Here is a 61,577-nt window from a genome sequence, read left to right on the forward strand (position 1 = left end):
AGCGTGCGTCCCAGAGACCCGCACCAGAGAGGAGGGGTAAAGTGGGCCTGTTTCTCGGGTGGCCAATCCACCGAGCCCGCGGTGCCCCAGAGGAGGCGCCAGCGCTAGGCCAGCGCCAGGCCGGGGCTGCCTGCTTCCCGCGGCAAAGTACAAATGCGCCCGAGCGCGGCGCCTGGCGCCCTTGGCGTGCACAGCCGGCCCGCGCTCAGCCAGCCCCCGTGGCCGCCGCGCCGTCGCCGCCGCCGGTACCGCCGCCCCGCCGGGCCCCAGGACCCCGCAGCCCGACCCCGAGCCCACCGAGCAGGGGGCGCCGGCCGATTCTAGCCCGCGCGCCGGGAACCGCCCGCTGCTCCCGCGCGCCTCGCCCAACGCTGCGCGCTCTGCAGACCCCTGTCCTCCCCGTCTTTCTCCTCCTCCCCTCCCTCTCACCTTCTCCTTTGCTTTCATTGCTTTCCCTTCTTGCCGTACCTTCCTCCATCTCTCTGTCTTTCCTTTTTCCCTTGTCCTCTTTCCACCTTCCTCTTATTCCCACCTTGGACCTCTCTTTCTGTTCTCACCGCCTACTCGACCCTTCACTGACTCTCCACTGTAGCAGCAGCCCCCCCTGGTTGCTTTTGTGCCCCTGTGCCTCAGTGTCCCCATCTCAGTTTCTCCCGACGCCCCTCCTGGCTCAGCGCCTGGCGGCCTGGCCCCGGGGGAAGGAAGGATGGTTCCCGAGGTAAGGGTCCTCTCCTCCTTGCTGGGACTCGCGCTGCTCTGGTTCCCCTTGGATTCTCACGCTCGAGCCCGTAAGTAGGGGAGGGGAGGGCTGGATAAGCAGAGGAGGGATGCGAGCCCCTGGGATGTGCAGGGAAAGTGCCAGGACTTGGAACCCCACACTGTTCTGGCAGCCTTCCAGGCAGCACCTGTGCGGGGAGAGTGGAGACTCCTCTGCCGACCAGTATGGGCTGATGAGTCTGGGATACTGGGGGGAACTTGGCAAAACTCAGGGCCAGGGGGGCTGCTGCCAGGGACCTGAGGAGAGGGGGACTGAGGGCAGTGGGAGAGCAGGCAGGACACTGTGCGCATGTGTGTAGGCTGGTGGTGGTGCTTCATATTCTCAGCAGAGAGCAGGGTATGTTTGGCTGCAAGGGTGTGAAGAAGGTGATGGAGATGTAAAGACTATTGTATTCAAAGGGAGCCGGTGCAAAGAAAGAAGAGCTCGCTAGGTAACCTCATTCTGTTATCCGCTGTGATCCTCACGTGACTCCCCAGAGGTGGGTACTATCATTTGCATTTTACAGATGAGAAAACTTAGGGTAACAGAAGAAACTTGCTGAAGTTTACAGAGCTAGTAAGCCATCCAACGCCAGAGCTCTCCAATTCCAAATTCTATGCTTTTCCCCCTGCTGCACAGCAAAGCATCTGGAAGGAACCCTGATTTGGAGCTGTAAGGCCCTGGGAGGCAGCAGGGCACAGGGAGATAGACCAGTCTTCACTATCCCAGATCTTCTGAACACCAGCTGATGGAGGGCACCTCTCTAAGCCTCAGTTTCCCAATCTATAAAATGGGAGTCAAAAATCCCAGGACTGTTGTGAGAATTAAATCAGAGAAAATATAATAAAGCAACTAGCTGGTACATGGTAGCGTCTTAAAAAAAAAAAATCAGTTCCCGAATTCATGCTTCTCCACTTAGACAGTGTAACCTCAAACAGTTTATATAATCTCTCTGCAGCTCAGTTCCCTCACTGCCTCTGCCAGAGGCTCCTGGACCTCCTCTCCATCCCCAGTCTCTTAGAATACTGTGAGGATGGAAAACAAAACCAAGATTCTCTTGATGAGAAGGAAGGAGTTTAGTTCAAACCCTGAAATACCTGATAAAGAAACTGAGGACAAGGAGGGGCAGTGGTTTGCTCCAGGTTACACAGCGCAGAGCCTGGGATGAAGACCCCAGGTTCCTAACTCCCCGCCTAGCGCTCTGCCCTCCCCACAGCTCCACTCCCCCATTGCTGCCTTTCTTTGGCACATGACTTTCCTGAGCTGGCAGTGCTGGATTTTGTTTCATTCTTGTCTCTGCTTGTGAGGGCAGGCTGCAAGTCTGGTCGTCTCTGGGCTGCCCTTAGCATGAGACTCCTAGAAGTCCTTAGTAACAAGTAATGGAAGGAACTCTGTTGGGTTCAAGTCCTGCCTCTGCCCCTTAGCGGCTGTGTGACTTCTCATAAGTCACAACTTCTCTGAGCCTCGATTTCATCACCTAAGACACATACTTACCTGGAACCCAAAGAGTTCTTGGGAGGATTAAGGGAAGTGACTGTGTTCAGTCAGCCAGCACAATGCCTAGTACTCAGTAAATTCCTCCTCCCCTTCCTTGGGCCCTGGAGGTTTCCTCCTAACACTTACCTGTTGTTTCTTAAAAGGGACTTAGTACAGAATGCCCTTAATGCCTGCCTCCCTTCCTCTTGGCACATCGCTCTTAGCTCCCAAGGTGTTTCTCCGGGTACCGTTGCCCCTGATGCATCTTGGAAAGATGTCCTAGAATCAGATTGTTGTGCAGGATTGCTCTTATCCTACCCACACCCCTGCTCTTGGCCTCCCATATCTTGTCAGGCCTTCACCACCTCGCCAGGTCAAACTTCTTCCAGCAAACTTTCCCTGGCCACCTGTTCCACTCTGCTCTCCTTCCTCTGTGCCTCCGCTGGCCTTCAGGCAGTGTCTTAGCGACAGACACACAAGAAAACATCTCAGAGCAGACTTGAGTTAAAGTGAGGTGGACTGGCATTCAGAGGGGTGTGTTCAGATTCTGGGATGTCAGAGCTGAAAGAGCCTTTGAATATCACCTGCTTCTGGGGCACCTGGGCGGCTCAGTCGGTTGAGCACCCGACTTCAGCTCAGGTCATGGTCTCACGTTTTGTGAGTTTGAGCCTCACGTTGGACTCTGTGCTGACAGCTCGGAGCCTGGAGCCTGCTTCGGATTCTGTATCTCCCTCTCTCTCTGCCCCTCTCCTGCTCATGCTCTCTCTCTCAAAATAAATAAACATTAAAAAAAATTTAGAAAATCGTCTGCTTCTACCCCCCCCCCCAATTTTCCTATAGTTAAACTGAAGCCCAGAAAGTGGGAGTGACTTGCCCAAGTTCACACAGCAAATTTATTAAAGAATAGGTTTGTTGCTTATGGGTTGTGTGAATTTGAACAGATCACTTCCCTGCTTGGAGCCTCACTTTGTCTAGTGCTGACAATCTATGAATCTAGGAACAATCCTATTCTTTTTTTTCTTTTTTAACATTTATTTATTTTTGAGACAGAGAGAGACAGAACATGAACGGGGGAGGGGCAGAGAGAGAGAGGGAGACACAGAATCGGAAGCAGGCTCCAGGCTCTGAGCCATCAGCCCAGAGCCCGACGCGGGGCTCGAACTCCCGGACCGCAAGATCGTGACCTGAGCTGAAGTCGGAGGCTCAACCGACTGAGCCACCCAGGCGCCCTGGAACAATCCTATTCTATAGTCATTTGCCAGAGTCCTATTTGGAGGTCTCTTATGATGGTCCTTGTCTTAGTTCAAGTAAGATCTAAGGCCCGTTGTACATAAGAAATCTCCTGGTGACACCTTAGGTGCTTTCAGAAGTGATACCAATGCATGAGAATTCTCAAGTCTGTGTCATGTCAGACTCCTGAGGTGGCTCAGCCCTGCGGAATGCCAAAGGCCTGTGAACACACATGGCAGTTTGCTCCTCAGTTACAGTGCAAAAAGGCTATTCAAACAAAGGTTATTCTGTCCTTGGCTTCGTTTCCAGCCACAGATTGAATTCAACCCGGACTGAGTCTCAGCTCTGGCCACAGGCTGAGCCCTGATCCTCAAAGCCCTGACCACGGACTTAACCCCGATTCCAGGTCTGTGACCTGGTCACTGACTGGTACTGACCCCAGCCCCAGGTGAAGACACATACATGTATGATGTTAGTCAGTCTGGGTATCCATTTCTCTGTGGAGTGAGAACCGGCCTAGTATCTTGACTCCCTCTCCGGTGCTCTTCCCCCTATGTCAGCGCCTCTTCCTTGTGCTCCTCCCTTACTATTGCCACCCCCTTCCACCCGCAAGGTATCCGGCTCGCTTCTGCTTTCTCTTCCCTCCCGCTGTCCAGTCCTGCTTTCAAGAGACAGTCAGTTATCAGGTAAAACCATCAATTGCTCTAGCCTCTCTCCAAAGGTGATGTGAACTGTGGGAATTGAGGCTTCTGTTCCCAAGTGACAGAATCCCAGACTGCAGAAGCAGAGATAGGGCAGGAAGGGCGCTCCCATCGTATGAAGTAGTACAGAGGACAAACTTGGAATCAGAAGGTCAGGGCCTCAGTCTGGCTCTGCTACTAATTCCAGCCATGCAGACACCAGACAAGTTGCCTTTCTCTCCCCCCCTCAGTTTTCCCAGCGGTAAAGAGAGATGGTTGACCCCAAGAGACAATCACTGAGGACACTTCTGGCTTTAATATCCCGTGATTCTAAGACTCTAAGATCCAAAGATGCTGTTGCCTTGATTCTGAGTCTGTTCTGGGCTCCGGGAAAGGAAGTCAGGGTGTTTAGGTCTGCAGCCTTGTACTCCTGTCCTGCTAGGGAGGAGTCAATAGATCCTCAGACACCAGGAGTGGCCCCTCCAGTACTTAGGAGGCCTAGAACAGTGGGTGTGTAGGGGGACCCACCGGCAGGGACCCTGCCCTGCTTTTCAGCTTAGTTGCATCCCCATCTACCTGTCCAGATTTACACGGGGGAGGGGGACACCTGAGTGAAGGCTTGACATCTGGCTCCAGGCAGGCCCCCTCTCTGGGTCTGTCTAGGTGGTTCTGCACTTCCTCACTCCCACCAGTAGAGGTCTCTGTCTCACTCACTGGCTAGCTGGCTGCTGAGCAGGAGCTGGGTAACAGCTGCGCAGTTGTTCCAGCTGTTGCACCTGTTCCAGGACTGGCCTCTCAAGTTCCCCCAGCCACCAGCCATGGCGCCGGTCTCTGGGAGAGGGATCCTGAATCCCTTGGACTCCCAAAGAAAAGGACTGGTGTGAGAGCAGTGCCCCTGGGAGATGCAGTGCTGAGATCATTTCAGGCAACCCCCTGGAGGGGATCTCATCCCATCCCAGAGAAGGCGGTTCCAGTCTTCTTATGTTACCCATTCTTACAGCTGGGATTCTTCCTTATATCTCACCTGGATCCTTTTGTTCGCAATTCAAAGCCCTTTCTTCTGGTCCTGCCCCCTTAGGGAAGGGGTGTTCCTATAAGCACCCCCCTCAGATCTGAAGACTGCCACTGGAGTTTGTGCTGGCATAAATCAATGATCTTAGGCAAGTCCCGACCTCTCTTCTCGGACTCAATTTCCACATCTGTAATAAAGGATTGGATGTCATCTCTCCGTCCCTAACTTTCTAAGATTCTGTGAATCTAAGTATCTATGTCCAAGGCAGAACAGAATGTAAACGGTCTCATCTCTGCACGCCCCCCCCCCCCCCCCCGCTCCCCGACACTTGCTGGTAAGAGCTGCCTTCCCTGGTTTGACAGGTCTCTCATTTCAGGTCCTTCTGTACTCCTGAACATCCATCATGTGCCAGAGAAGAGGAGTCAGGTTCAGAGAAGTGAGGGCCCTTTCCCTAGGTCATACAGCTTAGCTACTGAGGACCTGAGGTTTTCACTTCTGATTCCCTTAGGAGGCCTCCCCCATTGGGTGCCAGTGCCCAGAGCAGAGCTTATGTCTTAGAGGGAAGCAAGTTTATTTGCATGAAAGGGAACTATAAATAAATAATGGCTGTGTGGGCGCAAGGGAAAAGATGTAAACTTTCTCACATTCCTGCGCAGCTGGCTCGCTCAGGTTTCTTGAGTTCTTGCAGGCTGGGGACAGGCCAGCCACAGTCCCAGGCCTCTCTCCTCACACCCCAGATCCCCTGGTCCCTTCCAGCCTCCCCTGCATCCCAGAAGCTTCTTTTTGGTTGTCTTTTCTGTTTCTTCTCGGAAGAATTCCCAATCACACTACCCACTCCTAACTATCCCCTCTGAGGCCTTTATAGCATGAGAGTTTCAAAGCAGACTGTGGGATGACCTTGGATGGAACAGATTGGAAACTTTGACTTACATGTGAAGATCATGGAATTGCTCATCCCCTTACCTACCCGGGCTTCTGCCCTTTTTTACATGGTATTTGGCTTGGGAGTTTAGATGGTGAGGGCTGGAAAGGGGAGGTCAAAGGCTAGTTCCGGTTAGGTGGCAAGGTCAAAGTGCTAAGGGTCAAAGTGCTAAAAGTGCAAGAGGGTCAAAGTGCCGAGGGTCAAAGTGCTAAAAGTGCTATCTTACCACATGATGAAGTATTTTCTTTGTTAAAGAGGTTTCCAGGATTAAGGACCATCAATCACCTCCTCTTCCAGAACTTCCCCTCTCCGCTGACTCAATTCTTTCATGGCGCGTTCATTTATCGAGCACCAACTCTGTGTAGGACCTGTGCAGAGCACTGGAGACCCAAAAAGTAATGAGATGTGGTCCCTGCTCTCAAGAAGCTCACAGTTTAGTAAGGAAGAAGAATGCACTTAATAAGTACTTCAAACCCAGTGACAGGAGTTGTCACAGAGGGCTGAACTCAGTTCTGTGGGAGCCCTGAGGAAGGACTGGCAGCTGGCCTGGAAGGGTGGGGCGGCTTCACCGAAAGGGCAGCATCTAGACAGGCTTTTGAAGAATGAGAATGAGTTGGCCAAACATGGAGTTGGAGAATCACATTCCAAGTGAAGGAAACAGCATGGGAAGGCGCAGAAGTGCGAAAGAGCCTGGTAGGGTGGTGAAAGAGTGAGAGATTCAACAAGAGGAGGGGAGGCTGAAAACGAGGCCACCACTGACAGTTGCTGGAAAAGCAGGCAAGAGCCAGCTCATGGCAGTCTGAGGTGACATGATAAGATTTAGAGTCTATATGGTAAACGCTGTTGCCCTGAAATCAGATGGGACCAACTAAGTCCAGAGACTTTAAGTCAGTGTCAAGCTAGGGAAGAGCTTTGGCTATGGCCTATTCAAGTGGATGCTTCGGGCACGAAGGGGAGCTAGCACCCGCCACGTCCCAGCCACCTGCAGCGGCCTTGCGTGAACCACAGTCACCCCCACCTCTGTGCCTTTGCACGTAGCTCCTGACCTGCCTGACAGGTCCTTCCCCTCCGTCTGCACCTTGTTAACCCCTCCAACATCCAGGTCAGGCATCTTTTCGGGGGGGAAGCCTTCCCCAAAGACTCTGTGCTTTCACTGTCATAGAACTTGTCACACTGTATGTACAGTTGATGCTTGAACAATGTGGGGGTTAAGGGAACCAAGCCCCTCAGAGTCAAAAACCTGCCTTTAGCTTTTGACTCACCCCAAAACTTAATAACTGGTAGCCTACTATTGACTTGAAGCCTTACCGATAACATAAGCAGTCAATCAATACATATTTTGTGTGTTATATGTATTACATATGGTAATCTTACAATAATGTCAGCTAGAGAAAAGAGAATGTTATTAAGAAAATCATAAGGAAGAGAAAATACATTTACAGTACCGCGGTGTAAAAAATCCACATATAAGTGGACCTGTGAAGGTCAAACCTGTGTTGTTCAGGGTCAGCTGTATTATATCTATCCGTCTTCTTCATTAGGCTGTGAGCTTCTTGAGAATGGGGACTGTGTCTTACTTAGTCATGGCCCAGGCCCACAGACTTGTAGAAGACTTGATACACAAAAGCTCAATAAATGAATGAATAGCAGGAAGTAACATTACTACACCTAATGATAATAACACTTTCTGTTTTTGTGTCAAGTGCTCCCCATTCACCTGGTTGTTCAGGCCTGAAACCTCAGTCCTACTGCTGTAGACTGTTCCTTTATCCTCCCCGCCCACATCCAGCCTGCCCCAAAGCCCGCCCACCATACCTCCTAAGTGTTCCTCAAATCTGCACTTTTGCCCATGGGCACAGCTTCCGTCTTGGCCCAGGCCAGCATTCTCTCACAACCAGTGACTGCAACAGCCTCCCTGGTCTCTCTGCCTCCAGTTTTGCCCTCCAACTCCTCCAACCCATTCTCCACTCCTGTGGCCACACTGATAATGCTAAAATGCAAACCTGACCATGGGCATGCCCCGGTTTAAAACTTTTCCGTGCCTTTCTTTTGCCCTCTGGATTCTCAAGGCCCCTTGTGAGCCTCTCCCTCCCTCTCCAGCCTCCTGACCCCTTTCATCTCTGTATCCCATCCCTGAGGTCTGTGTAGGCAGAGGGGGCGTTGAGGGAATCTGGCTTGTGAGTGCGGCTAGGAGAGTGTGGGGAGCCACAGGAAACAGGGTTGGTGAGGTTGTAAATGACACCTGGGGATGTGACCTCAGTGGCAGGTACCCTGATATTCATGCCCTAATGGGTGTCTGGGGGCTGCCCGTAAAATTGTGGGAACAAATGGAACACCATGGCAAACAGACTGTTAGGGAAGTTTGGAGTCAGCACCCAGATCTGCTTTTTGTTTTTAACCTACCATTTACATTTATTTATTTTTGATAGAGAGAGACAGAGCACAAGTGGGGGAGGGGCAGAGAGAGAGGGAGACACAGAATGCGAGGCAGGCTCCAGGCTCTGAGCTGTCAGCACAGAGCCCGACGCGGGGCTCAAACTCACAAACTGTGAGATCATGACCTGAGCCAAAGTCAGACGCTTAACTGACTGAGCCACCCAGGTGCCCCTAACCTACCATTTAACAGAGCATCTAATACATGTCAGGCACTAGGCATGTTGCATATATTATCTGATTTAATTCTACAATAACCCTGAGAGGTAGCCAAAACTGATCCCGTTTAGCAGATATGGAAACTGAGACCTGGAGCGATTAAGTAATTTGTCTAAACTCAGGCTACAGATAAAAGCCAAATCCAGTTTGAATCCTGACCTATCTGACTCAAAAGCCAGGGTCTTTGGACTATATACACACACCTACACTCATTTTGAGGGGTAGGAAGCCTGTCCAACTTTAATTCTTCTCTATCTAAAGCCTGGAACAGGGCCAACTGTCCTTTTCCTCCACTGCTGTCTTTTCCCTGAGTTAGACATCACTGCTAGGGGCCATTAACTCCAAAAGATCCTCAAGAGCAGGCCCAGTTGCCCCCTGAGTTAGGGAGAGGAATGTGGGTACAGGTGGATGGGATGAGGTACGGTGGTGGGTGGAGAGGGGCAGCGGGGCAGGCCCAAGGGCAGGGCAGGTGGGAGAAGGCCACAGGAGATCAAGGGAGCAGATGGGAAAGGAGGGGATGTGAGAGACAAACTTGGCCTCCTTCTTCATGTTACTCACTGGCTCCCTGAACCTTATCCTAGCCCACCTTGGAAGCCCTGAGAGCTTGGGTGTGTGGCACCACCAATATATCCTAAATCATGGAAGCTTGAAATGATCAAATCTTAGAACCACAAAATCACAGAAGCTTCATGTTCTCATGAAATGTAGGCTCTTAGAAGCACAGAATTCTCAAATCTTCAATCTTAGAAACTTGCAGTCTTAGAATTGAGAAATCACAGACTCATAAGCAGTATCTGTGCAGAAACCTTTGGAGATCAAAGTTCACCACCCCCCTTATTTTGCAGAAGAGAAACTGAGGCTGAGAGAAGGAAGAGCAAGGCTTCCTCATTGTCACAAGGTGATTTGGTGGCAAAAGGAGTTAGAGCTCCTCCCAGCCATAAGCAAGGATGGGGGGCTAAAGCCAGGACTGCAGGGATGGAAGAGGCTGCAGCCTGGCCAGTCCTCTTTCTGCTTGGCTTTGGCATGGCCTTGGGGCACTCACCTCCCTGGTATAAGAGGGAGCCCCAGGCAATGCCACCCTTCCTTGTGCCTCTCACCTTGGAAGGTGTGGTTGGGTGGGGTTGTGGCCGCAGGGCCTCCTGGGGTTGAGGGACCGGCCTGCCAGGCCCCACACGTTCTCAGCCACTGCCAGGTCTGTTGGTGGGGCAACCGGCTTCCTGGCCTGGGCATGGGCTGAGCCGTTCCCTCTGTCTCCGTGCTCTGAGCAGGCGGCAAGGGGGAGGGGTGCCAACTGGCACAGGGGCCAGGCTACAGGGCTGCCCCAAGGAAGGTGGGAGTAGAGGGTTTCTTCAGCAAGGAGGCTCAGACCGAAGGCTTCTTCGAGGTTGTGTTGCAATCGGCCCCCTCCCGGGTGGGGGGAGGGGACTGAGGAAGAAAGACATTATTCAATCCTTGGAGAGTTGGGCTGGCTCTGACAAGCACCCCAGCTGGGGCTGGGTCCTGCCTTCTCTGCCAGCGGGGGCTGAGAGATAAACACAGCTCATTTGATACGGGCCAGCCTGGGCCTTGCTGGGAATGGGATCTGCTGTCTGATCCCCCCTCTACTTTAGGGAGCTGGGGAGGGGGTGGGGAGAGAACCAAGCCTTGTGCTGCTACAATCCCCAGCGGCCACTGAAGCACTCTGAGGGCATCATGACCGGGACTTCAAATCTTTGTTCCTGGAGGCCTGACAGGCAGAACAGGAGCCATGCAAGGAACCAGAGGGAGGCCGGTTCCAGCTTCTTACAGGGGAAACTTTCTGCAGGTTAGGAATGGCCCCTGAGCCTCTCTCCTCTGGAGGTGTGTGCCAGGGACCCGCCCCAGCACCCCCGACTTGGAGAGGGGATTTCTGCATTGCACGAGCTGCCCCTGCTGGTGTGCTGCTTTCAGCTCTCTGTGATTCTGTGTGGTCCAATATCTAACAGGAAGACTCTAGGAAGTGGGCAGGAGGAGGTATGAAAGGCACCTTCTAGATTCTAGACCAGTAGGGAACAGGGAAAGAAAATAGAGAACAAGGTAAGGTGTCGGCTGAGGCAGAGAGAGGAGCCCCTAGGCCCTGGGATTGGGCAAAAAGCCAAGGAGTGGGGAGGTGAACTGCGGAGGGCTCTGCCTGGGAGTAGAGTCCTGGATTTAAAACACTAGCTGGATGGCCTAGACAAGTGCCTCCTCAGTTTTTCCATCTAGTTTTCTCATCATTACGGTAACAACCCCACGACCCTGTTAGAGGGACACTATCATCTATTCAAGATGACCCATCTTGCAGGGTCATTGTTACCACAATTATCATAATCCTAGCGCTTGACTAAGTGTTAGGAACTGGGCTAAGTAAGCCCTTGACAAGCATCATCCAACTTAACGTCCAAAACAATAATGCCAATGAGAGAATTAAGTAGTTTATGTAAAGAGAAGATAGTCAATAAATGTTGGCTCCTTTTTCCATAGCTCAGTCTCATCTAATTCCACAAACCTTGGGGACAGCTTAGCTTGTGCTAGGCATCCCAGTTCCTCCCTAAAAGAGTTTTCCTGTAGGACTGACAGCATCCCTTCTGGGTTGTAAAAATCACCAGGTACCTGTGAGGAGGAGATTTGGCGGGGACAGGGCAAAAGGCAGCAGGGTGAGGCACGGGGCTGTGAGCCAGACCTGGAGCCCCGACCCAAGCCTAGGTGGTGATCTGGTAAGAGGTGGGGGCAGGCGGGGAGACTGATTGGCTGTGTGAAGTGAGTGAGGAAAGCAGGGTTGCAGGAGATGTATCTAACCCACCTGGTGAAACAACCATTTCTCAGTCATTCCTGGAAGCATTCATCTGCATATAGACAACTGACATGCAGATCACAAAAGTAATCAACCATAGTGCAACCATAGTAGTCGCAATGACCATTGTTAAGGAAATTTAGGTGTCAGCTTTCTAAGAACTTTTCACTCCATAGCCCTTGTTTTCCCAGTTCAAACACTTTCCATCACAGCTTGCTGAGCTGTAAGGACACAGTACAGTATGAACACAGAAAGATTGCTCTGAGTGGCTTTATTGAAAAGGTGGGTCATAGGACCCAGAGATGGTGTGTGTGTGTGTGTGTGTGTGTCTGTGTGTGTGTGTGTGTAGGGAGAGGCTCAGCAGTGGGAAGGGGTGGGGTGCAGAGATGTAGTAAATAAATAAGCAAAATGGGACCAAGGGAAAGGAAGCCAGTGTTATTATGAGGACAGAAGGAGCTCTGGACTGAGAGGAATCTTGGGCTAGCATCCCTCCTTGGTGACTGACCTTAAAGGTGTAATTTATCCTCTCAGGGCCTCAGATTGTTCATCTAATAACATTTATACCACAATTTAAATCTGTAAACACTTTCACTGTCTGATCCCCCTAACTGCCCTATGAGAGAAGTGTTAAGGTTCAGAAGGGGGAAGCGACACATCCAAAGTCACACAGCAAGTGTGTGGACAAGCTAACAAACTCGGATATTCTGGGCCCCTGACTGGAGAGCACTTCTGGTGGATTCCCTTTCACCTAAGTGGTCCAGATGACGTCCTTCCTAGAGCCAGAAAGAAGAAGGGATGAAGCAGGGTCTTTGGGCTGGAGCCTCCTAGGACTGACAAAGTACTGGTTGGTTTGCCAGGCCCAGACATGTTCTGCCTTTTCCATGGGAAGAGATATTCCCCCGGTGAGAGCTGGCACCCCTACTTGGAGCCACAGGGCCTGATGTACTGCCTGCGCTGTACTTGCTCTGAGGTACGTTCCTTTGGCCACGTGACCACCTGTGACAGGTACGTCCGGGAGACCCTAGAGAAGTCACCCCAGAGAGAGGGTGGGGCCATGCTACTTCCCTAGCGAGTACGCAATACGTGGGAACAGACAGCTGTGTGCGCCTCCCAGAGATCAGTCACACCACGGGTCAGTGGCTGGGCTGGGCTGAGGACCCGGCCCCTCCATCTTTCAGCCCAGCCTTCCTTCCATGTTGGCTGCTGCCAGCCTCCTTGTGTCCCATGCAGCAGAGGACAAGAGCCTCCCTCTTCTGACCTCCCATTCCTTCCTTTCCTTGTGCTATTTCCTTCCGGCCACCTCTCTTGCTGCCCTGCCTTAGGATGTGCTCTCCCAACTCCATTGGCTCAAACACGGACTCTTTAAGGCTCCACCCAAATGCCCCCCTCACCATTAGCCTTATTATTGGATGCCTCGCCTGCAAGTGTGTCTCCTTCTTGGATGCCACATAAGATTCTCTGTCCCTTTCTCCTGATCACTGTTGGCTAAGTATAATAATTATCTGTGTCTGTCAGTTACTGCCCCTTCTACATGGGGCCCCTGAGAGCAGGTCTTCCTGGCCGCTACTCATGCCCAATTTGGTGTCCTGCCAGAGGCTGAACAAACTGGGGCAGAGACCAGATCTTTTTGTTCACTTCTGTGTCCTTTCCCCCACCCCACCCCAGCACCCTCCACAGAGCCTTGTACTATCAACTGGGTGGAATAAATAAGATCCCCCAGGTGGCCCAGAATTCTCAGGCCAGGTATGAGGGTGGAGGGGTGAGGATGGAGGGGGAGTGATTTGGGAGGCTTGAAACACCCCTTCAGCTGCCTGGGCCCAGCCTGGTTGGTGCGATATCCTCAACAGTCTTTGTCTGGGTGCTGGAGCTTGAGGGGGACAGCGTACCTAGCTCCTACCTGGAGCCAGCCCCTTGGCATCTTTCCCTGAACAAGAGCCAAGAGAGGAATGCAGAAAGCCTATAAGGGCCTCCCTTGTTAAGACAATACTCAAAGTGGGAGCACAGAAGAGCTTCCGAGAAGACATTGGGAGGTGGAGGGGGGTGGACCAGCCCCTCTCCTGACTCTGATCACTGGGGTCTCACTCCTCCTGGGATCTTTCCCTCTGATTCCCCACTGCTTCTACCATGTTGGCCTGAGGCAGAACACTGCTGCCAACGGAGACACCACCCCCCACAACTGCCCCCCCCCCCCCCCGCCGGTTCTCCTTAGCACATCTGAGGCCAATCAGGCTTTACAAAAAGAACTTTATGAAATATAGCCAGAGAACAGAAAGAAAACCATAACAGAAAATTCCAGACATATCATGCGGTCCAGTTGACAAAGTCCAAGTTTTGTGATCCACTGGAGCTAATTTGTTTCTCCCTCCTCCGAGTTTCCCCAACCCAAGTGATCATGCCGGTATCTCCAGAAAATATCCTGAATTCCTCTACTTCTCTCCACTGCTCCCCTTAATGAAAGCCACCTTCGATCTCTCCCTGGGCTGTTACACCAGCCTCCCAACTGGTCTCCCTGTTCCCCCTCTAAATCTGTCCTCCACACAGCAGCTAGAATGATCTTTTCTGAACATAAAACTGATCACGTTATTCCACTCTTTAAACCTTCTCACTGCACCTAAAGTAAAATTCAAATTTCCTGCTTTGGGTTCCACAGGAGCTGCCTTCTGCCTCTGTCTCAGACCTCATCTCCTACCTGTGCCAATGCTTCAACCTCATTCCTGCCTGGTGGTTCCTCTACCTGAAATATGTCCCCCCAGTTGAATCTTCTCACAAATGGTCCCTTTCATCTCGCAGTCTGTCACATAAAAGTGACCTCCTTATGAGGCTTTCTTTGGTAGCTGTTTCTAAAACACTCTAACTTGGTTAGCCCAAGCACATCACCCTATTTTATTATCATTATAAGTTTAACATCTGAAATGACCTTGTTCCTACTTGTTTATTTTTTATAGTCTCTCTCCTACTCATAGGATGCAAATTCTGCGAGAGCAAAAACCATGTCGGGTTCACCGCTATGTCCCTAGAGCCTAAAAGAGGGCCTGGCACCCCCGTAGTCGTGTAGTAAATCCTGAGAGAATGAATGAGTCCCCATCCCGTCCACCAGGGGCAGCTCAGCATCACGGAAGTGCAGGGACCCTGGAGACAGTGCTCACCTATTGTGTGGTCTTAGGCAATTTAACCTGTCAGACAGAGGCTCTTTTCTCATTGTGAAAGTGTGGATAGCAGTACCTACCCCTAGGATTGCTGAGCAAATAAAGTGAGATCATATATTTATATATACAAGATAAAGTCCCTCAGTAAATGGTAGTGATGACTTTCCTGAGAGGCAGTCTGGCTGCATGGCCTTCTACCTGGTCACCTGCCGCTCAACCCCTTGCCTGTCTCTACTTTATTCCTGGCTGCATGTGGCTGATCATCTCCATCCCTTGGCTCCTCCAAGGCTGGAATCAAGAAAGAGATCCTAACTCTTCAGGTCACACAGTTCCTTGCACTGTGCCCTAGTTTCTCATCTGAGGGACTTAGTTCGCCCCTTAGTTCACCTTATTAAGCACCCATGTGTGCCAGGCCTCTAGAAGGCCCCTTTTGGAGCTCAGACCAATTCTGCGGACTCTGGGATGCCCCTTAGCACACTGATTAGTCCTTGCAATCTGGCCGTCTTGAGAAGCAGTGGCCCCAGAGGGACTGGGGTCTGGTCCAGAGTTTTCCATGGGGCAAGAGGTGCTGTCCGGGAACTCGGTGGGCAAGGGGGCTAGAAGCAAACCCACTGACTTCACAGTGGAACAAAACTGGCTCCCTCCCTTCATCTAGGAAAGAGGCCCTCTATCCCTTCTTTTCTGGCTCTTATTTATTCACTCACTCCTTTGTTCAGACTGTAACAGGCAGTAGCCTGGAGCAAGGCCCTGAGCTGACAATTCAGAGATGAACAGACGAGGCATGACCCTTGTTTTTGGAAAAGAATTCGTGGATGAATGGACTAGACAGATGTAAATGGTCTGTGACAACATGTGGTCCAGTTGACAAAGTCCAAGATTCGTGATCCACTGGAGCTAATTCGTTTCTCCCGCCCCTGAATGCCATGACCCTTATAACAGAGGGGAGAGTAAGGTATGGGCCACCTAGGTCGGGCTGACAGACTCTGCCTGGTGAGCTGGGAAACCTCCAGAAGGGGCGGTGGCCTCTCTCTCTTTAGCTCCTCTGTTTCTGCTCATCACTCCCCCTCCCCCATTTCTCTGCCCCATCCCTTCTCTTCCATTTGCTGCCCTTGAAAAAGCGTAAAGAACTTTGGGCCCCTCCTTCTCTGATGCCAGCTCCAAGGCTTTGTGCAAGGTTACCCAAACCTCCTAGAAATTCAGGGAGTGGATCGCAAAGCCCTGAGTCTTCTCCACATCAGGTTTCTAATCTTGTCCTCATCCCTGTCACCTGCCCTCCTGTGTCACATTTCTTTTGTAACCCCCCAAAGCTCAGGCTCAGAGGTAAAAGAATGAAGCCCCAGATGTAAAACAACAACAGTCAAGATCAATGTCAGAATAAGTCCAGCCTCTTACCTGTATTTCTCAAACACCGGGAAGGGGACACAAGGTCTGTGCAGGTCCGTGCACACTGTGGGGCACATGAACAGGGGAAGGGGAGAGACTGGACAAATTGAGTTGATTGTTTTTGTTCCGTCACAGGCTGAAAACAAGTGTAGTGTCCCACAGCTGGGATGGGGTTTTGGGAAAGGTCAGGTTCAGGTGGGAGGCAGTGGTTCTTTGGAATCAGGACCTCCCTTCCATGTCCCCTTCAGAGTGCCCATGTGAGCTGTTACCGCCTCCACTGCCCGCCTGTCCACTGCCCCCAGCCTGTGACCGAGCCGCAGCAGTGCTGTCCCCGCTGTGTGGGTAAGTGGCCTCTCTCTCTTCGGCTCCTCTGTGTTTGCGCATCACCCTCTCTCTCTGCTTCTCTGCCCCATCCATTCTCCCCCTTGCCTGCTGACCCCATCCCAATGCAGGCTTCTGGCTAAGAGGCGCCTCTGGCATGAGAGGGGGCAGTCTCTACTATCAGAGGTGTTGAGATGACAAAGGTATTCAGGGGAAGAAACATCCCAATCCCCACAGAGGGCTGGGGTAGCAGCAAATTTCTCATTCTTAAGTAGCTGGGCTTGGCAGAAGGCGGGAGAAAATGTGGAAAGTGGCTGAAGGTAACAGGGGCGTGCTTGGCCTGTGGATGGCACACTTGGGCTCCAATCTCTCTCTGGTTGGCCGGAGCTGGAGGGGGTGGACATGCCCTGTGTAAGTGGGGGTGACTAAGCAGGGGCCCAGAAGCCCTGGAGGGAGATGCCAGGAGTCCCACCCTGGGGCTGGGAATGACTCCAGGAGTTGGAGTACATGTATTTGGAGATTTCTCCCAGTGCCGAGGTTCAGGGACCCTATGTGTCTTGATGCTAAATGCTTATGATTCTATGATTTTAAGATTCTAAGAGCCTCTGAGACTGGGATTCTAGGAAGTGAAGGTAAAAGAGAGAAGAGGAGAGGTGGTCTGAGAAGGAACTGGCATTACCAAGTGTATATGTAACCACGTGGCCAATGAGGGGCAGCCAGTGGGGAGACCAACATAATGGTAGGGAGATATTGAGAGGAGAATTAATGCTTAGAAGCATCAGGAAGGTGATAAAAGAGGGCTCCAGACTATGGTCTCCGGCTCTGGAACCAGGGCTCTCCTGGTGAGCTGGGGACCTGTGTGGAGTATGTGTGCAAAGGGGCTCATTTTCCATGCAGAACCCCAGTAGAGATCTGACCGTGGCCCTGGCTCGGGTCACAGATGTTCCTGGCTCTCGGTCCCCTTGGGGAGTAGGGGCTCTGAGCTTCATCCTGCCCCATGAGGGGGTCATCGTGCCTCCTCCATGGCAGAGGCTCACTCCAGGAGTCCTTACCTCTCCTTGCTGATTTTGTGCACTGGCTCCTTCCTTCTTACATGCTCCTCTCTCCCTCTCCGTGCCCCGCCCCTTTGCCCACCTGGCTGTACATGTTCCTCATAACTCAGCTCAGCCATCAGCTCCTTTGGAAAGCCCTCCCTGCCCGACCCCCCACCCCACCCCACCCCCGGCTGAGTTAGGGGCTCCTTCTCTGTGCTGCCATGACTTCTGTGCTTCCATCTGCCCTAGCCCTTACTTCTACAGCAGCACTGCTCGTAGGGTATTTCTCTAACCCCTCAGAATGTGAGAGTCCTGCTGGGAGGGGCTGGGTCTTACCCAGCACTCCTATTCCTAATGCCTAGCCTGGTGCCTGCTACAGAGAAGGTGCTTGGTAAAGGTGTCTTGAGGGAATGAGTGGGTACTGTCAGGAATGGAGACTTATCCTGCTACCTGGCAGGATGAGGACTGGCTAGTTGGCAGGTGCTGACAAGTGGGGCTATGGTGGCCAGTGAATGACAGGAGCTTACACCAAGCCCAGGGATAGTCTAGATCATTCCAGCTGACTCTACTAGGATATAACTCTGTGTGGGGCCTCGATTTGTTCACTGCTGTATCCCCACCACCTAGGACAGTGCCTGGCACTAGAGGGGATTCATGGATCTGCTCAATGAATGTTAAGGGAACTAATGCAGGTCCCCACTGAGTGGGGCTTTGTGGAGCTGAGGCTTCTGGCACTTGTCAGGGCCAGCTCAGATACTGAGGGGCTGAAAGGCCTTGGTGGGGACCCATCAGAGGGAGCAATCGTGGTCAGATGTAGTTATCAGTGAGACCTCTCAATTAGCTAACATGGGGACTGGCTGGGAGGGCTGAAGCCAGAGCTTGGTTTAAATGCCAAGATAGGATAAGATGCAAAATCTTCGGCAAAGTGGCCCAGTTAATTTTGACAAAGCTTTTGGAGTAATGTGAAACCTCAACTTTTTCTTCTTCCTGCCCCGCCTCCACTTGAAGAACCTCACACCCCCTCTGGGCTCCGGGCCCCCCCAAAGTACTGTCAGCACAATGGGACCATGTACCAACACGGAGAGATCTTCAGTGCCCACGAGCTGCTCCCTTCCCGCCTGCCCAACCAGTGTGTCCTCTGCAGCTGTACCGTAAGACCTTCCGCCTTCTTGTGAGCACAGGCCGGCACAGATCGGCCAGCAAAGCGTAATGGTGTGGTATGGTGGGGGAGAGGGGGGGATTGTTCCTCTCTGGTCAAAGCAAAGTGAGAGTGAATGGGCTCAGCGGGGAGGGAATCTCTGAGGTTTGGAATCTCTGGGCTTCCTCATCCTCCGCACGGTTACCACAGTTACCTCGTACTGACATTTGCCCATTTCTGTTTCCCCCAGTAACTCTACACTCCTCAAATAGAGGGAGCATACCCAATTCATTGTATCCTCTGCTGCTACCAGCCCAGGGCCTGGTACACAGATGTGTATAATGATTGTTGAATGAATAAGTGAATGAGTGAAGGATCAGCCCTGGGGTGCGGAGACAGGGTCAGACTGCTTGTTGCAAATGGATTTAATCTGAAGTTGCTTATACTCCACCTGCTGGGGTCAGGGTTGGGCCTGGGGACAGGCAGAACTGACCCTGCAGTGTTATCAGGGGACAGAGACTAAAGCCAAGCGGGGCCGGATCTGGAAAGTCTTCACCCTTCCCCTCAGTGGGCTTAAGTGTGGCCCTGCTATAGGTTTACAGGTGGCTTTCGCCATGGCATTCTTACCCTGGAGTTTAACTCATCTGTGCATTGGTCGGAGAAACTCCTGCTCTCCTGATTTCCATCCTGTCTGCTCATCAAACTTCTCTGGGCCTCACTTCCTCCCAGTGTGGGAGGGAGTCTGACCAGGTGATCACCAACGTCCTGTTTAAAATAATAATCTGATTTAGCAGTGGCACGAGAGTAAGAGGCCTAGATTAGACGTCAGACACCCATGTTTGAGCTCCAGCTCTGCCACGGTTCCCTGTGTGACCTTGATCTAGTCACTTCCCTGGGGCCTGTGTCCCCATCCATCTTTTCAGGGACAGGATCCTATCAGTCTGAGATTCAGAATCTTAAAGTATCTGTGCTGCAGAGCAAACAACTTACAAATGGCAAAGAGTGACCACTTATAAATCAACCTAGAGAGCAATTATTTTAGTAGGGCTTGAGCCTCTTCCAGAGGTCTGATACATTATACCTGCTGGTTCATGGGAATGCCTTGTGTTTATAAACAGTACCCCAAAGACCCTAGGAAAAGGATATTACTGTATTTATTTTCAGATCAGGAAACTGAGGCTCAGATCAGTTAAGCAACTTGCCTGAAATCACACAGCTAGTTAAGTGGCAGAGCCAGAATTCAGATGTAGGGCCACATGACTCCAAAATTCATGTTCCTTTCCCCGTGCTGTGCTGCTTCCTGTAAAGGGACAAGGGCCTGGATGAGGAGGAGTCTGTGGAAAGAGACAGAAGTGATGGCATGGCCTTAGGGTGGTGAGAACATTCTTATGATTCCTTGTCCCTTCTCCTTGGATACTTGGATCTCCCCTTCTTTCTTCTCCTCCTTGTTTAAATGGGACTGGCTTGACTCCTGGTCTCCTGAGGCTCACTGGAAAAGGAATAGGGAAAGGACTCAAGGTAATATCACTTCCTCCCAGGTACATCATGCCTTCCAGTTTAAGAAGGGTTTTCACAACCATTCCCTCACTTGATCTTCACAACCCAGATGGGAGTGTCCCCATTTCACAGAGGAGGAAATTGAGGCCCAGAGAAGAAAAGTGACTCACCACAGGTCATCTGGCTTCTGATTCCCAGAAGGCTCTTTCCTCTACAGTGTTGCCTCTCTAGGCTGGGTCCTGAAGCTGGGGACCTAGGGTTTTCAGTCAGAGCAAGATGATCCCAGGATGTATCCCACTGATCCCCCTCCTCTCTGCTGGGCCCCCTGTTCCAGGTCAGGGGAAGGGTGTTGACTTCAGCCTGCAGGCTGGGCTCTAATCCATTCTGCTGGGTTGCGTCTCTGACTTCAGGCAGTTCAGGCAGCTCTCCAGGCTCTCCACTTCTATAGGATGGAAGAATCCCACCTCCCCAGCTTGCTGTGAGAGCCTAGGCAGAGACAGGGTCTGAAAGCACTTTACAAGCTGAAGGATGAATGCTAACTAACGCGGGGCCAGGGGAGGGGGAGGGATTGGTTGGGTATAGGGGATCCTTCCTCTGAGTTGGCTGGGCCTTGCCCAGGATGCTTGGCTGCTCCCTCCCACCCCCACCTCAAGGCAATTTGCCCTCAGGGCGGGGGGGGGGGCTCTCCTCACCCCAAGGCTGCCCCTCATCACTCATCTCCTATTTGCTCTGTCAGGAGGGCCAGATCTACTGTGGTCTCATGACCTGCCCAGAACCAGGCTGCCCCGCACCCCTCCCGCTGCCTGCATCCTGCTGCCAGATGTGCAAAGGTGAGTCTGTCCCTAGGTCTGGCAATGCCTACCCCCCCCCCCCACCCCAGGGACCTCGCCAAGGGCTGTTAGAGGTGGAGAAACCTCAGCTAGGGAAGGACAAATGGCTTGAGCAGAGTGAAGTGCACAGATGGTCAGACTGTTCCCTGTGGGTTGGGTTAGTCCAGGAAAGCTTCCTGGAGGAGACAGGACTGGGGGAAGGGAGTACTTCACAGTAGAATGCTTCCCCAGATGTTGGCATTGTGGAAGGGCACTGGACCAGGAGCCAGGTGACTCCAGTTTAGTCCTGGTTCTTCCAGCAAATTCCTACAGATCCCTGTTCCTCTTTGAGCCTCAGCTATGTCATGTGTGCACTGAGAGGTTGGCCTCAGTGATTTATTTATTTATTTATTTACTATTTAAAAAAAAAATTTTTTTTTAATTTTATCTATTATTGAGAGACAGAACATGAGCATGGGAGGGGCAGAGAGAGGAGACACAGAATCCAAAGCAGGCTCCAGGATCTGAGCTGCCAGCACAGACCCTGACGCAGGCTCGAACCCACAAACTGCAAGATCATGACCTGAGTCGAAGTCAGACGCTTAACCGACTGAGCCACCCAGGCGCCCCTGGCCTCAGTGATTTCTAAGGGACTGTCTAATTCCAGGGTTCTTGGTCTTGAACCAAGAATGCTTGGAAGGAGCCGGACCGTGTGTGAGGCAGGGGCTAGAGAGAGAGAATCCCACTCGGGGCCTTGTGTGCTGGCACCCCGGGGTGAGTGGGAGACAGAGCTCTAGGGTGTTCCAACTAGGACACAGGGGACTGGAGGCGGGTACCTGGGAGGGTATAGTATAGACCAAGGCCTGGTGACTTCATATGCGGCTGGATACGGTGGCTCCCCAGGGGACTGCAGCTAAGCAGGCTGTAGGGATGGGATTCTGGGCCCTTGGGTCACCCATGATACGCACTGAACAAGAATGTCTGGCCCAGCCAAGAGGGAGGGTAGGGAAACGGAGGCAACAACCCAGTGTAGGGAATTTGTCAAGCCAACGGTGAAAAGCAGCTGTAACTAGAAGTGGGAATAAGTCCCCACTGGGGCAGAGGGCCCTGCCAGTGCATAGGGACTGCAGAAGTGTCACTAGGCCTGGGAGGTTGAAGGCCTGCAGGGCCCCTATCAGCAAGGCTTAGCAGGTGGAGGTTGACCCAACTTCCCTTTGGGTTTCCAGATGAGTCAAGTAAGAAATCGGCTGAAGAGGACACCACACAGTCACACCGTGGGGCGGTGAGTGCACAGCTTTACTGACAGGCTAGGGAGAGGCGGTGAGGGGGGCTGGTATCCAGGGCCTAAATGCCATGACTCTGGAGCAGACAACACCAGTCGTTGTCCTCATTTCTGTTTTTGTCCCCTAGGTCAGCTCCATGCCCTCCACCACGTCCCAGCTCCTCTCCCTAGCCTCCCATCATGGCTGGTAGGTCAGCAGGGGCTGGGAACAAGTGCCATGCAGGGCAAGAGCAGGCTCTAAACTTCCCAACTTCCCTCCTGAGAAACATTCTGACCCTGACACTGTTCTATCTGGAGCCTATATCTGTCCTTAGTTCAGCCTGCCTGTGGGCAGCACATTCCCCAGAGAATGTGGCCTCTGTCCTGGCCCAGCCTTCCCCACCCAGCTCCTGTGGTACTGGTGCTTTGTCTGGGGGTTACCTCTCTGTCCTCCCCTCTGTCTTGGCCCCTCTCTGTCTTAGTCTAGAGTTAGGATGGGCTAAACTTTCCAGCTTTCTCTGGTCAGAGAGGAAAGAGGTGTGAGGATGGGCTTACACACCGACTCAAGTCACCATCCACCCTCTGTGCTATGTCTACAATGGAAACAACTTCACCTTCTCCTTTAGCCTGGGTCACCTGGATCCCGAGGGATGGGAGGCTGACCTCCCCTGCTCAGGGACTCCCCAGGGGTCTGGCCTATGAGCTCTCCCTTCTCCTCCGCTGGCTCATCCTCCCTTCTCAGGCTGGGCCTTTTCAGGTGGAGCGGGGCTCTGTGCCGCAGAGCCTGAGCCAGGCCATCTCCTTGCCATCCCACCCTCTCGCTAGGAGGCAGCGTGCTAAGCAAAGCCCACCCAGGCTTAGTTCCAGGCCCTGAGCAGCTCCTTACTGGATGACGTGAGCAAGTCCCATCAGAGGGTTGGGCTTTTCGATTCCTTCTTGCTACTGTTCCACTTGACAAGCATTTCCTGGAAGCCTCCTATGTGCCTGGGCCTGTGCTGGGGCCTGAGACGGTTTCCTGGGAGCTCCTGTGGGCTCCGTCGGGCCATCAAAAGGCTGACTCAGACACTGTATGGGGCAGGAAGGGGCTGTAGTAGAAGGACTCTGAGTGACTTGGTATTGGTGAGGCGGGTAATAAGCCCACCTGCTCCTACCCCTTGACCTCGAGCGCCAAGCTTCTTAACTAGGAGCTGTGATGTGCCTGACCCATTACACTGCCCTCACCCCTTTGTTATCACTGCTAGCCCTGCCAAGACCTGGTCTGGAGGGGCAGGGTTTCAGGATCTTGGATTCCAGGGGCTCAAGAAAGGGGGCTCTGGAGACTTGGTCTCCAGATGGGACCTGTTCTTAGTCTTCCTGCCCTGTAGGATTCTGGGGCCTGGTGGGACCTTCAGAGGCCCATCCCCTTATCCCATCACCTAAATCTTCTCAAGGAATTTCCTGACTGTCATCCTCACTACAGACAAGTAGTTTCTAAGTTTCCCAGGTTCCTAATTGCTGTGTCTCCCAGGTCAAGACCTCAGTACCCCTCTGTTCACCCCAGCCCCAAGGCCCTGGCTCTGATAGTCCTGAGAAGGGGTTGGTGGAGACTGGGTTTCCAAACCACTATCCTCTGAGAGTTTTCAAATATCCATTGTCTGAAAACATCTTAGACCCCATCCAGATCTTTCTATCCCTAGCCTGTGCCTCTCTTTACTAGGAAGTCATGCTGGTTTCTACCTGCAGGCCTCACTGCAGCTCTGTCTTGCTGCTCTTCTGCTGACAATGGCCCATCAGTGATCTTCATCCTTCCTGCCATTTGCAGAGACATTCCCAGGATCCGTGTTCAGGGGACAATGGAAGAAAGAGGGTCCTGGGCACCCCAGCTCCCACTGGCCTCAGTGCTCCTCTGGGCTTCATCCCTCGCCACTTCCGACCAAAGGGGGCAGGCAGCACAACAGTCAAGATTGTCCTGAAGGAGAAACATAAGAAAGGTGAGGACGGAACCTCCTCTGATCCCTGAGGTGGGAAAAGGGGGCCCCGACTGCTCCCACCTCCCACCCCCGCACCCCCACCCCCCACTCAGTGGTCCCTTGATCTCAACTTGGCCATGAGCTTGTGGATTCACAAAATATCAAAACTGAAGGTGTCCTTAAGGGCATCAGGTCTAAGCCCCCATTTCACAGATGAGGACCCTGAAGTTCAGAGTACTGAGTGAGAGCCAGAACCAGTCCTAGAACCAGAACTATGGGTCAACACAACAATATTTTTTGAGCCTCTGCCATGTCTTTGCTGGGAATTGAGGGGCACAGAACAGAGAGATGAAAAATGGTCCCTGTCCTCGAGGGGCTCCAGACATGCAAATAAATAATATAAGGAAGTGGTGAGGGAAAGTTTTTGACAAAGAAAGGAGGGAGCAGAGCTAGGCTGCAGCAAGATGGTCAGGATGCAGCAGGGAAGGAGGCCAAGTGGGCAATGGTGGCAGCAGAGGGGGAGGAAAGCAGGCTTACTGCGGGGGACCCCCCCCCCAACCGGTGGAGCAGGAGGAGCTGCTGTCCCAGCCCCTTTTGTACAGATGGGACACTGAGGCTAAGAAAGGGGAAGGGACCTGCCAGAGCTCACACAGCCAGGTAAGTGTCCGAACTTGATTTCAGCTCTCCTCCCACCAGACATGCTGTGACGGGCAGGGGGAGTACTCTCCCTCTTCAGCAAGAACTTTCTGGGCACGTGTCAGCTCTGAGTGCTGAAACAGGGGAGAAGTCAGGGACAGGGGGCCAGGTCTGCAGCTGGCCTCAGCTTTACAAGCAGTGTGGCTGGGCCAGACTGGTGGAGCAGGGGGCTCCCCCAGGCCCCGCCCCCACCCATCACTGGACTCTGGCCCAGGTCTGAGGCACTGACCCTCCTCCCTTCCTGCCCTCCTTGGCCTAGCCTGCGTGCACAGTGGGAAGACATACTCCCATGGGGAGGTGTGGCACCCAGCTTTCCGCTCCTTTGGACCCCTGCCCTGCATCTTGTGCACCTGTCAGGATGGCCGCCAGGACTGCCAGCGGGTGACCTGCCCCACTGAGTATCCCTGCCATCACCCTGAGAAAGTGGCCGGAAAGTGCTGCAAGATTTGCCCAGGTACAAAGAGATGCTGGAGGCAGGGAGGGCACTGCCCTGAGTGGGCCCTGGGTCCCTCTCCCCAGGGCACAGATACTTGGAACATCTCCGACACAGATGGGGCAATGGACTCAGAGCCATAGGATGCAGGGTTTTTAGATGCACTCGAGTGGAAAATGCCAGACTCACAAAATATTAGACTTATGGAATATCTAACGTTATAGTGACAGATTCAGAGGCTCTCAGTCAAATACACAGAATCAAATAACGTTCTGGGTTCTTTGAAATCATAAAATCATAGGATGTTAGGACTTTTAGGAGGAATAGCCAGTGTTTATTGTGCATTTACCATGAGCCAAGCAGGCATTTTACATGTGGGAGTTCATGTACTCCTCACCACAAATGGACAGGGCAGGTATCTTTGTCTCCATTTTACAGACCAAGAAAATAAGTGCCCTGCCCAAGGTCACACAGCTCAAATGACAGTTGGAATCCGAACCCAAGTCTGTCTTACTCCAAAGACAATGCTCTTGACCACTGTTGTCTTCCTTTAACCTTCATCTACATATGGGTAAACTGAGACCCAGAGAAAAGAAGGGACTTTCTAAAGTCACAGAGCAATGTAGTCGTGGAGCTGGAATTAGAACTCAGGCTTCCAGACTTGCCAGCTGAGTTCCTCTAACGCTGTCATGTGACCCTAGGATTAATAAGTGTGCAGAAGAAAACATCAGAGTATCTCATTGGGGAGGAACAGCCTGTGATTGTCAACAGTAGCTGTTGTGAGGAACAGGCCCATTCCCTCAATCCTGGAAGGAGAGCAGGTGGGGTAGACGGTGCGGGCTGTGTTGTGCCTTTACCACTTCTGGTTAGAGGGCTGGGTTGGCAAAACAAAAAGGAGAGGAATGGGGAAGAAAAAGGGGAAGGAAATGTGTGTCGAGAACCTACTGGCACCAGGTATTGTCCTGTGATTTCACCTAGTTCAATTAATCCTCATCTCTCAGCTGTTTTACAAATGAGATCACAGAGTGGCTGCGATCATCTTAAGTCTGCACCTACCCCAGGCTTTGACGTCAGGAAATGTGAGTCTATGTTAGCTTGCTTACCGACGGACTTCCCTAACTTACCGTTGTGAGCTTAGACAAGTCACTTTCCTTTCGGAGCCTCAGACAGAGTTGATGAAAAATGCTTTATAAATTGTAAATCAACATCCAAACAAAATCCAAATATAAGGGGTCACTATTATTTTTCAGAGTAATATGCTATTGGGACAGGGTTAGGGACAGAGCATGACAGATGGCACCTGGAAGAAAACGAGGGGTGGGGCTTCAACTTGGATTCTCTTGGAGACCGGCTGTGGTTCACTGCTGGGCTCCCTCACAAACACACTTGATCTTGGGCTCTGCCACTGGAACCCAGTCCATTTCCTCTTAAAAATATGGAGACTGTAGCCTTACAACTCTTAGCGGGACATCTCTAAGAGTTTTATAACTAGGAAGAATTTAGAAGGAAGTGTGTATGTTTAGGGACTTAGTCCTTTAGTCCCTGAAAAATAGGGAATGTTGGTACATGGAAAGTTCCAGGAAATGTCCTTGGAATGCTTTAGGACTGGATCCAACCACTGTCGCCATCACCGCTCCCCGCTACACCCTTACGGTCCCCTCCACCACTACAGTCACGCCATCACCTCCACCACCCTACGTCACAACCATGATCATCACTATTGCCATCATCCCCTCAACCCCTCCCAAACCTTTCACTCCATGTATGGTCATGAGAATCTGTGTTTGGTGATGGGGGTGACTCAAAAGACTTGGAGGACATGGCTCCTGGCCTTCACCCCGTGGGTCTCTTTTAGAGAAGAACATACCCAAGTGAGACAGTTACAAGGCAATGCGTGTCAGTGAGACTAAGGGCATGAGTGGGAGGCATAAACAAGAAGGGCTTTAAAGGCCGTGAGTGGAGAAAAAACAGGGTAGGCTAAGCTGTTCCAGGTCGGCTGCCTGGAGAAGGTGGAAGGTGAACTGAGCCCAGAAGGATGAGAAGGTTTTAATATGCTAATCAATGGGAAGTGAATGGGAGAAATGCCCCATCTCTTTCCGAGGGGCACCAGAACTTTCCCAAAGACCTTAAAGACCGGAGGGGGGTGTCAGACCAGAGGCCCAGCTTCCTGGGCATACCAGGCAGGGGTCGGGAGGAGGGGTACAGAATGTTCACAGCTCCTTGTCTTTCCCAGAGGACAAGGCAGACCCTGGCCACAGTGAGATCAGTGCTACCAGGTGTCCAAAGGTGCCAGGCCGGGTCCTCGTCCACACATCAGTGTCTCCAAGCCCAGACAACCTACATCGCTTTGCCCTTGAGCATGAGGCCTCTGAGCAGGTGGAGATCTACCTCTGGAAGCTGGTAAAAGGTGAGCATGGGCCCACTCCCAGTCGGGCTTACCTCTGGCCTGTCCCCCTGTTATCAGGGGCCCACTCCCAGTCGGGCTTACCTCTGGCCTGTCCCCCTGTTATCAGGGGCCTCCGGGGCCTATTTTGTTGATCAGGTGCCTCTAGCCCAGGGAGACCTGCCTCTGGCTACCCTTCCAGATTTGAGTCTCTGATTCCAAAGTAGAGGGAGACGGAGATTCTGTCTGTGATTCTCTGGCAGTTCTGATAAGCTCATCCAGGGCCTCCCAGTGCTCCCTCTCCTGGGGGGAAGGGGTTGTTGCACTTGCAAGGAGCCAGGACAGGGTAATGCCTACAACCATGAAGCAAAGGCCTATCAGTAGAACTTCAGCACTCTGTGAGGGGAGATCTTTTCAGGCAGAAGGACATCCACAGCCTCCTCAAAGCAGGAGGGCCTTCAGGCTCATTTAGCCTTTTCTATTGGGTGGAGTCTGTCCTTGTATATGAGAATATATGTCTCATTCTGTGAGAAACTCGCCCAATTCAACAAGATGCTCCTATCACCGGCTGAAGGTGAAGAGGAGTTTTCATTGATGAGGAAATTGCTGAGAATTTGGTTTTCTGGGCACTTCTTGCCAAATATAGATCCCCTGGGTAGAGCAAAACAAACTAAACCCTTTAAGTGGGGTTTAGTTGTAAGGTCACTTTTCTCTACTGATGGGTCTTGCTGAAATGGGTGGGGGTGGAAGAGGGAATGATAATGACGATGATAATGATAATGACAACCAATGTGTGAAGCACTTTAGAGTTTACAAAGTGCTTTCACATTCATGATCTCATTTGATCCTCAATGATCCTGAGAGTTAGGTATTATTATCCCCATTTTACAGATGAGGAAACTGAGGCTCAGAGAGGTGAAGTACCTGGCCCAAGGCCACACAGCCAGTAAGTGGAGGATGGGAGCTAGAGCCCATGTCTTGTGACGTCAGAGGCGGCTCTTTCCCTGCTCTACTCTGCCTCCTGTCCTAGGAGGAATGGACGAAGAAAGCGGAGCTGTTCAGCCTGGAGAAGAGAAGACTCAGGGGGACAGGACTGCTGGCTTCATGGCTCTGAAGGACTGCCCCAGGAAGGGGGAGCTGTTGTGTTCTGAGTGAACAACAAACAGGGGCTTTGGAATCAGACAGACCTGAGTTCGAATCCTGGCTCTGCTATTTCTTAACTGTGTGGCCTTGGGCAATCACTTGACCTCTCTGGGCCTCAATTTTTTCTTCTGTTAATTGGAGAGGAGGGTGTTTGGAGGATTAGATGAAATCACATAGGTAGAGCCCCGACCTATAGTAGGTGCTAACGACGTTAGTATCCTCATCCCACATCCTCTTAGAATTGTAGAGAAGCACATTGCCACCAATGAGAGGAAGCAGTTTGTCATACCTTGACAGTTGCTGTCAAAGAAGGGAGGGAGCAATCTCCCTCCATTCACAGGAGTGGGCAAGCAGTGGCTGGGTGGGCGTTCTGCCACAGCTGAGGAGTTAGATTAAGTAACCTTATAATTATTTTATGCCTTGAAACTCCATCAGCCCCTGGACAGGTGCTGGTTTACTCCAGACCTCCCCTCACCCCCAGCAAGGACTGGGACCCCAGGGAGTAGTAAGCCCCAGCCTCTGTCTTTGGGAACCCAGGACTTAGTGACTGGGGTGCAGTAGGAGCTCACCAGGAGCTGAGTTGTTCAGGCTGGAAGGCTTCGTGGAGGAGGGGCCTGCAGCTGGTGAGGAGTTAGGAAGGCAAGAGGAACACATTGCAGGCAGAGGTGGCAGCGACAGCCTCAGACTGGCCCAAGAGCCTGTGCTGACATACCCCGTGCTCTGTAATTGGTGTGGAGCTCGCCCTATGCATAATGTGTTTCATTTCATCCATATAAGCAACCTGAGGCATATGTATTAATGCACCATTTTGCAGATAAAACGGAGTCTGAGAGGTAAAATGACTTGCTCAAAGTCACACAGTTTATTTAAGCAGTAAAGCAAAGATGCAAACCCAGGTCTGACTGTCCCCAGTGCCACCTCCACGGAGGTGACCTAATGCTTTCAGAGAGGGGCCTGAGGAAGGTCAAGGTGTGTCCAGGATGGCGCAGACCGGAGAGTTGTAGCTCAAGGCCGGTCTCGTTATGACCAGGCCCAGCAGAAAAAGAACAGGTGGTGGGGACTCTTCAACTTCACAATGCCAGGCTGTACCATCCTGTCACTAGCAAACACCTCCTCTCCATCTCCTGACCCCCTGGGCGGCCAAATTGCCTCATTAGCCTCTCTGTTACCTCCCTGTCCCAGACTGCGGGGGTCAAAACAAACACTCCAAGGGCTGACTATCAGTGGGAAACCCTGTTTCCTCACCCAGAGGAGCAGAAACAGCAGGCCTTGGGGGCAGGGAGAGGAAGGGGAGGATTGGCCTGGAGACAAAGGCACCAGGTGGACACCAAAACCTGGGCTAAGTGAGGCCACATCACCGTGGAGCCAGCCTCAGGCCCCAGAGGCTTGGCTTAGTGTTAACAGCCTTTTAGATTCTGGAGTTTCAGAGTAGAAGGGACCTCAGGGGTCTCAATTCCAGCCCCTGTCTAGGAAGGAAGCCCCCCTACAGCCTCCCTGATGGTCTCTAGCCCCTGACGGCACATACCCCACCCCATCTCCACTGTGGATGGCTCCACTGAGAAAGGGAGCTTTCACATTGAGCTGAGCCTGCCCTATCTCCTGGGACTCACCTGCCAGTGCCATCTCTGCCCTGGGGGTCCACAGAGCCCAGCTGCCCTCAGACCTGGCATGCCCTCAAAAGGCACGACCATGCCCCTCAGGCTAGCTCTTGATTCCAAGTCCAAGAGCTCAGTCATTAGGATCGTGCTTTATAGGCTATGGTACGAAGACCCTCCCTCATCCTGTCATCTCTCCAATCTGTGTTCTGGGGTATGTGCCATGTCAGGCCTGGCAGAAGAACCATCTGAGGTTTGTGATGTAGCCTGGGCCTTTGGAGTGAGTCTCTCCCATATCCTGGTCCTTGGCATCTGGGCTGGAGGGTCCTGAGAACAATGCTGGACATTCCCAGCCTCCTGGACCTTAGTGCTGCCCATTCTCCTCTGTGGGATCCTACTCAGATTTCCACAAGCAAGGCCAATTCTTAGTTTTCTTGAGGGCTGTGCTGGCCTAGCAGAGACCTTGCTGTCACATCTGTTCTTTCTGGCCACAGACCCTGGTGCTAACAGCTGGTGCAACCTCCCAGCCCATGTACTCAGGGCCTCAGTGCCATGCGTGGTGCCTGTGGCGAGCTCCCCATGGGATGCAAACATCAGGAGATCCAGATGATACCCTGTTCCTCTCTAGGGCCTGGCCTAGATTGGGTACACATATATTTACTTATCCATCCATTCATCTAGGGATTTATTCATTCATGTATTCATTCACTTATTCTTTCATTCATTTATCCTACATGCCTAATGTGGGCCAGGCTCAGGGGAGCCAGAGAGGAAAGCCTTCCATGAGTAACCAGTCTAGTAGGGGAGGCAAGAATAGACACAAGGAGAGGACATTAGAAATAGGCCCAATCACAAACACAAGCTAAGAGCTGTGGGTGCCCCAAGGAAGGGAAATCAAGGAAGACTTCCCAGCTAAAGCTCAGAGAATGAGCAGGAGTTTACCTGGTAGCAGCAGGACAAACGGAAGTCAATAGGAGAAGAAGTTGTAGCAAAGGGGGCAGCCTACGTACAGGCTTGGGCCCCTCAAGGACTTTAAGTAGTTGGTTAGAGCTGGAGCACAGGAAGGCCTCTCAGGGGTTGGGCAAACAGAGCCTTGTGCTGAAAGGGAGCCCTACCACTCTGACACCTGATGCTCTTTGGAGTCTGATAAACACACCTACTGATTTTTATCACACATTCTGTGCCCAAAAAACAGCCTGACCTGTCCACACAGGCCCCCCCACACACACACACACACATTGTGGACAGGTGAGTAGTGTGAGAGCAGGATGCTGAGGGTGACAGGTGCAGGGTCAGCAGGGAGGTGATGGGAGGTCAGGGAAAGGGAATGACAGGTAACATATATTTTCGAATGACTGCAGTTAGGATCACAGACTGGAAGGGGAGTAAAAGGGGCCAGAAGTCTAGTGTAGTGACCCAGGCAAGATGTGATGGGGCCCGGATGGGGAGAGTGGCAGTGGACATGGGAGGATAGATTCAAAACCTTTAGGAAATTTAGTCTACAGGGTTTGATGTCTGGTCAGAATAGGGGAGGGCGGTGACTAGGTCCAGTCTAGGTCCAAGTCACCCTGTTTCACTGACCGCACGGCCCTACCTTTCCTGCTCATGCCCTTGCCTCTGCCCTCAGGAATCTTCCACTTGATTCAGATCAAGAAAGTCAGGAAGCAAGACTTCCAGAAAGAGGCACAGAACTTCCGGCTACTCCCCAGCACCCATGAAGGTGAGACGTCGGGCTGAGGACTGGGGCCTGGGAAAAGAGCCCGGCCAGAGGCCAGGGCCTCATGAGGAGTTCCAGGCTGCTGGTGCTGGGAGGGGGGCAGGGTGGTTGTCAGCCACAGACGTCAGTTCCCGGCACAGGAATCCAGTGGGCGTCTGGGCCAGAGATTTCTCAACTCAGGGCGCTTGGGAGCGGGAAGGTGAAGCAGAACCATCTGGATTTGGTCCTGGGAGTGAGGGAGACAGGACTGTGGAGGAGGGAGGCCTGAGCCCTCAAGCCCCAATGCTGCCTACCCACGCTGTATTGGAACGTTTCCCGCTGAAACCCTCCTAACCACTTTCCTTCTGATGCCCTTAATTTGCTCTACGGTATCCCAGGGAAGACGGATCCAGGTGGGGCTTTAAGTGGGGGAGAGGAAGCCACAGATGGGAGTGTCACTAACAGGTGTTAGGAAGCCAGCCCAGCCCCCAGATGCTGGTTGGTTGAAGTTGGGGTCACGTGCCAGAACTGATTGGGATGTGGGGTTATGATGGAAACATCCATCCCCTTCCTCCTATGCGCTCCAAACTCAGGCCCTCACCGTTCTTCTTGTCCCAAGTTTTTCCCACCCCAGTCACTCTGCCTCTGTTGTGCACATGCATGCACCCCTGCACACACACATACACACCCCCCTCAGCCCCCCCCACACACACACACATACACACACCCCTCTGCTTTCCTCCATGCAGGTCACTGGAACGTTTTCCTAGCCCAGACCCCGGAGCTGAAGGTCACAGCCAGTCCAGACAAAGCAACCAAGACCTTATAATAAAGACCTAAACAGTTGCAGATATGAGCTTTATCATTTTTGTTGTTATATATTAATAAATAACAAGCTGCATTACCCCTCAATCCTGCCTGCTGAGTTTTATGTCCAGTCCCCGCATGTTCCCACAGGGACTACAAGGCGGGCCTGCCCATCCCATTTTGCAGGGCTAGAGACTGAGATGCAGCCGAGGCAGAGACCGGCCCTGTCCTCATGGTAAATTGTTACCGGAGCCAGGGCTAGCTCCCCCAGCCTCACTGCCCAGGCCTTTGTCTGCTGCCCGTGGCCTCCCCCCTGCTCTGTCCCTGGCCCCCCAGCTATGGCTCCTCCTGCTTTTATGGGCGGCCCCCCTCCTGGAGCTCATTGGCGCTGAGCCTAGGAAAGGGACTGCCTCTAGATAGCCAGTGGAGGGGGAAATGGAGCCTCAAAGCACTTTGCCAGCAAATCTTCCGGGGATCCTTACGATTGTCAGCCCCATTCTACAATGAGGACACTGAATTTAGGGAGCAGCAGTAATTTGCCTGAAGCCACAGAGCGGGGCGATGGCAGAGGTAAAACTGGTGCCAGGTCTCTTGCTCCAGGCTAGCCCTCCCCCCCCTCCCCCCTCCGGTCTGCCGTGACCAATGTCATAAACCCAAATATTCTCACCTCCGAGGATTTCCAAGACTTGGCAGTCAAATTGCCAACCCCGGCACCACCATCTGGGAAGAAAGCCTAACAGTTACAATGAAAGACAACATTAATAATTTATCCTGCCTACATGTACAATTACTTGCAATTTCAAAGATGTTTTAATGCTCATGATTCCACTTAAGGTGAACGAACAGTGTAGGAATCACCCGCACCTTAGAGAGAAGGAAACAGAGGATCAGGATCGGCCAGTGTCTTCCCTCAAAACTTCACAGTGACAACAGGTGAGGCCAGGACTAGACCTCAGCCTACGGACTCCCAGACCCATGGTCTTGCTCCAGGACAGAGCTGCCCTCCACCCCAAGCCTGTGGGAAGCTGTGGAGAGGTGATGTAAAGTGGCCTGTGGGCTGGAGTTCTGCCACCTGTAGTCACTTGGAGGGCTCTGACTATTGTTTCCAGAGCCTTGCTCTTTGTACCCGGGTGTCTGAGGGAGGCCTGGGAAGTCTGCTAAGCAGCCTATCACTGCCGCCCTCACTGAGCAGGGGCCAATGTCGCACTGCCCAAACTCCCCCTGCGAGCTCCCACGGGTCTGGTTTGAGAGTCTGGGGTTTGAGGAACATGGCTGGAATCTCCCCCTCCTCCCCTGAGTAGGAAGACGTTAGCTCTTCACAGCCTCCACCTGTCCATCCAAGAGAAGACAGCATTCTGGCCTTGCTCGCTCACCATGTAGGGTTAGCTCGGAACTCCGGGGACGATGAACTCTGAGCATCTCACATTTAAAGCGCAGGAATCTGAACGCTCAGCCATTTACGTCGTGAACTCCGTCAGCCATCAACTTGGCTCAGGTGTCTCTTCTCAGGAAAGTTTTCCTGGATACCCCCACCCCCGCCCCTGCCCAATGGCCCCTCCCCTCTGCTGGAGAATGGGGTTGGAGGCAGGACTCTGTAATCAGAAGTGGCTCCGGGCCTCAGCACGGGAATGGACTTCCCTGTATACTTTCCCTGGTATTGCAGGCCAACTGCCTTCCTGGTTTCTTTGAGGGGCTTATCCGAAGCCTGTGTGGTTCACCCCAAACCTTTTCCGCCATGGGAGACACGTTCAGCATATCAGCATCTCCTCCTTTGGGTCCAGACGTTTCTGAGTGTGCACACACAAGGCTTGCCTTGGGAACCGCTCAGCAGCTTTCTGGTGGTTTTACACCCCTCTGACTTGTTGTCTTCCTCTTTCGTGTGTTCGTTCGTAAAACACTTGCTAAGCTGCTCTGTGATAGGACATTACGCTAGACGACCCACACACTGTAAGGAACCAGCCCGGCTCTGCCTGTCCTTAGGGAGCCAAAGTCTTGAGGAGGAGATGGGGCATCACAACACCTTGTCACCTGGTGTGACAACAGGGCCATGGGGAGCACAAGCTTGCCCAGACTGAGGACGCTTCAACAGGCTCTGAAGGATGAGGAGGATGTGAAGAAAAGGTGGAGGGAGGGAGACGGCGCAGGGAGAGACATGCATGGAAGATGTAAAAAAGCATGTCATAGGGAGAATCACCAACAGCTCACTGGACAGCTTGAGGCAGAGCTAAGGGAGGTGAGGCTGAAGACCCAGCTGAGAAGCTCTGGCTTCATCCGAGGGCAGCTGCGAGCCGTGGAAGGGTTTCAGTGCCTGGGTCAGGTCTGTGGGTTAGCAAGCTGGCTCTGGTTGCTGGGTGAAGACCAGCATGGCCGAGCGAGGCAGACACCAGGTACGAGGCTGTTGTGAGAGTCCTTGTGAGGGATGACGACGGCCTGGGCAGGAGAGAGGCGGTGGGGCTAGAAGGGAAGGCCACACTAATGACGCTAATGGAGGACTGGATGAGGGAGAGGGAGGAGGGTAGGGCGCAGCTGTGTTTCACATGGGGCCTGGGGAAAAACTCAGAAGATTCAGCTGAGCACACGTTGAGTCTCAGGAGATACCCCTGGCTCGTGGGGTATATTATGGATCTGGGAGAAGGCTTGGCCAGAGACAGGGGTTTGGGAGCCATTGGCCTGCAGGTGGTAACTGAAGCCAGGAGGTGGGTGGCACCAGCCTGGGAGAGACTGCAGAGTGAAGAGAAGAGACAGACGAGCATCAGCAAAGGAACCACCGTGGAGGCGAGAGGGAAGCCAAGAGGGTATGGTGGCGGAGAGGTCAATCACACGAGGCCTGGAAGGGTCTCCCTCCGCCCCCAGGGGTGAGGGGGCTTCTGGTGCCTGTGGAAGTGGGCAATGTCAGGAGAGCTGGGAGGCAGGAACAGGTTTTGGGGGGCTGAGGTGGTGTCAGGGAGGCGGGGAAACAGACAAGTCTTTGAAGAACCTTGGTGGTAAAGGAGAGGGGAGAAGCAGAGCAGTGGCTGGCAGTGGACGTGGATGGAAGAAGCAGGTTTCTCAGATGGAAGAGATGTAAGCAAGTCTTGGTGACGATCCCTCATCACCTCCTCACAGGACAGGGGAAAGGAGAAGGAACAAGAGAGTGGAAGAAGGGAGGTTTAAGGACAAGTTAAAATCTACGCCGCCTCCGCCACTAACTAACTCACTGTGTAACCCTGCTGGTCTCCTCGTGTGTGTGATGACAGAGAAGGAAATGGTGGTCTTCCAGGACTACCCAGACTTCCACTCGTGAGGCTCCCAGAGATCCCAGCAGGGAGTCCTACTTGGTGGCCAGGCTAGGCACAGGCTGGGCTCTGGATGCAAGAGTGGCGTCCCCTCCCCCATGCCTGGCCATTAGATAACAAGGCACATTCAAGTCTGTTGTTTCATCTGATCCTTAGGACAACCCAGTGAGATGGGGACTGTCAACCATATTAAGAGATGAGGAAACTGAGGCACATACAGGGAGAGGAAATGACCTAACCAAGATCACATACTGGTAAATGGAGGGGTTGGATTCCAGCTAAGGTCTGTCATTCTGTACCCTGATGGATCCCAGAACACTGGAAGTGCCAGGTCCTGGGCTGGGGCAGGTGCAGCTGACCTGGGCTCAGAGCCTCCACCTTCCCAGGTAGCTTCCTGGCCCCCAAACCTGATAGTGCAATTATGATGCCAAGCCTGGCCTCCGGGTTTCCTCCTCTTCCAGTAGCTATGAAGCCACCTCCCCCTGTCCCCCCACGAACCCTGGGCTCTGGGAAATGGCAGTATTTCTGAGAAACAGGACGTGGCCTGTGGTTTGGGGCTGGCTTGGGGGTAAGGGAAGGCCTGGGGCCCCACCAGGCACAATGGCATCTCTCGGCAGGGCAGGCCCAGCCACCCCCCTTCCCCTCACCCTGGTCCCTGGAAGACACCCTGCCTGCCTTCTCCTCCTGTAAGGCCAGTTTATAGAAGATGAACAGGAGGTATTGCAGGAAGCTGACTGAAGTTGGAAGGGGGTGGGGTGGCATGGATTTCTGTGTACAGAAAGTTATCTCAGACCTTCTAGAGTGGGAATTAGGACCTGGATCTCTGGCCCCAGCTCAAGGCTGCTTGAATGACCATATGACATCAGAGGTCTTCCCCCAATCCTACCTTTATCACCTCTGGCACAAAACAGAGCCACAAGATTTGCCCAAAGTCCAACAGCAACCTACAGTTGGGCTCTAATGGAGCCCGCAGGGTCTGACTCCCACATTCACTCCCCTCTCTGTGCCCCATGATGTTGGGGCTAGGGGTGGAATCAGCCTTCCTATCAGCTCCCCTGCTGCCAGCAACCCCCTCCCCTTCCCCTTCCCCTTCCCAGCAAGTCTTACCCACCAACCCAGAATGATCTTTCAGAAACACAAATCTTACCCTGTTTCCTTCATTAAGCCCCTTCTTCGATACCTTCCCTCCTGGACCCCTGAAGATCTGCTTCTTGCTGCCTTTTTGCCCCCAATTCCCCCATCATCTGTCCCAGCAGCGCTCCAGGGTCCAGTTTGCTGCCCTACCTGACCCAGGTGGGATGGATCTGGGCTCCAAGAAGACCTGAGGCACAGACTCTGACACCATCACGACATTCTGTTGACCCCTGCATACCAATCTGTTCTTCCCAACCAACTCTTTCAAGAAGCAGACAGCACACTACACTGCTCAGGTGCCTACTAGCTCTCAGTCAGACAGGGTACAAAGGATCTGCCCTTCCAATTCCTATAGAAAGATTCTGGGGGAACAACTCTGGTTGGTCCATCTTGGGCACATAGATGGTGGTCTGGGCTGAGGTATCAGAATCATGATTGGAGTTGGGGGGTGGTGGGGAGCAGTTCCCTCAAATAAGGAGGTGGCACCCACACACAGTCACTACAGGGATCCCTATTCCCAGTCACCACCACTACAATTTTGGATCACTTCTTAAACCAGTGTCCTTGCTTCCACACCTTAAACATGCTATTCCCTCTTTCTGGAGTGCCTTTCCGTAGTCCCTTCCTGCAGTATTCCAGCTTATGTTCCAAGTCCTCCTCAGAAAAAGCCCTCACTGGGCCTCCCTGCTGCCCCAACATCATATGCCCTTCGGTAACCAAACTCATGCTTTTGTATTGCAATGATGTGTTCCTGAGCCCTTCTCCCACTGGACAGTAAGCTGCTTGAGCCAGAGACCACGTGGTGGTTATCTTTCCATCCCCAGCCCCTGGTCCACAGGAGGCATTCAGTGTATGCTTACTGAAGAAGGAAATGAGGGAAGGAAGAATGGCATTAATGGTGAAGACAACAGTGAGACGTGGCTGACTCCTGACATATAGCAGGTGCTCGGTAAGTGGTTGTTGAGCCCTTGAGTGATCACCACTACCATTCTCACCACCATTACCACTGCCACCACCACCAGGGCCGCACCTCACATTGTAGGGTCCAGGAAGGAAAACAAATGGGGCCTACACACCACACCCTACATATTTAAAAGTTACAAATCAAACTAATAAACTATTAAATAAATACAGTCTATCTTTCTACCTTGACAAATAAACCTTCTTAATGACTTAGAAGGCCAACTTCAAATCTAAAATTGTCTGACCTCTTCTTTGCCAGAACATGGAAACACATGGAGAGCTGACCTTTGGCCCCTGACTTCCTCCTTTCAGTCCACCTCGCTTCTTATTTCAATTCTGTCCTGTAGTGTGAAGGGCCTCGTACACACAGGTGTAGACACCCCAGTCTGCAAGTCTTTGATGTTTTTAAGACACGTCCAGAATGCTTTTATACTCCTCCCATTGAGAAGTCTGGCCCATGTCCTCTCCCCTTATATCTGGGTGGGCTGTGACTCATTTTATTTATTATTATTTTTTTTAATTTTTTTTTCAACGTTTATTTATTTTTGGGACAGAGAGAGACAGAGCATGAACGGGGGAGGGGCAGAGAGAGAGGGAGACACAGAATCGGAAACAGGCTCCAGGCTCTGAGCCATCAGCCCAGAGCCTGACGCAGGGCTCGAACTCACAGACCGCGAGATCGTGACCTGGCTGAAGTCGGACGCTTAACCGACTGCGCCACCCAGGCGCCCCATGGGTGGGCTGTGACTCATTTTAGCCAATAGAATGAAGCAGAAATTATTCTGGGTGACTTCCAAGCCTGGGCCACAACTGTAGGCCAGTAGGTGATGCAGACACAACAGTAGGTGATGCAGCTACTGGCTGTTTAATGAGATACTTGCCCTTCGCATCTGGAACCACTAGGCAAGAAGTCTAACTAACTCTGAGGTCACCATGCTGTGAGGAAGCCCAAGCACCTGGAGAACACACAGCGATATTCCAGTCAACAGCCCCAGCTGAGCTCCCAGCCAACTACTAGCATGATCTGATATATGGATAAACAGATGATTTCAGCCCCCAGTCACTGAGTCTTCTCCGTGGAGGCCCAGACATCATGGAGCAGACAAAACCATTCCCATTGTGCCCTGCTCAGCTGACCCACAGAATTCATAAGCATTAAAAAAACAACCGTCTTAAGCTGCTCAGTTTGGGGGGTAATTTGTTACCTAGGGATAGTAACTGAAAAATGTCCAAGCTTCATCCAAGCCCACCTCCCTTCTCCCCACTTTCTGGGCAAACTAGCCCTCTGGCTTAAAGAACAGACTTGGAGAAGAGGACTATGCAGTCCTGGAAGCAGACTTGGGCTGTTTGGGTAGAGAATTCTAGGACCCTGGGTTCCCAGCGTGTGGGGAAGGAGGGGAGGGGCACATATCCTCTTGAACCAATGGACTCCTTGTGCTATGGGGAGGGGTGCAGCTGGAAGAAGGTCAGAGAGGGGCCTGGGTCTGAGAGTGGTGCTGGCCTCCACCATCCCCACCACCATCACCACCCACTACTACCAGCACAGGTGATGCAACTGTCCTGTGTGTCCCACCGTGCCCTCAGAAAGACCCCAGTCTGGCAAGGGAGAAAGAGACATCAACAATGGCGATTGAGTGACACGTGCTTTGACAGAAGAAAGCACAGGGGCCATGAGAGACCATGACGGAGGAGAGGAGTATCAGAGAAAGTGTCCTGGAAGAGGGGGCACCCAAAATGCAAGTTTTAAAGAAGTAGCCAGAAGAGGCGGGGGAATCATGTTCCAGTCCTGGGAAACACATTCAGAAGCCTGGAGACGAGTCGTACATCTGGGGAAGGGCGAGCAGATCAGGCCGACGCGAGAGTTGCACTGGCCCAGTGCAGGCAGGGTGGTACAGGCAGCAGAGGATTGGCGGGTGGCACAGTCTCCAGAGAGAAACCAAAGAGGCCGGCAGAGGCCAGCTCTCCTAGGGCCCTCAGAACAGGGCCGATGTGCAGGAAGGATGTGCTGGCATTGCTGTCAATGTTGGTGCCTGTTCTGATTGCCCAGGGCCCATCCCAAACCAGTAGTTACTCTGAATATCACTCCCCAGCCTCCACCCAACCCCCATCCCCGCCCTTTTTCTTGAGCCTGGAAGGATTTTCAGCGGGGATATAATTCAATCAGATGTGTGTTTTACAAAGATCTGTCAGGCTTCTGTGGGAGAAAGACTTAGAGGGAGCCAAGAACGGGAGCTGAGAAATCTATGAGTAAGCCCTCACAGCTACCAGTGAGAGGTGATGGCAGTCTGGACTAGGGCGTGGCAACACATGGAGAGAAATTGATGGAGTTACTACTCTTTAGAGGGTTGAAGCAACAGAAGCAAGGGTAAACCAGACATGGTCCCTGCCTTCCATGAGCTCAACAGAGAAACATCAGAGAAAAAAAGGCGTGGACATACCGAGCAATTAAAATCTGCTCAGTGAATCCTCCCCATGAATCTCAGAGGCAGGTACCAGTATTCTCCTTTTGCAAATGGGGAAGAGTGATGTGCTGTGGCAGATACTCTTGGGTGCCCACCCAGTAGTCATTCCCTTACCTCCTCTGTGCTAACAGAACCCCACTGGACAGGTGCTCAGCACCTGGGGTGAACTACTGAATGACCTAAGCGAACCTTAGCAACCCACTCTCCTCTGCTGGTGACTGGTCTAGGGCTGGGTATGTGATCCAACCTGGTGGGTTGTGGAAGGGGGGCTTTTCCTCCTCAAAGGAGAGAGTCCTGTGAAGAGAAAGTCTTTTTGCTACTGCCCTGTTTTGCTTCTTACTTCAGATGCCATCAGCTAAGGACGTGAGATATGGAGCTGTGGCAGCCATCTTGTGGCCATGAGGCTAAGGATATGAAAACCAGCCATGCTAAGGAAGGCTGAAAAGAGCTGAGTCCTCAGGGACATCAATGACTCACACTGAGCCAATCTGGGGACCACCTACGTTTCTCGTTAGGCAAACAACAGATGTCCTTATAGCTTATGCCACTGCAGCAACGCTGCCAATGACCCTCTCATCCCTTTAACATTTTCATACACACCGGCTCCCACTGTGCTTTCACTCCCAAAAGCCAGCACCTGCTTCCCCTTGTCAGAGGATGGCCTTCAGGCCGCTGGAGCCCACTTTGCCTATGGGCATGAAAAGCCAGAAGAGCCTGGGAATTTACACCCCTGCCCCACCTCAAGGGAGGCCCTTAACCAGTGACAGATGAGTATGGAGGTGTCAGTCCTCCAGCTGCCTTGCACTGACCTGGCCAGCTCTGAGGGGTGACCTGCACTGTCCTCAGAGCTCCTCTATAAGATGGAGCCCAAGTTTCTCTTTGTGGGACTTGTCTTGATGTCACCCCCCACCCCCCAGTCCTACTTCTCACTCTGGTTTCTCTTGGAAACCTTCTTCCTAATACACATCATTTTCACATGACTCCTTGCCTTAAGCTCTGTTTCTAAGAATCCCAACCTAAGACAGCCACTATTAGTCAAGTTTTCTATACTTGCAGCCTAAAGCATCCTAACAGTCATAACATAGCAAGGGGAAGGTCTTACAGCAAGTTTGCTCAAATGTAGTTTTCCTGCTTGCAAATCCTATGGTTTTTGTAAACGAACTAATTAATAAGCTGGTGACTAAAATTTATTTTTGTAAAGTGCTGTGTTCCAAACATAATTAGCTGGCTCATGGCAGCTAATTACTACTGAGTATCTCCCATGAACCAGCACCAGGCTGGCTTTACCTCAGTGGCCCCACTCAATCTTTACCAGAACCCGATGAAGTGAATATGATTTGTATTAGTTTTCTATTACTGGGTCACAAACTACCACAAATCTAGCAGCTTAAAACACACTTATTACCTCACAGTTTATAGAGGCCAGAAGTCTGGGCACGGCTTAGCTGGGTTCTCTGCTTTAGGATCTCGCCAGTCCACGATCCAGGTATCCACAGGGGTGTGGTCTCATCTAAGACTCAACTGGGGAAAAGACCCACTTCCAAGCTCCCCCAGGTTATTGGTAAAATTCATCTCATTGCGGTTATAGGACTGAAGTCCCTCTTTTCTGGCTGGCTGCCAGCCAGGGGCCAGCCACTCTCAGTTCCTAGCGACTACCAGCTGGTCTTACAACAGCTTACTTCTTCAAAGTTAGGAACAGAGTCTCTGACTCCATGCAGGATCAAGTTCCTCTCTTAAGGGCTCTTACCTGATCACATCACACCCACTCAATCTCCCTTTTGAGTGACTTAAAATCAACTGATTTGGGACCTCAATTCTACAAAATCCCTTCACCTTTGCCACATTCCACTGGCCAGAAGCAAATCACAGGTCCCACCCACCCTCAAAGAGAGGGATTATGCAAGGTGTGAACATCATGGGGAACACCATGGGGACCATCTGCCAGGCTATTGTTATCCTGATCGCATAGTTGGGGAAACCGAGGCAAAGAGGAGTTTAGTAATCTTATCCAAAGTCATGCTGCCAATGAGTAGGGGGTGGAATGTGGTTTCCAACCCGAGTACTCTAGTTCAGAGCCTGCACTTTTATTTTTTTATTTTTATTTTTTTATTATTATTTTTTAATGTTATAGTGCATTTATTTTTTTATTTTTTATTTTTCAATATATGAAATTTATTGTCAAATTGGTTTCCATACAACACCCAGTGCTCATCCCAAAAGGTGCCCTCCTCAATACCCATCACCCACCCTCCCCTCCCTCCCACCCCCCATCAACCCTCAGTTTGTTCTCAGTTTTTAACAGTCTCCTATGCTTTGGCTCTCTCCCACTCTAACCTCTTTTTTTTTTTTTCTTCCTTCCCCTCCCCCATGGGTTTCTGTTAAGTTTCTCAAGATCCACATAAGAGTGAAACCATATAGTATCTGTCTTTCTCTGTATGGCTTATTTCACTTAGCATCACACTCCCCAGTTCCATCCACGTTGCTACAAAAGGCCATATTTCAGTCTTTCTCATTGCTACGTAGTACTCCATTGTGTATATAAACCACAATTTCTTTATCCATTCATCAGTTGATGGACATTTACAGAGCCTGCACTTTTAACTGTGACCCTGCACTGACTAGCTTCTGCCCCAAGTACTGCCCCTTTCCTTATGTCCCCTAACCCCCTCAATAATCATAAAGAGGAAACAGAGGCTCAGAGAGGTTAAAAGACTCACCCAAGGTCACAGAGTGGTGGAGTCAGAGTAACAAACCAGGTTTATCAAACTCCCAAACCCAAGATTTTAACCAGTAATAAAAGACAGTCAGTGCCTTAACAGAGGAACAGAGTGCTGAAAAAGTTCATGGGAGGGGCACCTGGGTGGCTCAGTCAGTTAAGCATCCCGGCTCTTGATTTCACCTCAGGTCATGATTTCAGAGGTCAGGCTCTGGATTGACAGCACTGAGCCTGCTTGGGATTCTCTCTCTCTCCTTCTCTCTCTGCACCTCCCCTGCTCGTAATCTCTCTCGAAATAAATAAACTTAAAAAAAAAAGTTCCTGGGAGGTAAAGAACACCCCACTGGGACCGGGGTGGGACAGGAATGGAAGAGGTAGCCTTTCAACAGGGTCATGACGAAATGACAAAGTCTGGCTATTTGAAATAGAGTAGGGGGGTGGTAAGGAGGAAGTATTTTTTCACGGAAAGGACAGCTTGGGCAAAGGCAAGTAAGCAGGAAAGCACAGATGTTGGGATGAGGTGGAAATGGAGGGTGGCTTCATACCAAGATGAGGGACTGTGAGAAAGCAGCAGGAGATGTGGCCAGGACCCAATCTGGAACACCATGATAAGGAGTCAGAGTCTTATTCTGAAGGCAACTGGGAGCCACAGCACAGTACTGAGCAGCAGCAGCCATTCACCAAAATACCTTTAGAGGTAGGTGTTAATGGCAGAGTGTGGGAGAGGGGACTGTTAGGAGTTTTCCTGCTTCTAATGGCCTTTCCCACTCAAGGACACCTTTGATTCTCAAGGTTGTGCCCATTTTGTGAGCAAGGACACCGATATCCTGGAGGACACAGTACTCTATAAGGGGAATAAAACTAAGTAGTGGGGCCAAATGTCTCACTTCAGTCAGGATACTGTGGGGATTGGAAGCAAAGACTGTATTTTTCTAACAATATGGCTCATTTATCCTTTGCACATGCCACATTCACGCACCAGAATCAACATGGCATTTGTTCAAAATGTGGATTTTGAGGCTCCAAGCCCCAAGGTTCTGATTCAGCAGGTGTGGAGTGGGGCCAGGTTTTGGCATTTTAAACAAGCTCCCCAGGCAGACTCAAAGGTCCAGGCTGCTCCTTTAGGAAACCCTGAAGAGCAGGGGCACCGGGGTGGCTCAGTGGTTAAGCGTTGGACTTCTTTGGCTCAGGTCATAATCTCATGAGTTCCAGCCCCGCGTCGGGCTCTGTGCTGACAGCTCAGAGCCTGGAGCCTGCTATGGATTCTGTCTCCCTCTCTCTCTCTGTCCCTCCCCCACTTGCTCTCTCTCTCTCTAATATAAATAAACATTAAAAAAAAATTAAGAAACCCTGAAGAGCATAAGGTTCAAAACTTGGGTCATAGAGAGCTGTCCACAACGCAGCCTTTCCCCTCAAGGCCTTCTCCTCCTCCCCATCCTCTAGTGGTTGCTCGCCGAGTCAGACCTCATCAGCCATCCCAGCAACATTTTAAGAGCTGGCTGCCTGAGCTGAATGCTAGTATTACTGGGGAAACCGAGGCCCGGGGCGCCCATGACGTGCCCCGGGTCCGTGCGCCTTAAAAAGCGCGATTCGAACTCGAGGCGGCGGCTCCGGGAGGGCTCCACTTCCCGCGGCTGCCAGCAGGGGTACGCGGAGCCTGGGGATCCGCAGGCAGGAGGCGGGGGTCGGGGCGGGGGCGCTGGAAGAACGGGGGCTTTGATTTCCATCTCCCGGCGCAGACCCAGACACTAATTAAAATCGCCTGGGCCGCGGGGGCGGCGGGGCGGGCACAAAGCCGGCTTTGACCGGGAGGCGGCGGCGCTGGCGGGCGCGGGGCCGCGCCGCACAGGGGCCGCTTGTGGGACGTGTTTGTTTTTGCTCGTAAAGCGCGGCAGCCGAGCGGTGCCCGGGCGGCGAGGGGGGCCGGAGCCGGGAGAGGGCCCCTGAGGCCACGGCCGCCCGCCCCCGCTCGGCCCGCTGCACGCCACTCCCGCTCCGCTGCCCTCGATCCCACCCCCCCACCCCCGCTGCCGACCGCTCCCGGCCTCAGTTTCCCCGTGTATTACATGGTAATGATGATAACCTAGTAGCATTACTGAAAATGTTTATTGAGTCTTTACTGTATTCCAGGCCCTGGGCTGAGACCTTCTTCCACTTCCTTTTTAGTCCTCCCAACTTCATTAATATCCCCATTTTACAGATGAAGCCTGGAGAGGTTGACCTTGCCCAAGGTCACACAGCTCTAAATGAGAGAGCCAGGCCTGGAATCCAACCCTGTGTCTCCAGAAGTTATAGGAGGCCGTCTTCCAGCAGAAGGAGTGCAAGGCTAGGGCCAGATGGGTTCGGCACAGGAAGGTGGGTTTCAGCAGGAGGGATGTTCCTAGTCAGACTTTGCTCACTCCCTATCAAGCTGTCCATTAGACTGGGCTCCCCAGCACTGGGGTGTTCAAGCAGAGTCCTAACACAACCAGTGGTGGCACTATGAGGTCCCTTCCAGCCCTGGTCTTTAGGATCCCTGACTATGCACCAAGGCACTGCCCTGCAGAGGAGGCACCTTCCATCCTGGGCTGCCCTAGGTATTGGGGGTGGAGTGGGGTGCAGGTCTGTAGGTGGGTGGGGACAAGGAAAAGATGGGAGCCTCCTCCTTGGAAGCCTCTGTGGTTGGAGGGATTCCCCTGCCTCATGGTCAGAGAATCACTGAACCTTAGGCTCGCCCTCTGGGCCTTTACACTCTAGCCTCCTGTGATCAGGATTTGTTCCGGCCGTGCGGATCTCTCTTCCACCGACTTCTCACCTGACTTCTGCTCACACTTTAGTTATCAGCTTAGAGCAAGTTCTACTCTCTCAGCACCCACCATTTGTCCTTTGGAATCCCCCTCACAGTGGTAATAATGTGCTCAATGACCTTGCCTTTCTTGTCAGATCAGGGCTGCTAAGGGTGGGACCGTGTGGGCCTTGCTCACCTCCCTGCCACCTGCCAGTCCCTTCCCTTGATGGATTGTGCCAGGAAGATGCCCTGGGACCAGAGCTCAACCGAGACCAGCACAGGCTCAGTTAAGTCCTGCAGGTGAGGGTGGGTGTCATCAGAGACATATAGAACCTTGGTGGGGGCTCAAGTTCACTGCTTAAGGTGGTGACAGACCAGGCGACTGAGAGTTCCCATCCAGTGACGTGGGCACTGACAGAGGTGTCCTGTGGTTGGGGGTCCCACCACCCCTCTGAGACTGGACTCAAGCAACCTGAGCTCTAAGCTTCTCCACCTCTCCCCCACCCCCGCCCCATTCCTACCCACCATGTGCTGCACACAAATAGCTGTACCCCACTAACCCCAGCCACCTGCGAGGAGGAGAGCACGAATGACGGGGAGGAGGAGAACAAGGCGGGAGGGTTTCTCTAAGGCTCTCCTCCTCTCTAAGTCCTGAGAGCCAGAGCTTGGACAGAGACACTATTAACACAAAATTTGCAAACATGGCTTCTAAAAATAGCTCTGGCTGGCAAGGCCCACCTGGCACGGCTGCACCTTTGCGGCTGCTGGCCCCCTCCCAAAGGAGCACCGCCTCAGTCTGTCAGCAAGCATGTCACTCTGCCCTCCCCCACCCGTCGTGAGGGCAGCAGCCACAGCTCTGGGTCTAATCGTGGGGAGAGACCCAGCAAGAAGATGAGGCCTGTCCCGATCTGAAGGGGGTGGGATGTGCAGGCTGAGGAGGAAGATGGTCTTGCCTATAAGGTGCGGTGGAGGACTGGGCGGGGGGAGGCAGCGCTGCCCAAGGGAGCTCCCCCATTGGGGTGGGAGGTAGGGTACATATATACAAAAGGCCAAAGCAGCATTTAAACTCCTGCAAATGAAGACAGCCCAATCCAAGTAAAAAATACCAAGAAGAAAGAAAACACACGGGGAGAAGGGCAGGGCCAGGAGAATGGTTTCCCTGGTCACAAGGAACCCAGATGGGGGTGGGCACATGGTCACCCCCAGCAAATCCTCAGGACTAGAGGGCCAAGAAGCTACCTGAGAACTCTTCTTGTCCAACCCTTTCTTTGAACAAAATGAGGAAGTTAAGGCCCGGACTAGTGATGTGACTTGCCCCAGTTCCCTCAGCAGGTCAGTTGCAAGAAAGACTGAGCTGAAAAGTCAGCTCCAAGACTGGATCTACCGACCTGATGCCCTTTTCAGAGGCCTGCCTCTCTGCTGGCTCTGATGGAATGACTGTCATTAATAATGAGTCTCAAAATTGTCCTTTTCCATGTTGGTTTATTCAGAAAAGATTCACTGAGCACCTAGTATGTGCCAAACACTGGCTACACAAAGGTAAACTGGACAGGTAGGCCCTGATTTCTGGTAAATTCCGTTCCAATCTAATAGCAACAACTGCTCAGGTGTGCACAGAGCTCTGGTGTTGTTCAAGGTGCCTTCAGGCAAACTCACAAAACAGAATACATATTTGTGTTCTCCAGGCTGCAGTTGAGGAAACTGAGGCTCAGGCAGTGAATGACTTGTCTGAGGTCACCTGGTAAAGTTGGGACTAGAGCCTCCCATGTTGCCTCAGGAGGCCTCGGATTCCTTCTAAATCACTGGGGATGGCTTGAAGGAGGCCAGTCACTTGCTTCTGGAAGCCTCCTATTCTGGATGACTCCATGGATCAGAGCTAAGAGGGTACTGGAAGGCCCCATGACCAGAAACACCAGATTACCCTGTAGTGCTTTGCTTTCGATTGGATTCAGCGGCATTCCCCGGACACATGATATAGGCAGATCTCGGTCCTCACAGAGGGCTGGGGAAGCCTGGCTGCTCCCTACTGGGTAGTTTCTACCCAGCTCTCTGTAGCCCTCCCCGTGGATCCATCCAACCAGACACAAATGCTTATTCCTGGAATGGGAAAGGAAAGCCAGAGCTATAATCTTCCTGGCTTTCATACAGGCCCCATTCGGGCTTCACAGCAGGGAGGGGTCACGGTGGTCGGCAGATGTGAAGACACGTGACCTCCCTCAAGGGAGTCCTGGCTGTGCTGGGTCCCTCACAACAGCCTCTGGGCTTTGGCCGCCTGTGGTCTCTAGACCCCAGGCTCACCCTGGATAGGGACCTGGGTGCCATTTCTTCCTGTTTTGATGCCACAACTAATTCTACTCCTTAATGGGCTCATTCCGGGTGAGCTTATCCGGGGCCTGAACATTCACTCCAACCATTCCCCAACACCCACAGGGGCGCCTCACTGCATCTACATCTTTCCACTTGCTGCCTAGAACTTTCCATGACGCAATGCTTGCCTTGAGTCCCCATCTATCATACACCTTATGGGCTGACAGGGCTCTGACCGCGGGCCCAGGGAGTAACTGGCTGTTCCACTCTGCCCACAGACTCTGAGATCCATCTGCAAGAGAGAGGCATCCCCTGCCTCAGAGAGCCTGCTGCCTGCACAGTGCCTTCTGATGCAAGTGGCCACTTTTGGGGCGCCCGGGTGGCTCGGTTGAGCGTCTGATTTCGGCTCAGGTCATGATCTCACGGTTCGGTTCATGAGTTCAAGCCCCACATCGGGCTCACTGTTGTCAGTGCAGAGCCCACTTCAGCTCCTCTGTCCCCCCCTCTCTCTCTGCCCCTCCCCCACTCATGCTCGCTCGCTCTCTCTCTCTCTCTCTCTCTCTCAAAAATAAACATTAAAAAAAGAAAAGAAAATGGCCACTTTGGGGACATACATTGCCAGCTTTGAGTTTATAAACCCCTTCCACCCTCGCCACACCTAAGGCAAAGGCACCCATCTCTAGGCTGGATCTAAGAGAGACTAAGTGCTCTAAGAGGTGGCCTGGCTCAGGAATACTGCCCCCGAGGGACACTCCAGGGTAAGTAGAGACAAACCCAATCTGAAGGCACTAAGGATATTCACAATATTTTCTTCTGGTGAAACAGCTATGCTACCCCACCCCCTTTCAAAGAAGCAGAGCTGGGCAGGTGTTTGCACAGGGGAGGCCACTGATGAGACCAGAGGTAGGGAGAGCAGCAGCTCAGTTTCCCTAGAGCCCCAAGGTGGCCTCTGGGAAGAGTCTGTACAGTGAGGTGATCAGCTCACCAGGGGTAAACAGCTCAGTCTGTCGGAACGTTCCCTCCAGGGATCCGAACTGAGGCCCACCATGGCAATGGGCACATAAAAATGGAGGAGGATGGGGCATGTGTTTGCCTTGATGTCTGAGCCCTTCCCAGTACGAGGCCATGTGTTTCCCATCCCACCCACCCAGAGAAGGAATCCTGAGATGGCCTGAGAGAGCCCGTGCTCCTTGCAACCAAAATGCTTGTCTAGGTAATAGATTCTGTGTCTTCGAGGTTTAAACAGGAGGCCCAGAGGGTGGGCAGAAAAAAGAAACAGAGACAAGTAGGAGGCTGAGTCATGGGACTAGGAGAGCCTAATCGGGGCGCTGGGGATGCTCCTGGAAAGGCCTCTGGAGGGGCTGCCAGGCCATCAAAGCTGCAGGTTAGACACTGATACTGAAAAGGCTGTGCCGCTCTCACCATCCCCCATGTCCCCACAGTACCTCAGTGGGCCTCGATTCCTTGCAACCTGAGCAACCCAAACCTCCCACTGGACTCCTGCAAAAACCCTCTGGCTGGAAGGGAGCAGCCCCTACCATGGTGTCCACTGCCAGGTGACCCAGATAAGTCCCTCGGCCTCTCCCGAACTCAATTTTCCCATCTAGAAATTGGGGAGACCAATCCCAGCTTCTCCACATCCTCCAAATGTTGGCAGAGGGCAGGGGCTGCGCGAATAAAATGAGCTCACGAATTGGAAACCACACCGAGGCTCAGCATCCAATTACACGTGATTCATCGTTTATGACCTCATCCGCATGAAAACACCAAATGGCAAATCCTCGCCATTCTCCCTTCACTCAGGTTAGCAGATCATTCAGTCATTCGGTCAACGGATACAGAAAAAGCCCCGCGTGGGCACCTGGCCCCATTTGGGTCTTGGGAGGCACAAGAGAAAGAGCCCCCGGCATAATAGCCCTCCAGGGGCTCACAGTCTGTCTGGAAGGTGAGGTACGCACAAAACCGAATCACCACCATTTGCTTGGGCACTCTATGCCCCCACTTTGCCATGTGCTCTGTAGACGATGTTTCATTGAACAGATCAGCCCGTCACAGGGGTACGAGTATTCTGTCCGCTAAAGAGGAACCTGAGATTCAGAGAGGTGCCGGGGAGGCTTGTCCGATGCCATCTGATTCGTGGCAGTGAAGCATCAGCACTGTGGTCTCTGCGGCTTCTCTGGCTGCCCGTGGATGCTGCTGAGAGGGGTCGGCGTGCACCAGGAGGTGCTGCCCACTGTCACTCCCTGAAGTCTGCTCTGGCCTGGCCCTGTGCTGGGTACTGGCGTCCGGAGCAGAGTTTTGAGCGGTTTACTGAAAAACACGGGGTCTGGCCAGAACTGCGTTTTAACCCCACATCTCCCGGGGCTCCCTCTCAGCGTACCCACCCCACCCTGGCACATCTGTCCCCTCACTGCTGAGAACGGCAGCTCCTGTGTGTCAAGCGGCTAGCTCCTCAGAAAGACTGGGAGCTCTCTGTTTGACAGGTTACGGAGAATGAATCCCCTTCACCTTTGATCTTCCCTGGGGTCAGGCCCCATGGGTCTAAGAAATCAGGGGCAGCTCACGGTCTTAGCAACAGGGGCCCAGCGTGAGCCCAGGATGTCAGCAGGAGTCACACAGCTGCCATTTACCATGGTTAAATGTGTGTGCCTAACTCTGGGCGGGCTACTTGCCCTGCATTGTCTTATTTAATCTGCACATGAGATGTTGTTGCTCTCCAACTTTACAGATGAGGATATGGGGGCTCAGGGAAGCTTAGTGACTTGCCCAAGACCGCACAGCTAGTAAATGATGGAGCCGGGCCCCGATCTTGTCCCCTGACTCCATACATCCCACAGCAGCCTTTTAGGTAAAGATCCAATTCACCGTCTGGCATTTAAGACTTTGAGCAGGATGACCTCAAAACCATCAGCCAGATGGGCCTCCTCCTCACCAGACCCACATAGGCCTGCCCCTGCCTCCCGACCTCTCTTCCTACCCTCCATCACCGGAGCTGTCCTCCTGCTCCTCCCCTTCCCAAGGAACTCAAGCACTTAAAGAATGGGGGGTGGAGACTGAGAAGGAGAGTTAGAAGGGGAGGGAAGGGAGGAAGGGGTCTCAGCAAACAAGGAAGTTAGGACATATGGACTCGGGAAGAGAGGCCAGCAGGACCAGCGGGTTTCTTTCTCCCCTTCTGCATGCCACTTGGGCAGACAATCAGTGTAGTCAGCTAAGTGCCACAGACTGTACGTGTCACCCTGGGCAAAGCAAAGCACAGTCCCTCTGAGTTCCGGCTACCCCGCCCATCCCCCCACCCCACCCCCACCCTGTCCTTGGAAGGAGTGTGCTTCAAGACCTCGCCAGCTCTGACACTCTGCCCCTGAATGGCAGCTGCTGGGCCTCCCCCCACCCCCTTCATGCTCCTGCTGCAGATGCTCCCTTGCTCCAGACGGGACAGTGGCAGTGACCAATAACCCAACTCACCTACACGACACACCAGTTCTCCGGAAGCAGGGAGGGGTCCAGCCTAGTGGGTGCTGCTACCCAGTGAGAGGGGTCTCAAGAACCCTGGAATAAGAGGCAGGACGCCTGGCTTCTGGTTCTACTCTGTTATTCACTCTGCCTAGTGATGTCGGGCACGTTAGTTCTTTCTCTGCCTATTTCCTCAGCCATGAAATGGGGGTGGGGACCATGCTTCCAGTCCCGACAATGAAGGAGTTAGCTGCAACAGAGGAATTCCAGGCATGGGCAGGGGAAGTTTTGGGGAGGCTTTTGGGGACTGGCTGCTCTTTCCACCTGGGTGGCTGTTGGGACTGGCTGAGGAACATGAAGAGGAGGGACAGGGACCTACATAAGGAGAAGTGCCCGGCAGGGGACATGAGAATGACAAGGAGAGACTGACAGGAGAAGGCTGAGCGGAATAAAGGGAGAGGTGGAGACATAGAGGGAGGATGGAGAGCATCCCGGTCAGACAGGGGGGGAGGCGGGCGGGAGAGGGGCTGAATCAGGTCCACAGCTGCACACCTGGGGCAGGAAGCACCAAGGGTGGAGTGACCACTAGGCCACCAAGAGCCAGGGGTATGAAGGTGGAGCCAGTGCGACACTGTTTGCTATTTTTCATAAGAAAAAAATGGAGGACCACCGACTGTGGGAGGGCTAGGGACCTTCTGATGTCTCTCCTGAACTCTTCTGTGCAAAATTGCAAAATCACACTAACATCAACTAAGTAAGAGCGATATGCATAGAGAAAAGCCTGGAAGGACCTCTCCTCTGGAAGGAGGGAGGAAGTACGATGGGAAACAGGTATACCAGACATCAATGATATATGTAACTGCGTATTCTTAAGCCGGAGAGCAGGTACACAGGTGTTGATAATATTATTATTATACTTTTTCATACGTCAACCTATCTTATTTTTTAAAAAATCCCTGTAAGGGAATTCGCCAAAGTCTTCGCACTGGTTCTTTGGGAGAATGGAATTATCACAACTGTTATTATCTTCTTTTCACTTTTGGTAGTTTCCAAATGTTCTACATTGGGCAGATATGGAAAAATAACTGAACCCTTTAAAGTAAACTCTTGCTGCTGTGACCATAGTTTTAAGTCTTCAGTGGAAACTAAACACAACCGTTTGAGCCCCTCATCCTCATGCCCTTCCTCTCATCAGTTCACAGGCTCAATAAGCCAGCAGCTCCTCCACACTCTTCCTCCCCACCCTGCAACTGATGCTTCTCCAAAGCAAGGCTTTCGGCTCTCTTAGTTCCTTGAGCCCAAGATTACTAGGTTTATAGTGGAAAGAAAAGGGCCTGAGTCTTAGTGACCTACTGGTTTGGGCACTTGACCACTCTAAGTCTTAGTTTCCCTATTTGCAAAATGACCCAAGATTTTTGTGAGGATCAAATGAGATGATACAGATAAAGCATTCAGCATGAATTAACAGTGCCTGGAACATAGGAAGTATTTAATAAATTTGCATCATCATCTTCATTATCATCATCATTGTTGACTGCCTACTGCTTCCTCTAGGAAGTCTTGACTTCACGAAAGAAATATTTCAGCTTGAACTGGGAACCGAGCTGGCCTTCTCCTGATCCAAAAAAAAATCTGGATCCCAGTCTCCACTCTGTCAGTAACTGTGTGACATTGGGCGAGTTCCTCCCTTTCCAATGCCTTAGTTTCCTCATCTGCAAAATGGTAGGCTTAGACTTCCTGTCCCAATAGTCTATGACTGGGGTCACCATATAAACCAGAATGTTTTTGAGAGAGAAATGGGCACTATCAATAATCATTTCAGGATGACAGGTTTAATGCAGAACAATCCCAGGCACACTGGGAAGTCTGGTCACTCCATTCTTAACAGATCCATTATCTCCTTGCCCACCAGTGTGGTAAGCAAAATAATTCCCCTTCCTCCCACAGACAGCGACTTCCTAATCCCCAGAACCTGAGGATATGTTAGATGACATGGCAAAAGGAATTAAGGTGGCAGTCAATTGACCTTGAGATGGGGAGATCATTCTGGATTATTTGGGTGAGCCCAGCATAATCATAGGATCCTAATAAATTGAAGAGGGAAGTAAAAGAGGGAATGCCAGAGTGACACAATGTAAGAAAGACTTGACCAGACCTCACCAGCTTTGAAGATGGGTGCAAGGAATGCGGGCAGCCTCTAGATGCTGAAAAAGGTAAGAAAATGGATTTTCCTGGGGCACCTGGGTGGCTCAGTTGCTTAAGCATCTGACTTCAGCTCAGGTCATGATCTCGTGGTTCTTGAGTTAAGCCCTGCATTGGGCTCTGCTCTGACAGCTCAGAGCCTGAAGCCTGCTTCAGATTCTGTGCTCCTTCTCTTTCTCTGCCTCTTCCCCACCTGCATTCTGTCTCTCTGTCTCTCAAAACTAAATAATAAAAACATTTAAAATTTTTTTTAAAAAAAGAAAAGAAAATGGATTTTCCCCTATAGCCTCCAGAAAGGGATGCAGACCTACTGAAGCCTTGATTTTAGCCCAGTGAGACCCATTTTGAGCTCCTGACATCCAGGACTGTAAGATAATAAATGTGTGTTGTTCTCAGCCACTAAGTTGGTGGTGATTTGTTATAGCGGCAATAGGAAACTGATACACCTAGTATGGCTCAGTGGGTCCCTTTGGCTGGTTGTTCTGTAAATGCCATCCTTGGAACTTAAGAGAACTAATCTAAGCACCAGGAGAGCTGGAATCTGGTCCCTGCTCTGATATTAACTCACCCTGGACCCTTGGGCCTTGGGCCTCTATAAAATGGGGGATAACATTCCCTGCCTTATCTATCCCTGTGGTGGTGGTTGCGGGGGGGGGGGGGGTTGTCCCACATTCAATGATTCATTCTATGCTTAGCTCTGTGCTGGGGGCTGGAGCATCAAGATGAACCAGACCTAGTCCCAACCCCATCCCTGCTCTTGAGGTGGGTACACAGACATGTAAGCAGGTGATTAAAATACAATGTGATGAACAGAAAGTTTCGTATGAGTGTACACAGAGAAATATATAGGCCCACCTGCTGGGGGTGGGAGTGGGAGGACAGTCAGGGAAGGCTTCCTGGAAAAGGTGATACCAGAGCTGGGTCTTAAAGGTTGAGTAGGAGAAGCCAGGCAAAGCAGATAAGGAGGGCAGGGAAGAAGGAAGAAAGAACAATCCAGACAGAGAAATCAGCAGAGAAGCAAGCCCCCAGAGATGTGAATCAGCACGGCACGGGGGACAGAGATATGAGCAACTTGGTAGTATTGACCTGGAAAGCCTGAGTATAAAGGGGATGCTATGAGGATTCAGTGGAATGAAGGGTGAAGGCATGATGTGAGCACAAGGTTGTATTATCGGTCTGCATGTCCCCCAGACCAGTGCTGGGTCAGGAGACGATCTGTAACGTATGATTCCTCTTGACCTGGCTCTTCTGGTTGTCTCACCCTCACATTCCCCCCAGACATGTGCCAAAGGCCTGGCAGCTGCCTCAGCCTACTGTGGGGGATGGGGCCGTGCAAAATTACAGCCACTGAAAGAGGCCGGCGTGACCTCAGCAGCTAGGTTTCATCATTCTGAAATCATGCTCCTGGCCTTAGTCAGAGGCAGAGAGGTGGGGAGGAGAGGGTGGGAAAGCAGAGCGGGTGGCAGTAGGTTTGGGCGAGGTGCCGGGGCTGAAGGAGAAAGCAGCTGGCACCAGCAGGGGGTGAGACGCCAGCTTGGCTTGCATCCATCATGCTGTGTGACCTCAGGCCAGATCCTTGCCCATTCTGGGTCTCTCTGGGCAGCATGGGTCCTTGGTGCTGTTCCCAAGGCCTGTCCCCGGTGGAACCTCCTTATGGAGGTAAGATCCCTGGGATCTGCTGGTCATTCCTGTGCATGTGGCTCTTTGTGGATAGCAGGAGCCTGTGCCCGGCCTGTCGGGGTTTGGGGCAGGGCTCCAGCAGTAGGCTGCTCCATTGGATCCACATTTCCCGCAAAGTCATGCCTTTGTGAGGCACATGAAGCTAACTGGCTTCTGTCAGGGCCAAACCTATACAGATGTTTCTAAGCTTTGGGTTACCTAGCTCACACTACCCAGGCGTGTTCCATTTGCATTCTGCATCCTTGTCCAGTCTTTTAAGCAGCAGTGTCTGGGTGAGGCCGAATACCTTAATTTGCTAGGGCTGCCATTAGTAAGTACCACAGACTGGGGAGCTCAAACAATAGAAATGTATTTTCTCACAATTCTGGAGGCTAGAAGTCCAAGATCAAAGTGCTGGTAGGGCTGGTTTCTTCTGAGGCATCTCTTTGGCTTGTACGTGGCCACCTTCTTGCCTTGGCTTCACATGGTCTTTTCCTCTGTGTGTCCTAACCTCCTCTTAAAAGAACACCCAGTCATGGTGGCCCAGCCCGTGATTTTGTCGAACTCAATACCCCCTTTAAAGGCACTATGTCCAAATACAACCACATTCTGAGGTACTGAGGGGTAGGACTTCAATATACGAATTTTGGGGCGCCTGGGTGGCGCAGTTGGTTAAGCGTCCGACTTCAGCCAGGTCACGATCTCGCGGTCCGTGAGTTCAAGCCCCGAGTCAGGCTCTGGGCTGATGGCTCAGAGCCTGGAGCCTGTTTCCGACTCTGTGTCTCCCTCTCTCTCTGCCCCTCCCCCGTTCATGCTCTATCTCTCTCTGTCCCAAAAATAAATAAAAAACGTTGAAAAAAAAAAATTAAAAAAAAATATACGAATTTTGAGGGGGACACAATTCAGCCCGTAACACTGGGCTTTGGAATTGCTCGCGGAGTTTTTTTCTAAATACAGCTGTCTGGGCCCGTCCCCAGAGATGCCGAGGGTAAACTCCATGAAGGCGGGCCAGGGGCTTGCCCACTACTGTATCCCTACCGCCCAGAACGGTGTCTGGCACGTGCAAAAATATTTGTGGAATGAAAGGATGACTTAATGAGCTTGGGATGGGGCCCACGTGTTTGTCGTGTACAAAGTTCCACAGTTGATTCTGATTCATCTAGGGGTGGCATCCCCTCGAGATATGACTGGGTTTCATCTTTCCTGTTGCTGGATGGGAAGCCTGGATGCGCTCACTTTGGCAGCACATGTGCTAAAGTTTGAAGGAGACAGAGATTAGCATGGCCCCCGTGCAAGGGTGACACGCTAAGGTTCAGTAAGAAAAAGGAATACTGGGCCTGGCACTCCAAAGAATGTGGGCTCTTTGGGTCTGCCCCAGCACCCCTCCAGGACGCCCAGGACACGAGGGAAAAGGGAAAGCGGGACCTAATGCTGCCTGTTGTGTCTCTTTATCTAGCTCTTCATTGCATCCTTTGTAATATCCTTTCTAATAAACTGGTAAACGGCAGTGTTTCTGAGTTTTGTGAGCTGCTCTACCAAATTAATTGAACCTGAGGAGGAGGTCTCGGGAACCTCCAATTTATAACCAGCTGGTCAGAAGCACAGGTGGCCGTAGTCTCGTGAGACCGAGCCCTTAACTCATGAGATCTGATGGTATCTCCAGGTAGACAGCATCAGAATTGACTTAATGGCAAGCTCAAGCCCCACATCGGGCTCATCACTGATGGTGCAAGGCCTGCTTGGGATTCTGTCTCTCTCTCTCTGCCCCTCCTGCACTCTCTCTCTCTCTCTCCCTCTCAAAAATGAATAAACTTAAAAAAAAAAGAAAAGAATTGACTTAATGGCTTGGTGGTGTTGGAAAATACACATTGGACCTGCCTTCAGCACCCTTCACATATGGCCCCTGCCAACCCCCAGCCTCATCCACACTCACCCCTGCCCAGCCTATGGTTTAAACCACATGAAGTCCAGCACCATTCCCTGATCCTGTCAAGCCACTTACCTTCTCATCTTAGCATGGGCTTCCTGGAATGCCTTTCCCTGCCTTGTTTGCCTAGGAAATGTCTCCTCAAGCTACACTGGAGCTCGAGGCCTTCTCTGACTGCCAAGGCTGGGGGTCGAGGGGCATCTTCTGGGCCTGTAGAGTCCCCTGTGCTGCCTTCCTATCATATGCTGGTCACACTGGGGACAAATGCCCATTCTGATGCTGCCTCCAACAGACTGGGACCACCTGAGTGCAGGGCTGAGTCAGTTAGTATCTATGTCCTGATGCCTCGCCCACAGCAGGGCTCTGAGTCTGAATCCTCAGCAAGATTTCGGGGATTAAAGAATGAATGCTGAGGGGAAGAACAAATGCTCCAGAGGCAACCAGAGGAGGAATAGGAGAAGCTCCAAAACAGGGTCTCAATGCAAGAATCATTTTTCAAAAGGTGACATTCTTCCTATGCCCGCACATCACCATTAGTGGCAGAACTGGGCTTGCTGTTGCAGCTCCTGACCTCACCTTCACCTCCCCTACGTCCCAGCCCCACTCAGGCCTACGGAGTGTCCGTGAGGTGGCCTGGCACGGCAGGTGAGCTCTTGGAGCTGGCCAGTGCACAGTAGAGGCCGGGAAGCAGAATCTTAGCCTCAGGTGGAGACCTCAGGCTGGTTGGGCTGGCCAGGAAGCTCAGAGAGGTAAGAGAGCAGTGGCCCCAAGGAGAAGAGACTGGAGAATACCAGTAATGGGGAGAGATGGAGGGGTGGGGAGAGATGGACAGCTGGGAGGCCAGAGAGACTCGACTTCTCAGCACCATGGTTCGGCCTCAGAGAAGCTCCCCTGATGTGACCTTTAGGCAAGTTCCTGCCTCTCTGGGCCTCAGAGTCTTAAACGGAAAATGGGGGCAGGCAGGCTGGACTCGATGGTCATTAATGTCTTCTCTAGCCCAGGCCAAGAAGATCTGGGAGAAGTGTAGCTGCCTTAAAGGTGCCATTTGAAAGGACTGTCTCCAGGCTGGCACACAAACTCTAGGGACTCACATCTAGCCAGGCATTGGGGGAACGTGTCTCTGGGCCTGGAAAGAACTGGAAGCAGCCTCCCCTCGCCTCCTGCTCTGGACTTGGCTCGCAGTTCTGGCAGGCCCAATGCGGCCCTCGGCTCTAATGAGGCTGGCCACCTGGGGAGCCATAGAAACCCAGCCTGGCCTATTTTGTGGTGAAGCCATGGTCACTTCTCTGCCTAACCCTGAAGTGATGCTCCTGAATGTGGCCTGGGGGCTGGCAGCACCCTTCATGGGCCACCTGGGACTCGAAGGAGTACATCTGGTTGGGTGGGGACTGAAGGAAGCTCCAAGCCGCAGGGGCCCAGGGACCAAGTCCTGGGCCATGTGGACAACCCTTGTTGGCCCTGCACGCCCTGAGTCCCGCCCCACCAGGACAGGGCCTGCTGTCCTGGGCCCTTGCCTGCAACTATTCCCTGAGCCATGATTTCTGATTCAATTGGTGAAGACAGGCCTCCTGGGATGAGCCAGTTGGCCCCCCTCTGTTATTTGCTTCTTAAAGTTGGAAAAACTACGTTGTGCACCTGGCAGTACTTGCTGCTGCTGCGTCTTTTTTTTCTTTCTTTCTTTCCTTTTTTTTTTTTCTTCAAGAAACAGAAAGTAACCCCTGTGCTTACTGCAACCAAATCCATTTTATTGGCCTTCTGCCTCTCCCACTGCAGTAATAATAACCCCTTCCATTTGATGAGTCTTTTACGGCTTACAAAGCACTTTCTTATCCATTCTCCCTTTTGGTCTATGCAATGGTTTTGGAAAAGAGGGCTGGCATTATTATCCCTGATTACAGGTGAAGAAACTAAGCCTCTGATAGTAAGATCAGCTGCCCAAGGTCACACAGCAAAATGGAGCGGAAGCAAAGAACCTGGGTCCTCTGACCCAAGTCCATGGTTCTTTCCCCAGCACCACACACCCCTCATGCCACTTGAATGACCAGGGTCACAGACACCTTCTTTTAGAAACAAGGGCAGAAGGTTCAGCTGCCCCCACTCTGCTTTTATTTCTGAACTTTTTCCTTGGTGAAATTAACCATCACCTCTCCTTACCTAACACCTCTAAGACAATGGCTCTCACATCTGTACTTCCCTCTGGGACCTGAGAGCTTTAGATCTTACCCTGACTCTCCAGGTCTCTTTAATGTTCCCACCTGCCTCTCACCCATTTTAGAAAACTCAGCTTTACCTTAGTTTCATGTTTCTTTCATCTTCTAAATCCAGTTGGCGTGGGCATTTTACTTAATTATTTTATTTTACTTTATTTTTTTCTTTTTGAGAGAGAGAGACCGCACAAGAGGGGGAGAGAGGCAGAGGGAGAGAGAGAATCTTAAGCAGGCTCCATACTCAGCACAGAGCCAGACACGGGGCTTGATCCCATGCCCTGGGATCATGACCCAAGCCAAAATCAAGACGTTGGTCACTCAACCGAGACACCCAGGCACCCCAGTATTGTATTTAATTTTTAATTAAGTCATTTATTCTTTCAGGAAATACTAATTGTATGCTATACATTTACAGTCTATTCTGTATCCCTCTGTCACACAATATTTAGCCTTTTGTGTCCGGCTTCTTTTCCTTACTGTAGTGTTTATAAGGTTCATCCATGGTGTAGCATGTGTAAGACTTGTCCCTTTCTATGGCTGAGTAATATTCCTTTGTATGGATGTACCACTTATTTATCTGTTCATCAGTTCATGGACACTTGAGTTGTTTCTACTTTTTGGCTATTATGAAAAATGCTGCTACAAACATTTGTGTACATGTTTTTGTATGGGTATATGCTTTATTTCTTTGGGGTATATACCCAGGAGTAGAATTCCTGGGTCATATGGTAACTATAAGCTGCAAAACAGCCTTCAAAAATGGTTGCACTATTTTACATTCCCACCAGCAGGGTATGAGGGTTTCAGTTTATCCACATCCTCACTGACATTTGTTATCCTCTATCTTCTTTATTATAGCCATTCTGGTGGGTATAAAGTGGTTTCTCATTGTTATTTTGATTTGCATTTCTCTAATGACTAATGATGCTGAGCACTTTTTTCATGTTTTGTTGGCCATTTGTATGTATTCTTTGGAGAAATGTCTGTTCAGATCCTTTGCCTGTTTTTCAGTTGGATTATTGTCTTTTTACTGTTGACTTGTAATAGTTCTTTATGTATTCTGGACACCATTCCCTTATCAGATAAATGATTTGCAAATATTTTCTCCCATTTGGTGGTCTTTTCATTTCCTGACAATGTCCTTCAAAGTCCACTTTACCTACCGTTTCTTTTGTCACTTATCCTTTGGGTGTTCAAGAAGGCTTGGTCTAACCTTAAATTGCAAAGATTTACCCCTGTCTTCTTTGAAGAGTTTTATAGCATCAGTTATTACATTTAGGTCTACGGTATGTTTTGAGTTCAATGTTTTTATTAAAAAATTTTTTTTTTGATTGTGGTAAAATATCCATAACATAAAATGTACCATCCTAACCATTGTAGAGTGTACAGTTTGGTAGTTTTAAGTACATGCATGTTGTTGTGCGACTAATCTCCAGAACTTTTCATCTTGTGAAATTAAAACTCTATACTCATTAAAGAATTCCCCTTTCCCCCTATCTTTAGCCCCTGTTGATTTAATTTTTATGTATACTGTTTAAGAAATGGGCTTATCTTTATTCCTTTGCATGTGGCTATCCAGTTGTTCCAGCACCATTTGTTGAAAAGACTATTCTTTTTCCATGAATTGTCTTGGCACTCTTGTCAAACATCAATTGACCACAAATATATAAGGGTTTAGTTCTGGACTATCAATTCTG

General features: G+C 51.8%; 1 protein-coding gene, 2 long non-coding RNA genes and 1 other non-coding gene across 10 annotated transcripts; 2 read left to right on the forward strand and 2 right to left on the reverse strand.

Moving 5' to 3' along the window:
* The first annotated feature begins 271 nt into the window (after positions 1 to 271).
* CHRDL2 (chordin like 2) lies at positions 272 to 32,916 on the forward strand. Of its 7 annotated transcripts, none has more exons than XM_023239439.2 (12): positions 272 to 788; positions 12,378 to 12,490; positions 16,298 to 16,391; positions 18,413 to 18,555; positions 20,776 to 20,869; positions 22,075 to 22,130; positions 23,911 to 24,079; positions 25,014 to 25,208; positions 27,421 to 27,594; positions 28,462 to 28,516; positions 31,936 to 32,028; positions 32,754 to 32,916. In XM_023239439.2, the coding sequence occupies exons 1-11, from the start codon at positions 707 to 709 to the stop codon at positions 32,024 to 32,026; spliced, it is 1,266 nt and encodes a 421-aa protein (XP_023095207.1). In that variant the 5' UTR covers positions 272 to 706; the 3' UTR covers positions 32,027 to 32,028; positions 32,754 to 32,916. The 7 variants fall into 7 exon arrangements, with proteins under 7 accessions (XP_023095207.1, XP_023095206.1, XP_023095208.1 ...); XM_045038745.1 differs by lacking the exon at positions 272 to 788 and adding an exon at positions 9,816 to 10,533; XM_023239438.2 differs by lacking the exon at positions 28,462 to 28,516.
* Positions 4,437 to 19,312, reverse strand: LOC111556607. The gene is made up of 3 exons (XR_006586297.1): positions 19,170 to 19,312; positions 6,304 to 6,457; positions 4,437 to 5,342 (listed from the first exon to the last, which is right to left on the reverse strand). It is a non-coding gene; the product is annotated as an uncharacterized LOC111556607 (long non-coding RNA).
* Positions 19,741 to 33,584, reverse strand: LOC123380473. The gene is made up of 5 exons (XR_006586298.1): positions 33,479 to 33,584; positions 23,826 to 24,057; positions 22,996 to 23,194; positions 20,210 to 20,292; positions 19,741 to 20,031 (listed from the first exon to the last, which is right to left on the reverse strand). It is a non-coding gene; the product is annotated as an uncharacterized LOC123380473 (long non-coding RNA).
* A 23,390-nt stretch (positions 33,585 to 56,974) lies between these two features.
* LOC111556815 lies at positions 56,975 to 57,079 on the forward strand. Its single transcript, XR_002736536.1, has one exon. It is a non-coding gene; the product is annotated as a U6 spliceosomal RNA (small nuclear RNA).
* The last annotated feature ends 4,498 nt before the right edge of the window (positions 57,080 to 61,577 follow it).

Source organism: Felis catus, chromosome D1 (assembly GCF_018350175.1).
Source record: "Felis catus isolate Fca126 chromosome D1, F.catus_Fca126_mat1.0, whole genome shotgun sequence".
Classification (NCBI taxonomy): Eukaryota; Metazoa; Chordata; class Mammalia; order Carnivora; family Felidae; genus Felis; species Felis catus.

What these genes read in the sequence shown, in the direction of transcription:
- CHRDL2 (XM_045038744.1), top strand. Translation starts at nt 10,422, where the DNA reads ATGACCGGGACTTCAAATCTTTGTTCCTGGAGGCCTGACAGGCAGAAC. An exon ending in CTGCTGCCAGATGTGCAAAG is followed by an intron (nt 20,870 to 22,074) that starts GTGAGTCTGTCC and finishes TTGGGTTTCCAG; the next exon opens with ATGAGTCAAGTAAGAAATCG. An exon ending in CCTCTGGAAGCTGGTAAAAG is followed by an intron (nt 27,595 to 31,935) that starts GTGAGCATGGGC and finishes CTCTGCCCTCAG; the next exon opens with GAATCTTCCACTTGATTCAG.